Raw genomic sequence first — 72,089 nt, 5'->3', positions numbered from 1 at the left:
TGCTGAATGGTTGATAAAACTTTTTCAGTGATTAAAGCCATAAAATGCAAGATTATCTTTTTTGAACAACTAATGATAAAATAAATATCATTTACTCTTTGCTTTTGCAAATTTTGCTTTTATTTTTACATTAACTGACCACTTTAGTTCATTAATTCCTAAATACAGACCCCCCCTTTTATTCTTAAAAATGTATCATTGACATGTGCCACCCTTGTCCAAGTCTGTGCCTTTTCCTGGACCCCCCATGAAATATTTTCTAGACCCACCCCTGGCACTGGCAGAAAATTATTAGAAAAGATTCCCAACATGCTTAATATGATTTAAAGAAGTCTACAGCAGAATTGTCTAAAGAAGATTTTTGTTTAAACATAATACTTTTTCTGATATGACACAAATGGTAGAAATGTTGGAGCATCTCTGGTGTGAAGTTGCTGTGAACATAAAGTAAACGTCCCTTTCTTCACCAGCAGAGGGGGGTAAAGACCACTGTAGCATCAAGCATGCACATGTCCACACAACACATTCAAAACTAGTTCACTGTTCACAGACACTTTAATAACATCACAGAGCTAAGAGGTAATCTTAGAAACCAATATAAAGACAAAATTACAAAATAAAAAAATCCATGTAAAGTCGAAGTAAAGACAGTTTATGACAACACTTTCAGTTTGTGTTCACACAAACACACACAGATTTACAGCAGCACAATTATGCACAATTTATACAATTTATTTCTGGTATTATTTATTTCTTACATTTAGTTCGGCAGTCATTTAGAAACTAAACATATCACTCATCTTTTCTTACAACAAATATATACAATATGCACATTAATAAATAGCTTTTTTTCTCAGTGCTTGGGAGAAGCAGATAGTAAGAAACATGAGGAGCTTCATTGTTTTTTGCTGTAAGTATTGGCAAGTTTGGTCAAACGTTTCGCTTTATGGTCGGAGTTACTTTTCACAAAGATCTGACATAAATCTTCTTTTCCTTTTTCTTTAAGTTGTAATTATCCTGTTTGATTGTTTTTCCTTTTTTAATCTCTTAATATTTTAGTCCCTTATGTTTATTGTCAGTTTTTGAGAGCTTGAATTCAGAGCAGAAGCACAGAAGGACACAGTCCTGACTTTTGTCCATGATCACATTGTCTGAACAGTGGAAATGTACAGAATGTATGAGCTTAAGTCCTCAGAGTCAGTTCATATATGAGATAGAGGTGCTTTGTGATATATCCCTGATGTCAGTCCAGTTCCAGTGTGTCCTGTTAAAGCTGAACTTGCCTCGCTGTACATGGAGGGCGGTGCAGTGGCTTTCTGTGGCCAGCAGGGACAGCATCGAGCCACAAACCTCCTCCAGGACTCCAGAGTTTTTCCAGACCAAATCCAAACCCCTGATGTGATGCCCACCACTAAGCACATGAAGTACTTGAGCATGAAAACGGCGTAGTCCGGTCCCAGGCCGGATCGTTGGCGCTCAGACAGGCAGGAGCAGGCCAAGGCTTGCTCCCACCCCGGCCGGTAATGCTGCTCATAGACCAGGCAGGCCACAACGATGGTGGCAGGGACCGTGTACAGCACCGTGAAGAGCCCGATGCGGATCATCAGTCGCTCAAGTTTGTCCGTTTTGGTGCCTCCTTGTTTGATGATGCTCCTGATACGAAACAGTGAAACAAAACCAGCAAGTAAGAAAAGTGTGCCAGTGAAGAGATAAACCACAAGAGGTGCGAGTACAAATCCCCTCAGATTCTCCAGACTCTGGTTCCCCACATAGCAGATTCCAGCCACAGGGTCCCCGTCCACCGAGCTGAGGGCGAGGACCACAATCGACTTGACGCTTGGGATGAGCCATGCAGCGAGGTGGAAATACTGCGAGTATCCAGCGATGGCCTCGCTGCCCCACTTCATCCCCGCAGCCAGAAACCAGGTGAAGGACAGCACCACCCACCAGATGGAGCTGGCCATGCCGAAGAAATACACCAATAAGAAGACGAGGGTGCAGAGAGCTGGACCGGTAGCGTCATAGAGGATGTGCAACTGGTTGCTGCTGATGCTGCTGGCACCACATGCCACCCGCTCATGGCCTGCCACCAGACGGATGATGTAGCCCAAGGAGACGAAGAGGTAGCAGGCAGCCAGGAAGATGATGGGCCTCTCTGGGTACTTAAAGCGTTCCATGTCGATGAGGAAGGTGGCGACGGTGGTCAAAGTGGAGATGAAGCACAGCACCGACCAGAGTCCCATCCAGAAGCCGGTGAAGGCGCGTTCATCTGCTGAAAAGTAAGGCAAGTGGCAGGGCTGGGCACAGTTGGGCAGGGGTCCGGTCTGGACCCGGCCGTACAGACTGTGAGATTCCCGCTTGATGGGCACGAGGGGGTCACGGCAGCGGCACTCCCTGTCACACTGTGAGGAGCTGGGAGGTCTGGTCCTGACTTTGGGGGTGGATTTGGGGAATGGGGGAGCTAGAGTTGTAGTTTCGCTGCTGTTTTGGTCCATGCACAAGATCTCGTCACCAAGCTGGGGGAGCTGCTCACAGCTCATTCTCTCAGGCCACTCAAAGCCATACTGACTCATGAGGGGGGAGCAGCCTCGTTTGGCCCGTTCACACACAGAGCGGCAGGGGGGGAGCGGCTTTCGGTAGTCCGGCAGGCAGATCGGCGTGTACATGCTGCACAGGAAGAAGAGTAGGTCCGGAGAGCAGCGGATACGGACCAGGGGCCAGAACTGGTGCACCTCCAGCCCCACCTCCTCCTGGGTGTCATGGTTGAACTGATTGGGCATGTAGGTTAAGTTGTAGCCAATGCCCTTACACATGGGGACAGTTATGGGTTCACACACCAGGTCCTTGGAGGCTCCCAATGTGAGACCAGGATACCAGAGCAGGAGCAGCATCAGGGCCAGTGAGAGAACAGGGCTGCGCGACATCAGTCTTACAGTTGATACCATAAGGAATAAATATTAATAATCCGACTAATTTTAACTTTATATTAAGTAAAACAATAACTGGGTGGCACAAGAGCTTCTTTTAACCCACGTTCATGGCTGAAAACTTCTCCTGGGTCAGTCAAAACCAGTCTCATTCAGCTCCAAGAGAAAAGGCACCTTTCAGTCTGTTAATCTTCAAAACAAGTTGAACTCTGACGGTAAATTGAGTTCGTCCAGCGCCCTGCAAGCGCTGTCAATCATTCACCGAAGCTCCCGCAACCTTTACGGAGAAAGTTCATATCCGACAGTCACGTTCCAATAAAATTAACGACTCTGTAAGATTTTTACCAGCCAGTCCTCCTGACAAGTCACATGCGCCAGAGAGTGGCATCGTGAGCGCCACTCTTAAAAAGTAAAAACTATAAGCAATTGATTTAAAAAAAATCAACAAAAAATAATAATAACAACAATGTAGCTATTAAAAGGGAGCAAAATATCCAAAAGTCTTCGCTCTGCGTAAACCTGATGCGTAAAATCCACTTGATGCGTCTTCTCTGGTCGGTTTATTCCGTCCTCAACTTGAAAACATTAAAACAACAACAAAAACAACAATAAAAGTGTCCACCCTGTTGTTTGGAGAAATAAAAAAAAACAAAATTAATCCGAAGAGTCCTTTAGAGTAAAAACTTGTCCCGTGTATGTGACGTACGGGCAGCACGCCACTGCTGCGCTCTCTGCGCCCGAGGACGAAATAAAGTCCGTCTGAAGCTGCAGCGCCTCCTCACCACGCAGCGGCTCTGATGCGTTCATAGTCATCGGAAAGTCGGAAATGTCACACCTAGGACTCAGAAATATAGCTTCATGTCCTAGACAAAAGAGTTAAAGTGGAGAGCATTAAGTTCTTATATAAAGCCAAGGAGAACACACAAACAAATAGCCATATTTACACAGTATGGACTCTGTTTCTGTTTTATACCATCATATAATGCAACATATTGACAATTCTATTGATGCAGGACTTTACTGAATTTGCTAAATGTATTTTTATTTTTATTATTATTGTTATTGTTGTTGTTGTTGTTGTTGTAAATCAGCTAACTGGCTTCATGACTTTTTATAGTATTATGTAGTAAGAATGATTTCACAGTGACTTATTAAAATACTGCACTAATTAATGTGTCCTGGTTTAATTAGCCATTTGAAAATATGAATAAATAAAACATTATGCTAAAAGGAACATTATTCATGAGTTTGATTCTTAACAATTTCTCGTTGAATATATGTATTTTTACTCATATTTGAATGTGTTTGAATACTGGTCTTTTAAACTATATACATTCAATTTTGTCTCTATAATCTTTTTAACTTTAGTTCTTAATCTGGATTAAAAAAAATTATTCCTAATTATTTTTCCTTTTATTTGTTTATTATTCTGGATCTCAGTTAAACCATGAAAATGAAAAGCAGGCTCTTTGCATCTAAATGCTGCTAACGCACACTGCAAGCTGGGACACGCTCTAATTTCCAACAGCACTTGAATGCATCAGTAAGTTGTGCTTATGACTTCCTGCATTAGAAGGTAGGAGTTACTAGGATAGTTAAGATATCAGATGATGGATCAGGTCTCTCCACCCACTGGCAAGACCACACACCTTTACACAGACAGTAATGCAGTATTTGTTATTATTTTTCCCAGTATATAAAGTGTCAGTCTGTCATTTCTCACACATTTAATGCAACAAATTCAGCTTTTTTGTGTTGAAACAAATATTACACACACTCACACCAGGCTGTATGATTCTTATTATTTGTTTATAACCCAAATATTGTATTTTACAGTTAAGTGAAGAATATGTTTTTTTCTATCCTCTGTTTTTGCATTCAGACTCATCTGTATCTCATCAAATCCCAAGTTTGCCTCAAAAGATTTTTCAGTCCAACATTGGATAAAACAATCATATTAAATAAGGTTTCATTTTATTATATAACATGCCCAATAAGTTTGTTCTGTGTTAATTGAATTACTTTAATAATTAATTAGTAAAATTGATATATGGGTTTATTTAAGGGTTGGTGTGTTGATCATAGAGTCTCAGTAATGCCTTGAGACTGGAGGCCTCATTCTAGCTTTCATAGGAAATGCTCAAAGTTCAAAACATCCCCTTAGATGGATGAATAGACTTTATTGGTCCTGGAAGGTAAGCTGATGGTTTTATTCGGTGTAATGAAGTTTTTTGTTATGATTTTCATGGCATATATGGCAGCTGATTGCTGAAGTGCAGCAGATTTAGGAAAAACCTTGTTAATCTTTGGATTCATCTATACTCCAGTTTTCATTCTGGGGTTACATTTCAGTTATTGGCACAGATGTAACCCACCTGGGACAGTATAACCACCTTATTACCTTAATCCATTAATTTCTTCTGAGACTTTTAACCATTTTAATTCATGGATCCAGTGGTTTTCTATTTAAGCACCTTCAGTAAAGGTTCAGCTGTTAAGATAAGCAGCAACAATATTTGCTCCCATTTCTTTTATAGGGAGCAAATATTGTTGCTCATTGTGCCCCCTACCCCCTCCCAATGCTCCATCTTTACATCTGTTTGAGTGAGGTTACTTCATTTCTACTCTGTTTAACCAGATAAAGACCTCACTGAGATTAGAAATTAGAAGAGTGACCTGGCCAAGAAGGCAGCACAACCAGAAGTTTATAATCTAGCACATAACAAACAGAGGTCAACAATCAAAACACAAGTAAAAAGACTTCAAATCTACACACAGACAATTATTTATCAGGGTGAAAGTCTCCCACAATTACTGTTTCAATGTGAGCATTTTCAAAGAAACCAGTTTCATTCAGTGAAACCTGTAGTGTGTGTTTGTGTGTGTAAGACAAGTTTAAATGTCCTAACACTTCAATCTTTTGCATTTTTTACCCAGCTACACAAGCACAGCAAGTCAAACTAACTGAAAACTAAATCTGCGCTGCTCAGTTCCTGATCCCCTGGCTCTTTTTCTCGGTCACGTGGGATAAAGATCACTGCATTTTCTGGAGGACAAAGGTCTCAGAAGGCGTGTTTTTGTGTGTGTGTGTTTAGTGGTGAGGGCGTGTGTGCTCAACATATCAGCTGGAACAAGCCTTTTCAGACCCGGTCTACCTTCACTCAGGTTACTCTGATAGATTAAAGCAAACAGTGAAGAGTTCATGTGGAAAAGCTGGAGGTAATCAATCTCTCGTGAGCACCCACACATCCACACACGTGCACAAACATATGTGATTGCTTGTAATGAGTTTCCCTGCTGGCCAGACTTATATCACAAAGACTCAAGCAAGAAGACATAACCATCCCATCTGGTTGGTTTCTGTCTGTAATATTTCCCATTAACGTGGATGTAGGACCTCTATGGGTCACATTAACGTTCACTTCTAGTAGAGACTTGGAAAAGACCTAAATGCCATATATCACAGTGACTCACCTGAACAGCTTTCCAAAGAATGTAAATTTGACATGAGTCATAAAACCAAACTGAATGTAAACTCAGAAATAACCACCTGCTACCATCTGGCTGTTTGTGTGTCTCATTTCTCTAAATCTCTCCAACACAGCAGGAACAAAGGAAGTTTGCACAAGCAAAAGAAATACAGCCTCCAGTTTAGCAGCAGATACTGGTGCAAACATTCACTTTAAATAAACTGGAATTAACCTTTAATTTTAGCCTCTAGCTTAAGAACACTATATGGAGAATATTTGGGGCTAAAATGATCCATGAAGTATTGAAAAGTAACCCCAGCTTGTTCTGACTCACACTGTAAAGTTTTAGGCCCTCTTCACATCTTCTTGGGATATTTAGACTAATGTAAATTTCTCTACGCATTTGCAGATTTTGTCTAAAGGCAAACACAATTTTGAAGCACTGATAACTAACATTTAAGTAATCAGATGATGATTCACGAATAATCTGGTTGTGTTGTTTATGTGTGCACAGTTGCAGCATGTAGGAGCAAAACACCCATATTCTCATGGACATAGTGCAAGAGAATAATTATTTGTTGGTTTTTATTTTCTTATGTTTAAAGCTGGCTGTTTGCAGCAGTTTGTGTCAACTTAAAGTTTTACCTTGTTCTAAAGGTGACTAATAATGCTTTCTGGTGCTCTGTAATTCATTAACAAGCTGGTATTATTACAAGGGAAGAAATAATCAACCAACCACAAATTTCCTTACTTGTGTTGCTGAGTTTAGTTTGGTCACACGCTCTACACTTTCTTTTCTTCAGACGTCTTAAGCCACCCCTCTTTCTTTGAAAATAGAAAATGTGTGCAGCAATGGATTAAAACAATTTTTTCTTGTTTTTCTTGTAGCCATAAATACTTTAAATAAACTTAAATGTTTAATAGTCTGAAGAGAACCTTTGGAAGACCTTCAGTAAATCAGGATTGCAGAAGACAACTTCTAAAACTTACAAGAAATGTTTGCTTTTTAAAAACAACATAGAAACGAGAGGTAGCTCAAGTCGTTTGCCCAGGACCTGCCATTTACAGGCAAAGTTAAAGTTCCATAAACCCTCAACCAGTTTTAGTGTTTCTACTTTTGAAAGGTGAGACAGAATAAAAACACTTTCATGTGCCTTTTTCTTGAACTTAATGCCGTCATGTTGCTCCTAAACATGCCGCAATATTTGATCTGATCTGAACACACCTTTAGGATGTTTCCTGCCAGTGACGTGAACTTCACCACAGATCATGCCTCCAGTGTATTATCCTACACACTTTCTTGTCAACACAGCATGAAAGCATGCAGGGACTTGGAGCTTGTTTGACTGTGTTACAGAGAACAGACTTTATGTCCACGCTGTGGACATTGTTGGGTTGTTTTACAGCTCTTTCTTTTCCTCCACCAACCTGAAATAACGCCTGAGAACATTAAAGGAATGGAAAGTAGTAGCTTTGTTGAGGGAAATTGCACATAAAAAGTGTGAAATGTGACAGGCCGATCATAAAAACCATTGAAATGACTCATTTTCTTAAGCAGTTGGAAGCTGTGTTAGATGAAAGTTAGGAAGTTGTGCTCATTGAAATCATTAAAACGATTTTTTAACAATGATTTAATTAAATAAAACAGTGGATGTGTCCTTTTACTCTAAATGCGGACAATCTGCTCGTCTGAGATTCAATGTGGCCAAATGAGCCTCTGAACAAGCAGGTCACTGGGAACACTGGGGCCCTGCCAGCTTTTGTGTAGCAGCAGTGTGTGTCAAAGGCATGCCCTCGTCATGTTCTGAGAGTAGAGGCCCGGTTCTTCTCTCCTCTGTGACCGTTGTCCACGTCCCCCCTCCTCCTCTTTTCTTTCCTCCCTTCGTCCCCTTTTCCTCCTTAAACTGTCTTTTGTTTTCATTTACGTTGGCATTTCTGCTCCATCGTTGTTCGGGCCCTAAATGAGTCTTGACTGACTTGCAGGCCATTGGAGAAGCACAAAGGACCTGGTTCTACTCGCTACAGTTGATCCATTGTGGGCGTCCCACAATGCACTAATTGGCGATGACAATTAAGCGCGGTCGACACTCAGCTTTAATTTGCGGCCGCTGCTCGACGCCCATCGCAGACGAACGGTTCAGGATCCCTGCTCGCTCAGACAGCATCCACATTCAGTCAGGCAGGTTTACGTGCACTTTTATTCACACGGATCTGTTTTCTCTCAGCTCAGCTCATGAGCTCATAAGCTGACAAACGGCTGATAACTGACACGTTAGCATGCGTCATGTCAGCAAACCGTGAACATGATTGGTAGTTCGGCTGTGACCCGTGAAGCCAGTATCTCCATGTGAGTGGAGCTTATCACATGCTCAGCAGATGGAGTTTATCCAAATATGTCCCGACATTTTCAGCGTTTTGTCCAGAAAGCTTTACAGTTCTGCTGTATTAGGAAAAGTCTGGATCCATCCCTCATTTTTTTCATGGTTTCAGATTTTCTTGTCATTTTTTTTCTTGTGATCTTTTCCAGCCACCTTACACTGACATTAGCATCTTTAGGTAGTTTTTAACAAACAGACTGGCACAAAGACAACCAGTTTGTTCCGATTTGTTTTTGGCTTCTAAAAATGCCAAAGATAACACAATTTGACAGACCAAGTGATTCCAGAAGAGCTTATACTGTTCACTGAAGCATCATCAGACATGGTCTCCATGGAAGGATGGCTGTCAAGAAGCCATTCTCAAGGGAGGGATATGAGGTGTGTCATTTAGCAAACCTCAGTCTTTTCCCCCTCAAGACATAGACTCAAAATCAGCAGCAACAGGTCTGAAGGAGGGATGAATCACTACTGAAGCAGTGTGGGATCATCTTGATAGAGACGGAACAACAGGCAAAAAACATGAAAAAAAAAACAGAGCTTTTAAATGTCCTTTGAGAAGCCAGGAGAACTACTCCTGAAGACAACTTGAAATTACAAGACAGCTACCCTTAGTGAGTTCAGGCTGTGGTGATTAATACAAATGGTCTAAAAAGTGGCCAAGTGGCCTGATGGTTAGAGAGGTGGATTCGGAGCTGGAGGAACAGGTTCAGGTCCCCCAGACTGGCAATGAAGATGAACGACCTGATAAAGGCCCTTCAGTATACTGCCCCGTGGGTAGTGCGATATGTCAGTCCACTGTTCCTATGGCTGAAATGCAGAAAAAAAATCAGTTGGAAAATTATATCATATTATTCTAAACTTTATCTCCATATATGTTGTCACATTTCAGTGAATTAATGCAGCTGTGTTTTAATAAATGAAGGAATGAGGAGCGGTTTAAGACTTTTGCAATGTACCTACTAGTGAAAATAAAGAAATAGGAAAAACTAAACAAAGTTATCACGTCATCTCATAGTGCAGTAAGATAATTACACGTGGTAAGATTTCCTGAAATAAGAAATATCTAGATTTTAGACACATGAGAAGTTGTGAAACACTCAATAAAGTCCTTTAATGAGTGAAAAACCCTCAAAAGCAGTCTGTTATAAATGGTCTGTATTTACACACGTGGATAAAATCATTTTTGTCCAGACCTGTTTCATGAGTTTATTTTTTAAAATAATTCTGTTGAAGCATAGCTGAAAAACAGTGTCTGACTTTCATTGGTTACATTTCATAGAATTTTTATTTATTATTACTTTTGTCAGATTCAAGTTATTTCTGTGACCATTGTCAGTTTTTCCTTTCATTAACCGACGAGTACCAATAATTTTGGTCCACGTATAGCGATTTACTGTACCTAGAATGATACCCAAACTGCTTGATGTTATACATTACATTTACACACTGATGGCAGAAGCTGCCATGCAAGGTGCCAATTTAGGGTTCGGTATAATGCTCAGGGACACCTTGACATGAGCTGGACAGACCAAGAATCGAACCGGCAACTCTCAGACTACAAGACGACCACTCTACCCACTGAGTCATGCCTCCCCAATATCTACATGTTTGTGTGGAAGTCTGTTATGCTTCTTTTCAGTGTTGCTTTAAATAAGATGATCATCCTAAATTTTAATGTTTAACTAATTTAATATTCATTCAATTTTAATATTTAATAAATAATTAACATTAAAAGCTTAAAAAAGAGCTCTGCTTCATCCCCCTCTCCCGAAGGGACAGTGATGGCACCACACAAGCCCTGCCAGCAACCACCAAACATTCATACACCTGAACAGCAGGTTAAGTGGCCAAAGGGCCAGACTGAGCAGGATGACATGGGAGTTGAACCAGCAACCTTCTTTCCTGGACAGCCATGCATTCTTCTCTTGGACTTGGATAATAATCAGCCTCTTGGAGGGAATTTTCTTATGACGATAATTCTGTGATTATCAGCCATTGTTGTCTGCTTCAGACATCCAGGAACATTATCCTGCTTTTAGTTTCTTTCCCACCGTCTGAACTCGTGTTGTTTTTGTAGTCCACAGAAAGTCTGTTTCACTTGTCTGCATGTTGTTGCTTCACAGAAACAGCTTTCAGATGTGCTGAAAATATAATTTTAATCCATTAGTGTTATTATCATAATAATAAATAGCATGACTCTTCACAATTTGGCTTTTCAGTCAATTCTTTTAATTATATTTGAGTCCTTGAAAAAGGAGACTTTTTACTTATAAATGAAAAAGCTGGAAAGCCTTCTATTTTGGATGTGAAACCATCTAATCAACTCTTTAAGCTCATTTTCATTGTAAATTAAAACCTGAATCACTGTTCAAACACTCCCAGATTTAGCTGTATACGTTAATTCTTGCTCATTTGTTGCAGGGATGTTGATGCAAAGTGAATTTGGAGAGGATGTGTATCCAAAATATTTGGAAATTTCACTGCAACTGTTCGGGTTTGCAGTTTTGATTGTGATTTTCTCATCCAACTGCACAGAAATGTCCAGTCTGGTCTGTTACGATCAAGTAAAAGCCTTTGTAGACAAAATGTTCCATTTCTTTGATTTTAGTTGTAAACACTTCAAGTCCACTGTGTTCGATGGACTTGTCTCACTCCGCTGCATTTATTTAATGACTTTCCATTTCTGAGTGATCATATAAAGCATGACAAAATAAGCCATGGTGTGTTTTTACAGATACAGTATTGTACACACGCCTGCCACTTTCCTAATTACACTTTGCCAGTACAAAGTTCAAACACGTTAGTCCATCAGAACTCTAGATTTATCAAGGTGTTGAAAAATTCCTCAGATTTTGCTCCATACTGACATAATATCACACAGCTGCTGCAGATGTGTAAGCTGCACGTCCATGACGAGCATCTTCTGGTGCACCACATCCCAAAGCTGCTCTGTTGAAATCTGGAGTAGAGGGAACTCGTCATGTTAAAGAAAGCAGTTAGAGATTATTTGAACTTTGTGGCATGATATATTATCCTGCTTGGAAAAGCCATCAGAACGTGGTACACTGTGGTCATAAAGGGATGGACATGTTCGGCAACAATACTTAGGAAGGCTGTGGTGTTTCAGCTGGTACAAAGTATACCAACAAAATGTACCCTCATGGTAAATAAACAGGTGTACCAGCCATGCAAAACAGAGGATTCAAACATTCACTTGTAGTTAATAATATAGTTAAGTTTGTCTTTATTGGCATCAGTGGATAGCAGATCAATTTGAACAGAATCAGACACGAGGAAACGCCGCTCAGACTGAGAAACAAACAAACATGAAACTCTAGTTCTTTCATAAACATTTGGCTGCAGTGAAAAATGAACAATGATGTAAAAATAACTTATAAAGTGCAAAAGAGACAAAAGTTTCCGTCCAGTTACTTCACTTAAATACCGTACAACAGATTTATCTCCAATGATCACAATGTGCCCAAAACATAAAAAATCCAAGTCATGTAATAAAAACACACCTGGTGGTGATTTTCACTGAAACATATGAATTAAAATTCATCATGGATCTCAACGGGATGGGACACACACCACACATGTAACAGGTTCAGATAGATTTCAGTATCTTCAAATACGAGAATAAACAAAAATGCAAACCAGCACCTCCAAGTTCGTGTGACTGAACAAACATCAGAAAACAAGACAAAAAAAGGAAAGCGACAAAGATCAAGCTGTGGAGCCCAGCAGGTGTTTAAGGGTAATATTTTGTGACTTGTGCTCTCTCACACTGTGCTTTAGTTTTCTAACACCTGCAATTATGAATAAATTAGCTTGGTGAGTCGTACCATGAATAACCTAAGAGACAAACCGTATTATTTAATATCTAATTCAGTAAACAGCATATTTGTGGTAGAATTCTACGTCACACCTCCAGACCAGAGTAGGATTATCCAGCTGCCTCATCTTCACCTCGGCCCAGTGTCAAATCATTACGGTACCTTAGGAGTAGGAAGTTGGTATTCTTGAAATATTTCCTGTTATTGTTTTATTTTACTCTTATAAACAAAACTTAGCCTCTAAAAACTTAAAAAAAAAAACCTCTGCAGTGTGTGAAATGGATCACGTGGGTTAAAAAGAGTTCTGCTCCGTTATGATTTCCAATAATCTGAGATGTTAGTCAGTGTGTGTGGACACACACCCAGAGTGTCAGAGCAAAGGTGCTCATTTCCTTATGATTTTGAAACCAAGTTAATATTTTTGTTGATTATTTTAATGTTTGGCTAAGTAATCAACACATCTGTCTTCAATATGACAAACTCAGAATGTATATTTATTTCTACTTTACTCAGATTTAAACATTACTTAACAGCCTTTTTCACATTTCAGTGCTAGCTCTGTTTAAAGATACATTCTGCACATTCTCAGGTAGAAAGTCATGTGATTGCATGTTTGGGTCGCGTTGAGGTGATTTGAGGACATCTTGGTGCCTCAGATTCCTTTTTAATGAAGGACGATTTGAGCAGAATTCTTAAAGATCCCTGAAACCTGCTGAGCTTCACAGTTACAAACAATAAACAGCAGAATTTAAATAAATAAAACAAAAAAGTTCACAGTCAGAACTCAAAATACGTCCATCTACTGCCCAGCGAAAAAATATGAGCCAAATTAAAAACATACCTTTAATCCAGCTGACATTTCACTGTTTCAGTCCACAGTTTTTCTACCTGCCTCGTATACAGAAGCGTCTGATCTCTGCGTTTCACAAAGTACATTTTTCTAAACCAAAACTGTCTGATTCCCTCATAAGTCCAGTTCATCTTTTAATAACTTTTATGGCTCAAACATGAGGAAAAGATGAGAAAATGGCACAGATGAAATCAGTCACGGCCCCACTAAAGTTTCCGTTTCCCCAAATAAAAAATAAAAAGTAGCAGGTGGAAATAGCAGCTACGCTTCCATCAACTTAATCAATTCATTTCTACTTCAAAGCTGCAGTCCTTGAATCAGCTCTGATGGCTGCTGGAGCAGCACTGTGTTCTGTGCAGAGAAAAATAAATAAATAAAATACTGCATCTGACTATAAACATGGCCGGTTGTAGGATTTGCATCTTTAAAGATTTAATTGTAAACCAAAAGAGATTAATCCACTTTAATAGAAAACCTAATATTTCCCTAAAACTTCTGTAGTTTACAGGAACGGATGGAGCACGGCAGCATTCAGAAACTAGACGTGTTTCCTGACCTTTACACATGAGAGCGGTGGGATATAAAGGCCATCTAAGTTGCATAGAGATACCAAAAAGCTAAAGCTGCTATCATGTCTGATAGATTCTGCATGAATAAAGCACAACAGGAAGTAGAATCACAGAGGAAAGAGGGGGGGGGGGGGGGCTACAATGAAAGGTTACAGTATATTATTGCCCCTTTTATCTTACAGTACGACTGAGTCCCTTTTTATTTAAAATCTGTTTGCATTTTACATTTACATAAAGAGAACACTGATTCCACATCTATACCAGAGTTAGTTTGAGGAAAAGGACACAGATCTGATAAGAGGGAGAAAGGATGGAGGGATTTCTGTACTTTCATCACAGCCATTGTTTATAGAATTTTTATGGATTGGGCAAACATCAAATAGGCTCCCTGAAGACTTTAATATGAGTCTGATGTGACAATATTTTGTTGATGGAGTTGCTAAAGTTTTGGAAAAGGTGCAAAAGAAAAAACAAAAACTAAACAAAAACCTCCTGCAGCATCATCCACGTGTCCCAACAATTATTGTTGCAGTGATCCCACCACTGTAGTCTGATACCAGTGCGCTTTAGGTAACTATCTTTTTGTTTTTTTTATCTTCATCTTCAGGAAATTAAGTTTAAGTTTTCTTTAATCTTTAATGAACTTTTTACCAAGTTATGACCAAATCCACTTTCCTGGTGTGGACGCTGCATTTCTGTTGAGATTTCTGAGGAGAAGGGCTCTGATGTCTTGAACTGAGGAATTTCCAACATGTGCCTGTGCTTTAACTCTGACATAGAGCAGGATTATCTTGGCTAGCTCGGTATCAGATCATAATGATGTTGTAGAAATTAAATGTTTAGCACTAAAAGTTTCAGTTTTTAGCTTTAAAAACTACAAACAAGTCAAGTAAACATGAAATAGAAATCTATTAAATTTCAAAATAGATCGCTGGGCTTTCAGAGTGGTAAAATTCTCTTTCATGCACCAATCAGATGATTAATAAACATGACACTTAGATTATTCAACCAGATGCATAAAACTCTGTAATATCATGAAACACGGTGCCTAAACTCAGAAGCAGAAATGTGAATACGAAGTTTTTTATGTATGATTATAAGCCAGAAATCTCAACCACTCCTTCTAGACATGCTTTCCTCTCTTGTGCAAGAAAACCAGAAGACGGTTCTGCAGTTATTTATTGCATTCACAATTCATAAGAATATGTCAAAAAACTAACTTTAAAGAAAAATAAGAAAACAGTGTTATTATGGTGAAATTGTTTGTTGTATATAAAATGATGTCACCCATTTCCATATCATCATATCAGGTTAAATTGCTCTAAAACGTGCATCCTTGCTCTGAATGTGTGAGGTCTGTTTATTACTATATTCTTTCTTGAAAAATACTAGTTTGTGTGCAGGTAAAGTCACACGTGTGCATCATTTACACATCTGGCCCCCGGATTCTCTCTCCGACATTTAGCATGGTTTTAAATTTTATTGGCATCGTTAAAAACACACATTTAGTCCAACACATCGACTCAATTATTTTCTGAGCTTTTTTAGTTATGAGGCTAACATGTTAAGATATATCTGAAAGTTTAATTTTGGTTGTAATTTGTATCATGTAAACTTGGACTTCTACACTTTTAGGTCAGTCACACTGAACAGGATTTACTGATCTCAGGTTTGTCAGCTGCAGCGTGTTTGGGACGTGTTGAGTTTGTGCCGGTTGTGCTGCAGGAGTGTTTCTGCTAAAATTCTGAAGTTTTACGGTTAATCAGGTCAGTTCACACTTTATATTATATTTGTTAAAAACCACACTGAGTAGGTTATATGTATACTCATTTATTTTTTGTTAGTCTTTTGTTTTGCTAGCTGTAAGCACTCCTCCTGTCCCCACTGTTCATAAGGAGATATTTTCTGAACCAAATTAAGTGCAAATGATGGTGCAAAAACCACATCTTCACTTAATGAAAAAATCTTGAAGTTTTTCTTTTAAATAAAACACCAACGGAGGATTTTTCCCCTTCTTTTAAATCAACAGGAGTAGGATAAAAGTTACAGCTTTTATCAGACTATTGCTTCAAAATGGACACAAAAGTGTGAACTCATCCTTTAATATTTCATTTGACTCTAAGTGACATGAATGCAAGTCGAAAGACGTTATTCTCTGTAATATCAAAGTAAATAAATAATACAAACTCAGGGAAACTAGCTAACTTTCAAGGCTGCTGTGTCTGTAATATTCTCTAATAGTTCCCTTGAGTTTTTTGTAAACAAAGACAAAAGTTTTAAAAAGTCAAAAGCAGCTGAGGTTTCAAGTTTGCTTATTTCAACAAGAAAAAAAAAAGCAGCAAATTTTGTGCTTTTTGTGAATAAATCAGTAAATTTTATTAATTTTCTGTTTGTTGATGAGTAATTTAAATTTCAAAGCAAAGCATTAAGAGTGGAAGATTCCAGCGGACTACCAACGTTTTTCCACTTTCCATCTGAATTCTTCCAGTTGCCAGCTGTGATTTTATGTGTAAACCCCTGAAGTACGAGATAGGAGGAAGGAAGTGACGTGTAGGAGATGAAGGTGGGAGGGAAAGGGAATCTGTGTGAAGACGTTTGACAACAAAATACTCGGCAGATGGGTCAGTGAAGCCTGACGCAGCAATTGGGTTTCTCCTTGCTCTTTACAGTAGGACGAAGGAGGCTCAGCTCAGATGTGTGTAGGCAGGCTGCACACACATAAAAAATGCAACCCTTTCGGCGCATCACATGCTCCGGCATCTATCCTCGGGTGAAAGCTGCAGCTAGCTTTAACCTGCAGACACAGAAATGAGAAACACAGGCACTTTGTGCGGCGTGGAGGCCGAACGGTGCCCCACTTGTTGTAGCCGCTGCAGGCGCGCTGCCCTCAGGTGTTCTGGTAGGGCAGGTGAAAGCACCCGGGGCTGTCGTCATCGGGCGACCAGAAGGATGACGGCCTCTTGTGGTGGAGCTCTCTGCGAACGCAGCGAGGACACGGCTGAGCTTTCTGCCGACACTCTGCGTGGAAAACGGCGCCGCAGCCGTCGCACCTGTAGGCACAAAGACACCTGGTAGTCTTCAGGTTTCTCAAGTGGCGAGTCAGTTCTGCACTGAAAACCACCTCCAACAGGTTTTTCTGTCCTTTAACTGGTCTGTGTTCATCCAGCAGAGGGTTCATCCCTTCTGTCAATGCAACTCTGCTGTTTGAGGAGACATGAAAGCTCGCTGGTGAAGTTTCTGTGTGGCTGTGAGTTTCTACAAGATGACTGTAAAGTTACGGGACAGCAGCTCTGAGTATGCAGGGCCATTAAATACCTTTATGATAACAAGATTGTAAACAATCAACATTGGTCGATATTTATCTGTGTAACACCTCTATTAAAACACCTGTAAAACGGTTCAGGTTCACTTTTTAGTTTCTACTTGTTACTCATCAGACTTTACTAATTCCTAGATGAACTGGGCTGCTATCCTCTGGTTTTCACTGAAAGCCATGGATAGCTATTTTTATTTTCTAATGTGTTCCAAGTGAATTAACTCTAAAACAGTAACTTTTATTGATTCTGACACTTCTGGAGTAACCACAGATGTCTCAGCTTTCTTTTGAGACCAAGATTATACACACAGCCCTTGCAGTTGTGAAGATATATTTAATTTATTTGGAGTATTTCACTTCGGACACGAGGCAGAAAAAAAAAAAGAGGTTATTGTTCCATCAAAATTGTATACCCGTGTTTTAACATTCCCTCCTACCCATCAAGATGTCCTACCTATGCTTTCTGCACACAAGGCAAAAACATAATTTCTGTGTGGGGTTGAGGACACGCCCATAAATCCACGATACCCTCAACTGTGTTTAAGAACAGCCGTACCTCCGTGTTGTTCATGAGACTTTGAGTGCTTCCTGAAGCAGTGAGTATGATTTCTTTTTTACTTCATAATGCTTCTTTTTCCCTCAGAAAAAAGAAAAAAAATTACATTGTTATTCTGCATCCTTGTTTTAGTGCTCAAGTGTCAGAGATGCATTTTTAAATTACTGTGTATATATTTCCTCTCCAGGTGCAGTGGGATTGTTGGGCTCATTTTGAGTGAGCAAAATATGAACAAAGCAATATTTCATATTGATAAGTCATTCAAAATATACGTGTAAAAATGTGAGATTATTTATGTAGATGTATATAGTCATTTACCACTTTTAAAACGTAAATATATATATATATTTTTTTGTTTTTTTTTAATAAGTCTGTAAATAAAGATTTTTTTTCTGTCATCTATTAATCTGAAATTTTTCTTTAGAACAATTTGGGATCAATATTGTATCTTTCAAGGTTCTTTAGACCAGGGGTGTCCACACTTTTCTATTACAGGCCCACCCCCAAAGACATTGCCTCTGGCCGTGGACCCTCTTTATAAACACATGAAAACTACAATGAAATAAGAAAAGAAAAACTCAGATATTTCAATATAAAATTTTTTGACTAATATAAGAAATAAATTAATAACTTTACCTTCATTTATACAAGCCGTATAATAAATAAATGAATAAATTTAAATACTGAATTTTCATTATTATACAGGGAATATATACATTCATTAATTTACACCATCAGTACTTCCATCAGTACACCATCAGTTTGTTTTTGACACCCGTAATAATTTTTTGGGACCGTGTCTGTGTGGGTTAATGACCTTTTTCTGAAGGCTATAACGATAAATGCAGTCACTGGTAGGATGCTTTGACACGACTGCATGTTTCAACAGAACACCGGTCCACGCTGAACGTGGTTACAGCTTCAGCCTGTTTATGTTACAAGCTTCCCTCAGACAGCTGGGCTTTACGTCCCAAGCAGATTAATCAGGAGTCTGTCTGCATGTTTGTTCATCTCAAACCTTTTCAGTGCAGAAGTTTTGACTCGGTGATATCCAGACAGCCAATGCAACAAGTCTTCTTCTCTTGAATCTACAACATGGTCACTCACTCTGTCACTGATATTGATTTAAAGCTTGCAGAACACCAGCAGAGTTCTGCTTTTTATGACTTAACTGCAAATCAGAATTCAGTGTGAAATAAAGTGCTCAGATCAACCAGCTGCTCGCTGAGGGTTGATGTTTAACTTAGAAATACAGAGTGAAATAAATGTTCCCCAAAATGTTTAACTCCTAAACCTGTGCAAAGGTCAATAAAAGTAAGTCATGTCTAAGATCTTTAAACATTTAATCATTTTAAGCATTAGTTACTGGTTGTAACAAAACTGTACTCATGGTTGTTTGCTAAATTACTGAATTCTCAGTTGGGTTCATATTTAATCTGCGCTCCTATAATCTGGATGAATTTACCAATTTACCAACCAGATTTTCCAGTAAGCAACAGTCTGACACAAAGTCAGCATTGGTTTATGATTTGTCAAATAAAACAACAAAAACAACAAACAACTGTATTACACTTGGTTCAAACGCGACTGTAACAAATTGTTTTTACTTCCTACACCTCCAGAGTCCGAGTAACTGAGCCGACAGTCCAGCAGATGCAGCTGTTATCAGCGGACACTTCACACTTGCTTCACAAGTCATGAAACAGCTCGACAAGCGGGTGTGTTTGTGCATGTGTGCGTCTCTGATAAATCGGTTCTGATTAGCTCTTATCTGTCTGCTGTCCGTCACTCTGAGTTTCAGTGATGAAGACGAGGTTCTGGACTGTGTCGAGAAGATCCCTTCTCCCACAAACAGTCGGCCGGTCGGTGTTGCTAACAAACACCAGGCTCGGTCTCACTGCTTAAAGTGTCACACACACACACACATTTGGACTATGTTTCTAGATTGCAAAGGGTCAGTTCATCAGACTACCAGGCCTGAAGACAAATACGAGGTGAGAAGAGCTTAACGGCTTCACATGAGCTTCAGCTGATGGTCTGCTTCCATCTGAGCAGTCAAAAAAAAGGGAAAAACAATTCCCATATTTTAGCTCTAAACCCTGATTCAAATGAGCTGCAAATAAAATAGTTTATCTATTCAATAAAAGCAAAATCTGCCACATTTCTAGTTTGCTGTAAATACAGAGATTATCTGAGGGTACCTGCGGGTGGCGTTCTCCTGGAAAGGGTAGATGACCTGTCTGTCATGGCAGAGCTCACAGATGAAACCTTTCTCTCGACACAAACTGCAGCTGAACACATGAGAGCTGGCGAACTTGATCACTTTGGACAGGAAAGGAGCCAGTTTCCCATCGATCACCTGGAAGATGAAAATGATGATTGTGAAATCTTAACCAATCGCCTGAGTGTTTTTATCTGAAGACCTGGATCAGATCCAAGACTTTAAGACGTTTAATTCTACTAAATATAAAAGAGCACCTTTCAGATTCTCCAGTAAAGTTTTAAACAGATGATCTAATATCAACACAACCAGTGAAAATGTTGAGAGGATTTTATGAAGATTAATTTTCATAACAAGGGAAACAGACAGCAGGCGTTTTGGGAAATAAACCTGGTTATTTGAGTCTGTTGTGGTTAAATGCTACCTTCAGGGAGATTAACGGATGAATGGTAGTAAGTTACATGAGATGGGCTCATTTTATTTTATTTTTTTTAGCATTCTGCCATTGATATCAGGTCCATTAAAGTAGATTTAGTGAATCCAAAAATGTAGCAGATTTGGAAATTGAAATAAATTTCAAAACAATTTTAAGAAGCAAAGAGAAAACAGCAATATTAATAAGTGATAATAAAAAATAATAGGTTGAAAAGTGGAATCACAACATCATGCTCTCCATCCCCATCTAAACATAAGAAGGTACTTTACTGAGGCAGTAGTTGTTAATCTGTCTTAACTAAACGTTAATCATTGCTGATAACATGTCAACCTGGACAAGACCCCAAAATGAAGCAGCACAGACTTGAAAGAAAACTGGAAATCAGAAGATTCACAACCTTTCAATCTTGAGATGAACAGTAACAAAAACAAACAATTTTTTTCCAACTAGCTGGAAATCAGAAATTCTGAGTTCTCTGTCGCCATTAAAGGAAACCAAACCAGCACAACATCAGCAAACATGCTGCAGCCAGACAAAGAAAGTAATACATCTGAGAAGTAAAGAAAATTTACAGATTCATATCAGCTCTGCTCTGAAGCCCTAATTATGAATGAAAATGTGAGGCTGGTCTGAGCTGATGGGTCTTCGGCTTCTGTCTTTACAACCTCTGTCCTACGTTACAGCCCGGAAACACAAAGAGGTTGTCTCTGTAGAGAAACCCATCGCACACACACATCCACTGGATCATAAAACATGAGAGGGATCATTCTGAACCATCTATCTGCTAAGTCTGCCTTTAAAGAGTTTCCACAAGAAAAATGAAAATCTAAACATAAAACAAAGGAGAGGGGATCCTCTAAACCACCACAATGAGCCTGCTTACAGAATTTAGATAACTAGATCAAAAACAGATAACTGGGAGTAATCAGTTAATTGTAATAATCTGATTTGCCGCATTTACATGCACTTAATGAAATGGATTAAGTTTCTATAGTGCTTTTCAAGGCACTCAAAGCCGATAATAATCCCATTATTTATTTATTGATGGTTGGTGATCCTAAGCTACATGTGTAGCCACAGCTGGGGCAGACCCATCCATTCTCTGATTTGTTTTGAAGTGATCTAACCCCCGTTATTTTCAAAACATTTGGTCTTTGTTACACATGGCGGCGCCTGCGTTCTTCATGTTAGCTGCTAATGTGAGAGCTGATAAACTGCAAAATAGACAAAAGATGAATGTTTGACTTCCCACTGCTGCACACCATCGTGCTTTTTCTTTTATTTCTGCTCACGTTGTGACTTGTTTTATTGCACATGCTCAGATGTAAAAGAAAAGGCAAAGTAACTCATATATATATAAATAATAATAAAAATAAATATATAATAAATAACTCAGGTTTACATGCATAAAGACATTGGAGAAATCCAGAAATCATGTAATAATGAGATTTTTGGTGTACATGTAAATGGGCTCAATGGTACAGCTCATTCAGCTAAGAAACCTGTAGAAACTCACTTCAATCCTGGAACAGGACCCTGATAGGAATAGGCATCCAATGAGCTAATGTCCCACCAGACATCTATCAAACCAACAGACCGAGGTGGTTTGCATGGGACGGAGAAATTATTTAAACTCATAGAAACAGCAAATCTGTGTGTTAGGAAGAGGAAAACAGGAGAAGAGGAAAATAAAGGAAGGGAGGACGACAGTAAATGAGGTGTACGTCTTTTAATGGCAACGCTTGGTAAGTTCCTTTAAGAAGTGGAAGTGGGGGGTGGGGGGGAGCAGGCAGTGGGTGGGTAGAGTTGTATTGATGAATAGATTGTGGATGACTGCACAGAGAACAGAAAAGTCCACATGTTTTGCTGTGTCATGCCAGTAAGGCAGACAGAGTTATAGTAGAGTCTAAAAAGACATGAATGTATGATAGAACTGGGGAAGTAACAGAAAAACAGAGTATTAAGTAGGAGAAAGAGCGGCAGAGATACAATAAACAAGAGATCTTGAGAGAGAAGCGAGAGCCTGCATTCAGATACAAGTGGTTCCACCTGGCAGAGCCCTGGACCTCCCAATTATAACCTCCTTCATGCTGTTTGTTCGACCAAGAGAGGACTAGAGGATGTGAGATGGAAAGAGGAGGAAGAAACCACACACATGCACAGATGAAACGCAGCACACTAACTGATCACGTTTGCACTAAATCATGCCGCAGAGATGTCTGGATGTACGGACGCAACTCGTCCTGTGCCTGGCACATACAATACAAGATGAACATGGACAAATATCTCGCTATAAACTGGATCTGGTTTTCAGTCCACTCAGAAAAACAAGTACAAGCTTCTTGAGGGCATTTCCTTTGAAGTGCCTCTCCAGAAGCTCCTGAGCAGGATTGTTCAAAATGGGCCTAACATGAAGCAAATGTTACACGGAGCTGCGAGCGCTCGGTCGGTGCATCTGTACAGTGTTCACATTAAGGTAGCGTTGGGTCACCAGTGTTTTTGTAACTGCTCAGACCAACAGCTTTAGCTGGGTTTTCGTTGCCGTTTTAATTTGTATTTATAGAAGAGGAGAGTAGAAACAGTCAAACTTGAGAAAGAAAAAAAAAATTAACTGATGCTAATTTTGTTTTATACACAGTAGGGAAAATAGAAATCACCCTGAATAAAGTCTGGGCTGGTCTGGGTCAGCAAGCAATTAACTCATGTGATTAACATCTCAGATGTGTTATCCCAGATATTCCCAAAGATTAAAGCAATTGCTGCAGGGAAAACTCTCCACTTGTTTTATGGCTGTACACCAGTTTTGTTTCCTCCTGAAGATCTGTTTCTGATTACAACCACCATAACCTGAGCCATAGTAACTAGCAATGTGGCTTAGTTTATTGGTGTAGATTCTCAGACTTCCAGGTCATATAAAAACATGAATTAAAGTAGCTGGACTTCTATTTCTTGGTTATTGAAGACGTTTCACCTCTCATCTAAAAGGCTTCTTCAGTTCTGAGACTGAAGAAATGAACTGGACTGAAAAGGCCTTTTCAATAGCCAATAAATAGAAGTCCAGTAGACTTTATCAAAGCTTTTACAATTTAAAGTATACCACAAGCAATCTAGTATTTTTCCCCTTCATACCAGTGAAAAGAAACATGTTTGATTCAAATGTTTATTTGTTTTGTTTTTTTTTTTTGTCTTTTGAAATTAGCTTTTGGTTACTGAATAAAAACCAACTTCAGTCGTTTTCACACCTCGGTACGATTGAGGACTCGGTTCATTTGGGGGTGCAACATTCACCCAGTCAGGGTTTGCTTTCACATCGCACTTGGTCAAACGAACCAAACCTTTTAAACATATTCCCTTCAACACCTGAGGTAGTGTTGCATCAAGAACGACTGAAGGACAAAACAAGACAAACAACAAACAAGAAAACTTGCTCACCTGTTGATTAATGAAGGGCTGCTTCCATTTCCACCACTTAAGTATCAGTCCACTTCCTACATTTGATTCACTTGAAGTGAAACGAGACCTACATTTTTATGCGGACTTTGAGCTGCATCAGCTACGCATTCACAGCTCTCCGTACCAACCAAACTGGATTTGTTTAAGCAGGACTGGTGTGAATGGACCCTCAATGCCTGTGCTTACGCCTATTAAAAGCTTAAAAATATGTTTTATGTCAAATGTGTGAGAGAAATGACTATTAAAGTGTATCTACAGCACAATAATACTAAGGGAACTTTTGTGATATGAATAGCCGAAGTAAAGCAACAGTTAATTAACATGTTTTAGGTAAGCAAGCATTTGACTATTTGTCCATCTAAAAGGGAGCTGAAACACTTTTACAGCTTTTGTGAAGATGCTGAGTTAATAAACAAGCTGCGGCTACGTGGTGGGATCTGAAATTTAATCTAATCTACAGAAAAAAATAAACAAATAACTCCACAAAAAACATAGTCAATTTAATCGGAGAGAAAATCACAAACTGAGTAAAGATAAATGTTTTAAAGCAGGCAGCCAGGTACAGGCAAATATACGCGTCCCCCTCCACCCACAAAAAACCCAAGCAGGCTTGCTCAGTCCGGTCCAGCCCAGTCCACATGACAAATGACTCTCCTGATGGAGGCTGACAGGCTCAGTAATTAAGGCCCACTATAATTGGACTGGGCAGAGTCAAACAAGTGGCAGCACCGCTCTGGTGACTGGCTAGATCTCTGGAGGGGTGGCGGGAAAGAAGAAGCAAGGAAGGAGTGCAAATGTGGATGGATGAATGGAGAGTGAAATAAGTAACTATGTGAAAGGGGGACAAGTTGATAAGATGAAAACAACTAAATGAAATCATGTGTACGAAGCCTGGGTGCAGATTTTCATTAAGACACTCAATTACACACATTTACCTCTCAAAGGACAAAAAATCTGCGCCTCCATTTTCTTAGGAACTCCCATACCCCTGCTGTTACTGCTGCTCTAAATACTCAGTGACAACCTCATTAGCTACAGAAAAGTACCACAGGCCAGCAGAGTCGCACTGGGACAATCATTCAGCCCACAACTCCCAACATGAACAGGACAACATTGAAGCCAAATATTGATGGCTGTCCCAAGCGTCTGAGCCAACCAGTAGATTTGTCAGGGGCTGTTTGAGGTTGGCCAACTCAGATTCATTTCTGTCTCCAGAAAAGCCAAAATATATATTCTAGGGGATTCTCAAAAACCCCTCTTGCTTCTCTTATACTGTGTGGAAATCTTTATGCACAATTTATAATTTTGTGGGCATGAACTGCAAAACAATTTGGGAAACCTCCTCTGTGCATGCAGTGTTAACTGCTTTCAATTAATAACCTGCATGCACAGATTAAGCACAGCAATGGATGACTCTTATTCCCTCCACTGACTGCTTTACTGCCAAAAGATTTGTATTACAAACCTGTCTAACCACTGCACACACACAGGGAAGTTGTGTGTCCTGTCTTTGTGTCACAAGGTGACATGATGTTAAGCAGCTGATACTTGCGACAATGAGAAAATACAGTCTGAGACAGAAGAGCTGAGAGGAGCAGAGGCAAACCATACAAGAGTAAAACACGACGGTCAGAGTTTAAACCGCCTTCATAAATGTATTGATTCTTTTAAAACATATGGAATTAACAAAAGTGGGAGTCTAATGATTCTTATTCATTCGAGTCATTGTTTATTTGAAAACCTGAAAAGAAGGACATAAGGTTCTCAAAGATTTTTTAACTTAATGTCTAGTGTGACATTTTAGATACCATGAACAGGTCTGCACAAAATACACTTTGGTGAATGTTGTGAAATACTTCCTGTAGCTATTTAGCTGAAAATTGTGCCTTAAAATCATATTTATTTCAATATTTAGAGATGTTTTGATTTTAAATGTAAAAATTCTGCTAACAGTAGCAGAAGTATTAATAAACAATGAGGCATAACAGCCTGCAGCATAACTTCACACCTGTATTCACAGCTCTGACCCGTTTTCCATCTAAAAAACAAAACACACTTTTCAGCTCCTCTTCCTCTATCATTCTTCTTAAAGTCCTTCCCCTCCTGTTCAACCTCTTTCTCTGCTGCACGCAGAGTCTTTGTGCTCCAAAACCTCCTAATCCCCTAAAACTGCTGTTTAACAGCCGTTAACCGGCCCTCTTCTCTCTCTCTCTCTCTCACACACACACACACACACACACACAGCGCCATTGAGAAACTAGAAAGCCAGCTGGGATTACATGGCTGGAAAGACCAGGGTGAACTCACAGGGCAAAAACAAACTCTTTTCTCTCACAGACACAAAACCTAAAGCATGTCAGACGTCGAGTCCTTCAGAGATTGATGAGCAGTTGCTCCTTTAAGATTGTTGATGTCTTTCCTCCTTGGCACTGTGGTAACATACATCTGAAAGCTCCAGACCAGGGGTGTCCAGCTCTGGTCCTTGAGGGCCACAGTCATGTAGATTTTTGATGTTTCCCCTGCTCCAACACAACGGATTCAAATTAATAAGTCGTTGTGCAGAACTTCATGCTTTTGGATCCATTTAATTTGAGTCTGTTGAAGCAGGGAAACATTGAAAATCGGCAGGACAGCAGCCCTTGAGGACCGACTTCGGACTTCCCGATCCAGCCTGCTCCAGAAAACAAACTGCCAAAACCGTTGCTTTCATATGTTTCTCTATTTTCTTTCTAATGATAAATAAATCTGTTTGATTTGCATCAACTAGCTGCTACTTTTGAATCCCTAAGGAAGCAGTAAGAGTGGAGTTTTGCTTATTTTAAGACCTAACTTCCATGCATCCATCTTCATGCCATGTCTAAAGCGGAGCTTTAGAAGCAGAATATGAAACGCATTGTCAGAAAAAAACAAAAAACAAAAAAAAGACGAACAATCCCACAATTTCTGGAGTACACCCAGCACTTAAAATGGTGGAGCAAAACACAGACTTTACAAACTCCACTGCAGCTGCATCACATTGAAGTATCACCGAAGCCTTACTGTCTGCTTAACCCATTCTCATCTACATTGTTTGTTTCTCATAATGCAGAGTTGTGCATTTGAGGGTGAAAGCTCCTCCCACATTCAAAGCCAGGAGGAGAAACTGGAAATCTTTCTGAGAACACCTAACATTTACTTAAGAGGCCTCTGTGTGTCTGGACAAGTGTGAGTGGAGAGGCATGCCTGGCATACAGGGAATGCCAGGGTGTTACTGTGGGAAGCACACTGTCCGCATGCACACAAACATTTCCATACTACTTCAGCCCTCACACAAAACCAAAGAAACTATCCTTGAAACCTGGTGTATGGAAAAGAGCAGAGTGTCTTAGACAAACACATATGGCTTCTACAAAATGAACTAGTTCTTAATGGGGGATATGGGTGGAGGCTATTTGTCAGGAGGTGAAAGACTAGTTTGGTCCAGGCTTTAGCCAAAGGAGCTCAGCCTTTACTGACCCCTGAGCTGGAACAAAAAAAGCCATGTTGATTAAGTGCGTCATTTTATTCAGGAGGTGAATCAAAAGAAACAAGCTTGTTAATATGGAAAACCAATTAAGGGGCAGAGTGCTCGAGAATCTCCAAGAGAGGGGGGAGAAAAAGAGAGAGAGGGGGTGCCAAGCAGAGTCGACAAAAGACTTCTATTGTTGAAATTAGTACTAAATCTGTGGTTTGGGGGTTTGTGGGTGAGTTGTAGAGTTTTAGCAGGGAAAGAGACACACAAAACACACATGTGTGCTGAGCGTGTGTGAGGCCAAGGGGATGTTGGGAAGAATGAAGGGATGTCACGCTTTGTTTTTCTGCCTGTTGATTCTGAATGTGACCAATTAGTGAAGCAGAGAGACACAGAGTGTGGGAGTGGAGGAGGAGGAGGAGGAGGAGGAGGAGTACCAATCTCTTTCATTGTGAGAGTCTGAGGCCGAGCTCTGAGTCAGAGCGGGATAAAAGAAAAAAATGGGGCAGAGTACAACATAATGAACATAATGACAAACAAAAGAACTTTTCAGTCATTTGTGGTTGCTTTCCTCAGACCCCCAACTCAGTTTGACGGCTCAACGCTAAACTGCTGAGAGGCCACGGCGTCCCCCCCCCCCTCCCTTTTTTTTTTATCCACATCTTGCTACAAGAATTTCAGTCTTTCATGTGAAAGTGAAAACACTAAAATGCTTTCAGTTTAATTGATTTTAAGGTATCAAAACAGGTGGGCAGGCGCAGGTTTTGACAGGTTATATCTGGCAATCTGAGGTGTCTTTCTTTTCTGTAGCAATATGCCCTCAGAGACCATCTGGTTACTAAACAGCTGACAAACAAAAAGTTAAAAATTCAGAAAATGGTGAAGTCAAGCATTTTTATGAACTGGATGTAACACTAAGGAACCATCATATAAGTTTATAGGAATCTCCTCCCTAGGAAAGCTGGACCAATGCCAAATGGTCTTGTCAATCACTATGTTAGACTGATGCATACTGATCTATGTGGGTGGGTGGTTTCTTTGGCATAGTAAAAGGTTTATGGTAGCTTTTAGGTGAGTCTTCATTACCACAATGGAATAGAATGGACTTTACCTCTAGGGCTGAAAAATGTAGCCAATCCAAAGAGGCAAAGACTGCAGTTCCTTGAGTGGCCACATGGGGGCTTAGACACCATTACATAAATATTAAAATGTCCAGCTGTACAAGAAAAACTAAAGTTTACAGCCTTGGTTACAGAGTGATAAACCCTTTACTGTAGAAAAATATGTGTATATCAAGAGATTAAATTATGTTAGCTTGAAAAACATTGGATAGCTTATTATAGTCTTCAGTCATTTAAAGGTCAATGTAAATACCAGTGTTTTTCTTTTATTTTTAATTAGCATTTTCTTTGCAGATACGTTTTTCCTGATTTGAGGTTTTCTGACACTGAAAATCTCAAAGCATGAACTTTAAAACCAGCTAATTGCTGGAATTTTTACCAAGAAATCACAACATTTTTGTTGCTAGAAAAATGCATTTTTGTGCAAAACAAGCTTATGTGCAGTGGGCAAGGTTCATTATGTCTTTTGGCAACAATGATGCCTTATGGGTGCAGCACAAACTAAATTAGCTAATTTCAGGTCAACTTAACCAATATTCTCCCGTGTTTCCAGTGTATTTTTATACTGTGCTTACCCATGGAATAAGATTTTACTTATTATTTCTCAACATAATTTTTACAACAGATTAAACAGAGGTGGATTACAGCTATTCTATGCATTCTATAAGTGCAACAATAACTCTTCTGTACCTGTTGCAGGTCGGCTAGGGAGTATAGGTGAATATGCTGTAGCAGGTATTCCCTGGGAAAAATCCTGTGAACACACACAAGAACAAATACTGCGTTATTTTCCACAGAACAGATAATCTGTTCAACATCTAATGATGATGATGAAACTCTTGACTCTTCATCTGAGACGGAAAAAAAACAGTAGCAGATTTTTAAATTTTTTTTATGTGTTATGACAGATAAGAAAAATATATAATTATATTCAGATACTTCCCTAAATGCCACAACACAGCATCGTCCCATCTTCTTTTAGTATTTTTTCCATGGTAACTCACTAAACAGATGACATGCATAGATCTGCTGTAACATCATGACCAAAAGTAAAAATATTGATCCACCACAGAGAGCACCAACAACGAGCATGTGAGCATCAGAACTAGAGGCCTTTTCTGATGGTTCGCCTTTTCTTCTACACGACTAATCCTAACATGAGGAAGACATGGCACCAGCATGCACTGTATGAAGAAGGCAAGTCAGTGAGGGCAGTGTGATGCTTCTGACAATGTCCTGCCAGGAAACCTTGGTTCCTAACACTTTGATACCCCCTTAGTACAGCCTAGCTTACCTAGTACAGCCCTTTATCGAAACCATATTCCTGGATGACATTTAAGAATGGTTCAAGAACTGGTTAGAGGAACACAACCACAAGTTTGAGGTGATGACTTTCCTTCAAATTCTCCAGATCTTAGTCCAATTAAGCATCTGGGATGTGCTAGACAAATGAGTCAAATCCATGAAGGATTCTCAAAGACTTAAAGGAAAATACCTTCAGAAGTCTAGAGGAGTTCAAGCCTCTACAGGTAAGGTATGTTTTGGCAGGAAAAGCTGGATTATGCATAATGGATGGTGTTAAGATTCATTGTTTTATGTACTGTTCTGATTATATAATAAATACAATAATATACTGCATGTAGCTTTCACACTTCCTGTCACCATCATTTACTTTTTACTCATTTATGACTTGTGTGTGCACACATCTTTACATTTGCTTTGACAAAAACTGGAGTTTAACCCACTGGATTATGTTTACAACTTCAAATGACCAAGATTAGTTTAGGTTCAGGTTAGGGTAGGTAGTTGAGGTTGTTGTGACGACTTGAGAGTCCATTGGGTCAAAGAATGTCCTCACAATGGCACAAAGACAAGCATGTATGAGGGTTGCAAGCATGTCTCCTGTCAGACAACTAAGATGGATGGCACCATGTTAAATCCCGTCTAAAGCTGTGATGAGTGGCACTAAGACACAAGGACAAGTGTGTATGTGTGATCCAGACACCTCATGGTGATAGGCACTGCTGATAATCTACTCTGTTTTGCACGTTACTAATGGTTACCACATCAGCATTCATGAGACAACAAACACACACAGACTCCTTTCAGATTGTGCTCAGATGAACACACCCTTAAAGTGTCTGCTGATCTTGATAAAAGCACTAGAGAGTGAACATGTCCCAGGAGGAGATTACAAAGAGCAGACACAGATTCATGCATGTATGCAAATGTACACACATGTACAGCAACTCACAATATTTGCATAAGACCTAATAGTCTTTATTACTACAGCTTAAATCAGTTTTATGATGGCTGTTTCCACTCCAGCAGACACACCTTTCCATAAAACTCTGCTATCACTCAGAGATTATGGTTGTGTACAGAGGGAAGGTCTCACCTGACTACGTTCAGATTGTAGAAAGTCCTGCAAATCTGTGTGTGTACAGGTGACAGCCAGGCTAAGATATTAGTGATTACTAAAGTAACAAGTCTGCCCAAAAAGAACAAACAAAGTAACACAAAAAAGCCGCTCTCACAAACCCCCAATCCACCTAAACAAGCAGATGAACTTATCAGACAAAGCCACAACAAAGGTTTTGAATTTAAAAAAAACAAACTGGAATACGTCATTAAATATATCTGAAGCTGATGGGATTCCAGTACCAGTGGGTAATTTAAGAGTGCCACCTAAAATCAACTTCACAGAAGATTTTATTTTTTTCTCCAATCTCAGCTACATTTTTGAGGACAGCTTGGTAATAAACAGATATTGTTTTAAAAAAAAATAAATAAATAAAAAGACTAAAATAACCTTTTTCATTTTTATGGAAAATCTCAGAGTCAATAGAAATTTAAGAGAACTGGAGTTTTGTTATGGTCACTGAAAAGTATTTTTCCTTAATTTTGTTTAAATAATGTTTAATTTAATAGACAGCTACTTTAATTTAAGTCAACTGCACATGTGCAGCAAGTCAAATTTATCTCTGCAGGTGTGAAAACTGAACACAAACGTCTCCTGGTATCAAAAATAAGCAACAGCAGGCGGAGATGGGAAGTGAAAACAAAAGCAACCTTTTGTTATGTTCCACTATCCATTTTTTTCCCTCTCCTTCTGTTGCCATCTTACAGCTGCAAATGAACTAAATAAACTTCAATGCTCACAAAGAGTAAAGGATATTCAGCTTTTTGTACCATGAACCTAAACTGCACTAAAAGCTCAATTTGATTTCTATAAACGTTTGAATGAACACAAAGTGTTCCATGTTTAAGTACTTATTGCATAAAACGCTGCTGTCTAGCAAGGTGATTAACAACAATAAATAAGTGTCTGAAATATGAATCGACTACTAAATGCTCTGATTCAAAGGCAGCCTGTATCTAAAACATCATGTTCACATTTTGACATCATCAGACTAAGATAACACCTCACACATGACAAGTTATTGAGATACTTACATTTTATGATGTGGTATATGCTTCACTGTTAAAAGAAATTAAAGAATTACCATTGCATGATTGTACCATAAAGTTCTAAATTTATTATAAAGTATCAGTCTAACATGAATGTATAAAGCAGACTGTTCGCTTGTTTTCTACTTGAGCCTTTTTCTCACTAATTGGAGGAGAAATCTGTGTTCTTGTCCACATCCAACACAAAACAGCTTAAAGGAAATTAAGATTTTTTTAATGATTTGTTTTATAATATATGTTAATTGCATCTGCATCTTCACTTTGGTTTTAAAAAATGCATTAATTTATTATTAGTTGTTGTTCATGTGATGTATTTACATAATTTTAAGACTGATCTGTGTGTCCTGATCGATCTAGCTCAACAATAAAAGATGAACTTATTGTTTTTTTTCCCATGTCACTAAAGAATACAGCATGCTTTTATTATATGAAGGAGATACACATCAGTATTTTTATCTGCACATACTTCTCTTTCAAAATGACAAAGATGCTACATCACCTCCACACACATATACCACAAACTACTGTGGAAGTCAGATATTTGTAATACCACTGAGAAAAGAAATAAGCAAAGGATCAGAACAGAGAAATTCAGACAGTTAAATCAGATGCTGAGCACACTGACCAAAGGCAAAGGACCTAAAACTACACTTAAAAGGCAGCAGTTTAAGACAATCAGTTCAGATTTCATCCATACAGAAAGCTGTCCAGCAAACCTGATGCACTCCTTTTTGAGATTTATTCGAGTCAACACAGTTACAGAGAAGCATTCAAGACATTCTGCAACGTCAAACTTTCACTGTGAGAGATCATTGTCGATGTGTCTCAAGCCAAATTCACTGCACACAAGTTGTCTAGAACAATGTTTCTCAAACCACTGCCCTGCATGTCTGGATGTGTTCCTATCCCAACACTCCAGATTCAGACTAATGATTCCTCATCAGGTTCTTTGCAAGCCCATCAATGAGTCACTCATTTCATTCGGGTGTGCTAAAGTATGATTACTTCTAAAACATGCAGGGCAGTGGCTCCTGAGGAGCTGGACTAAGAAACACTGGTCTAGAAGAATAATGGTGACTCGGTCAGATGAAGTGGTGGTTATAAATCAGGATTGTATAAGAGCAAATGGTAAATGGACTGTACTTCTATAGCACTTTTCTAGTCATTTTGGCCACTCAAAGCACTTGCAGATGGGTGTCACATTCACCATTCATCACATGTTCATCCAGAACTTCTGAGTTATCTATGAAGTGTTTCTCTTACCTGCACACATTCACACACTGATGAGCACATCAGAGGTAATGCTGGGTTCAGTGTCTTGCCCAAAGATCCCTTGGCATGTAGTCTGGGAGACTGGGATTAAACCACCAACCTTCCATTTCACAGACGACCACTCTTTGCCTGAGACTCAGCCCCAAAGTGATGGTCTAACAATGGACTGCTTTTCAATCACAATTTCTGAATTATTAACCATTTTACAAAAAGATTGAGAATGAGAGCAACTTTATTGGGATTTCGGGTGTATTAATATATGATTAAATTTAGACAGTTTTTACTTAATTATTTGTACACTTGGAAGAGTTATTAAGATGTGTTAGTGTGGTTTCGTGATCTCCAACAATTTCAGTCAGACTAACAAACATTTCAAAAGTCTGTTTGGCAAACAAAAATTTTTCATTACAAAAACAAAATATAATTTAGGAAAATAAACTAATTATTAAATTAAAATAGTGTCAATCAATGACAAAATCATCTCAGTGCACTTTTACAGAGAGCGTCAAATTTAATTCAATTCATTGTTGTCCAGTTACGATCCAATTAAAACAAATCCATTATATGTACCACATTAGTCCAGTTTATAATTTATATGAAGAATATATCCTGCATGAGATCTCTTACTGACCGTTATCAAAAGCATGTAGCATTTGTTCTCCCTTTTTCTATCTTTAACAATGTCAGAGGAAATCATCAGCACCACCCCTCACTGATATGTTACCGTAACACACCCTCTTCCAGGATAACACAGACAAATTGTATTTTATTTTATTTACATATTGTTCATTTGTTACATTATTATATCCCACTTACTTCATTGATCTCTTTCTGATTGTTATTTTTATTTTTTCCCTATGCTGCTTTGCACTAACACACCAAAACAACTCGGCCAACCTACTTGCCAATAGAAAAATTCTTAAATCCAGTAACCTCTGAAAAGTTGAAAAACTTCTGCAAAGGACCACAAACATTCATCCTTACAGAATTTATAGCTTTGTCTGTGAAAATGCGACCGCCTGTGTGCAACAGACATTTCTTTTCAGATCCTCCTTCAAGTAGACTGATGACTTCGGGAAGGTTTTAACGCCACGGCTCTCATCAATCCTGCACTGTTTGGAAGTGGTGGGGCGCTGGCCAGCATTAGCTAATGGGACAGAAGTAAACACAGGACGCTATGATGCTGCTCTGCTTTGCAACATGCTTCCTTTAGAGCTTTCTTTAGAAATCATGGCTCTGTAGTTCAACTTGATCCTGATCTGTTATGTAAAGATGTTAGAAACCAACTCATAGCCATGTTACAGTAACACTGCCTGCAGAAAAATCCACATGACAGCTCAAAAGCAATGAAAATTTTTAGGAATATATCAGGTAGGAATGTTTTATTTGCCTACTTGGGAACATCAATACTATTAAATAAGTTAAAATGGTCCAATTAAATAAAACAAAGAATATAAAATAGTAATTGTTTACGGATCAAATAAATCCATATTTATTGGGTGTTTTCTTCTTTAAGCTCCTTCAGCAAACAATGAAGTCAGACCTTTTTAAAGACATGACATACTGAGACATTTAACTTGTAATAACAACTTGTGATCTACCACAAAATGTAACATGACAAAGGTGGAATTAAATTCAAGTCAATCTGCGAATCCTTCAGCAGAAATACTGCATCAGGTTAGAATGTATGAGTGACCTGGACCAGGTCAAGTGGCATCCATCAGCACACAGACAAGGCTTTCAGTGTGGGACCCCACTCAGATAAACAGTTATCCTCTCTGACCATCACACACAGCCACATATAAGCACAGGAATGTTTCTTTATACACACACACAGACGGGAATGCAAATCGATAAAAGTTATAGTGGAATGCACACATGAACTCACACACAGATGCACGTCATATTAGATATTAACACTACTAGAGATGTTAATAGTCTGTACCATAACAAATATTTAAGTCCATCAGTGACCGTTTACACTGGATGCCATGAAAACTTGGGCTTTATTTGTCTTTAAATAACACAAATTCAGCTGAAAAACACAACAAAGAACTGCTCAAACTAAAATCTGAAAAGAGTCAAGTCACCTCAATGATTACAAAAATATATGTTATTCAAAGGTGATTTTTAAGTGGTTTGGTAAGGCCTTAATTTATGTGTTGCTTACACATCTGTATGTATGATTGACAAGAAATCCAACTTATCATTAACTTATTTTAAGTTAACTTTTTCCCTTAACTAATTTTAAAGGAAGGAGTGTGATGTGTGTAAGTGAGCTGCAGGCCATCATTTCCCATGGGATTATTAAAGTACTTATCTCTTCTCTTAGAATCCAAATTTGATCAATTCATTATAACCGTGTTCATATAAAGCCAATTAATAAAAAGTTGCTGAGCTAAGGTGACCAATGGATCACATCGAATCTTCTCTTTTAGTCCATCTCATCTTGAGCGTAGAATAAAGTGACAGTGGAGAGGAAACCTTTTGTTTACCAGGAAGAAAACTCCAGCATGTTTCTCACAAAAGAAAAAAGTTTAGCTTCTCTTGAAAAATGTATCATCCCATCCAAAAATGGTCCTCTCAGACTGACTAATGATGAGTCGACATCAGGTTTGCATTGTTTACAACTGTCACAATCAATGTGTTTATATTTATTCTTGTTTTTTTATTAACTCTAAGAGCCTGAATGAAGATGGCAGGAATTCAATTTGAGATTTTCTTTTTAATTTTAGTAAAACATTTAAAGTTTAGACAATCATTTTTATCCACCAAACACCTCCTGCAGGTGAGCCTGCTGTATGTGTGCAAATCAACCTCATTTTACTGATTTTCTTTTTGTTTTTGTGTGTTTCACTTCTGACCGATTGTCTAATAAAGCTCCTCATTTGTGCCACCATGTTTCATAACTTGGAATATTTTCTATCTTTATGGATTGGTGTTTATTTTCAAACTTTATTTGTTAGTAGATGATTCAACTTTCATCAACACATCCCATGGCAGTATTTTGCAACCAGTTCATTTTTAGCCAAATAATGTTGGGAACCACTGTTCTAACTCCTTTACAAAACAAAATAAAAAGTGGTGTGAAAACCTAACAGAACATTACAGCCATCATACCTTCGCCTCAGATCCTCGGCAACGGTCGCCCGGCAGCTGAACAGGTAGGCCCGCAGCGACTGAAGCTGCTGGCGGAGACGCAGCACTGTGCTCAGAGCTTCACAGTGTTCATACAGACAGGGATTGAGCTGCTGGATGTCCAGCAGTGGCTCCTCATACACAAACTCAAGGAACTCCTTGGCCTGTTTAGACACCTAAAAAAGCACACAAGAGTTTCCAGCAAGATTAATGTACCAACACCTAGAGGTGAACCCCAAATAATGGTCATTTTTTACACTTGTATTGGGTGATGTTTGTTTATAAAGTTTAATAAATAGCTATTGTTTTATACAAAGTAAAGAAAAAGAATCTAATGTGCTCACATGTAAGCTTTGGAGGTCTAATTTTCCAATTTTTTTTTCTACTTTTTTTGCAGGTTCTACAATTAACCAGTACACAGCCTACAATACACAAATGAATTAATGGAATGCTTTTAATACTGCTGAACATTTGTACCACATAAACTATAAGTTGTGCCGTAATAAAAAATAAATAAAATAAAAAAACATTTTCTTGATATCATGCTGCCGTAATGCTGGACAAGGCCAGGATAACTGGCTATTTCCAGTTCATTGTTTCCACCTCTCTGATTTATGATGATGCCCGAGTACAAATTTAGTCTAAAATCATGTTTGTATTCATCTCGTTCTCAGCTAGAAAATTATTTCTCAGAAAATGTGCATTAACTGTAAAACAGTTTCTCATCAATGGCTTGATAACATACTGCAGATGTTTCAGCCTCTTTTCCCACCTTGTGCTTACTGGTGTCCCAGTTGTGCAGCAGGCGTGCTGGGATGAGAAAAGAGTTGTCCTGATGGCAGCTCTGGCAGTAGTACCAGCCGCTGTAGTAACACACCTTTGCTTTTCCCCTGGATAGGCCAATTGGACGCTGACAGCCTGAGAAGAAAGTCACTGGGTGAGTAAGTGTGTGCTTACACCTTGTTAATAAACATATGTGAACCAACACCATAATCTAAAGTGTCTGACTATCTCTGTTATTGAGAGGAAACCTAGTCTTCTTAAACTCAACACCTTGCATATTTTTACTAAAGGCTTCAGTAAAAACATCCATATCTGCAACTTCTGTTTGTTCAAAGGCTTATTGGCTTTGAAGTATTACACAAGTCAGCACTTGGTGGCGACAGAAGAACCGCGATCAGGATGACACAAAGGCTGTAGAGCAAATAACTTGCTGTTAATATGTGTCAGTTTATAGCCTCCTACTAAATACCACACTAATCCGGCCGAGTAAAGCAGCATGAAAACAGATCGAAGTCCAAAAGGCATTCTGACCCTGGAAGGGTAACTTGTTGTATCATGATAAAGACGTGTGAAAGCTAAAGTGACACTAAACTCCAATCCTGCAATGAAAAAGTGTTGTGCACTTGAGTTTTTCTGAGATACCTTAGACACGATACAGGATGTAGAGGGTGATGCACATTGCAGATGATACAGATTGTGTTCTTTGGATGTTGCTGCCTTTTATTCTGTTGTCAAAATTATGCTGCAACTGCTACAGTAATGTGGTCTGGACACTGGGGAGGATTAAAACCTGTCGCTACTGATTTTAACTCAGTTAAAACAGGTAACAGGTGCATCTCACAGGTCCTGAGACAGGTCTTTTAAATTCATATTTCTTATTCTACTTTTAAACACATCATTGCTGCAGATGGTTGCCTTTTTAAGTCCTGACATTTCTTTTTTTTTTTTTGTTCTCTACTTTTTCAATGTTCTTCGATTCTTATAACATCATACTACACAACATGCTGAGATGTGACACATTTTTAGCCAAGAGCTTTTTAGGAATGCCCTTGTTGGCCTCAAACTGAATTATCTTTGACATTTTTGTAGATGCAATTGATGTAATGGGAGCAAATTGTGTCTCTGTCACAGGCTGATAATAGCAAAGTCCCTAAAGATACCGTTAATAGTTGTTCTTTGCTAAGTTGTCTGTTTTGTGTAGCCAAATAAGTCATTGGTCAGTGCTAAAGCAACTTAACCCTTTGAGCCATTTGTCTATTTTTTAAGTCTCTACTCAAAAATTGCATGGCCATAATGACATGAGTATATTTCTGCAAACATAACTTTTATTTAAATGCTTTTGCAGTCAAAGTCAAAGTAAAGGAAATACTTGTAAGATTTGTTAAGATGTAATCAAGTCGTGCTACTGGTGAAGAATAAAAGAAGATGGCACATAGCACAAATACGACAAAGTTCAACTGTGAGAAACTGAAGCAGAACAAGATTAAGGAGGTTTTAGTACAGACTAAGGTCTCCTAAATGGCCATTTTGGCACGGATTACCAACCTATGTTTTCAAAGAGGCTTTCAAATATCAGGTTTAACAAAAACGTATTCCTCTGAAAGGGTCAGGTACAAGAACTGAAGATTACTGAAAAACAAACAATTAAAAACTTTCAAAGATGTTAAAAAATCTGGAAAACTAATGCTCAAGATCACTTTAAATGGTTAAAAGAGGCTCTGTGGAAGATAAACATAACGAAATGACGGGGTGGCTCAAGAGATTAGCACAGTACATAGTGTATGAGTAAAGAAATCTGCATACATTTATCATGCAGCACTACAAAACTCTTTACCTTTGTATTTTGTGAAGAGATGTTTCAGAGTAAGATTTGTTTTAATATTTCAAAGACATAAGTTGAATATTTTTGTGAGAATTTGATTTGAATGCATCCAATCTTTATCGCTGAAGTTCATAAATCCCCATGAGTGTCCATTCGAGAGGATGGTTTCTAAAATGTGTGCATGACAATTTGTTTAGTTCATATTTTGTTCGCTTCTGCTAAAAATCTACCTGCCAAATTTATCTAAAGCAATCCCTAGATAACAGTCTTTTTTCCTTTTTTTGTAGTCACAACACAGCAGCCTTGAATAAGAAAGAGCTTTTGTAGATCTAAAAGACCAACAGATCCACTACTCTATTCAGCCTGATAGCTTCCCCGCTCTGCTTTGTCTTCCAGGTCCTTTAAAGTTCATTCTTCACCCAAACACCCGGACGTGCTCCATGATCACACACACCCAAACAGCTGAGCGCTGAAACGCTGCAACAGGTGTCCCTTATCCACAGCATCTAAGAGAACATGGAGCCTGGAGGAAAACAGCGAATGAAGAGTTTTTCAAGGAGAAAAGAAATGAGAGATTTTTATCTCCCTTTTTTTCAGAGGCTTGACAAAAAAAGAAAGAAAAGGCAAAAATAAAGGGGACATGTGTCAGCACGTTTATCCAACACAAGAAACAGCACAGAGGGAAGAAGAGGAAATGGAAATAAAAACAACAATTGACAGATGGAGGGAAGAATGAACTTGCAAAGACTAGAGATCAAACAAGATGAAGGCAGACAATAGGAAATTCTTTCAGCTACTTTTCTATCATAGACTGTGATCTGATGTCTGAGCAGCACATACAATGGTGCAATCAGCATGCAGAGCTGAATGTCTTCGTTATATAACACAAGGAAAAATCACTCACGTTACACACACTGAAACGTGGGCTGAACCATCGCTCATCTTTTAAGTCATTTGAATTTTTAGTTAAAATGTTCATTTTATTCATACATGGTTATTAATTACTTTTCTAAAACGACTAAATTCATCTTTTCAAAATAAATCATGCTCTGGACTTCTATGGGGTTCTGTGGTGAAGTGACACCACCATATCAGCAGCAGCCTCTTCAGGTCATGTGGTTTGTGAGTAGAGACATGTGTGTATCGGGCTTCTTCACGCCAACAACAACGCAACAAATGATCAGCCCACAACTCAGACTGTTCCATAAATTTTCAAGACTGCCCCCAAATGGCAACAAAACACGAAAACAAGTAGATGAGTGTGTTTGCAAAGCACCACACAGAACGGGTGCAGAACCATGTTCAAGTCCTTTAGGTCGAACATGCTGTTCTTAAGGTGGGGGGAACAAAATGGCATCATTTTGTTCTTGTGGTCTTGGTTTGGGAGTTCTCACAGCTTGTTCTTGTCACATCATCAGGATAGAAGTTTATTTTGTGAGGTGTCTAAGAACTATTGTTTGATTGGTCAGAAATTTAAAGAGGCGTGGTTAATGAGGAAAAGCAGGGATACGAAAAGTTGCCATTTTCACTTTTCTGCCAGTGTGAAAGATTTAGGCTTGAATGGATTGCTGTAACAAACAGCTACCAAGGCATAGAGGAGGCATGAAAATCTACACAACATGTAAGGCAGACAGACACGGACACTACCCACGCAAATCCCCACCCCACTGCGGACTTAGCTTATCATGAAGCTTGAATTAGCTGGGCCAGAACAAACTTTGATGCTGTTCTTCCCCTTAAATAAAATACACAAATTCCTCTCTTCTTGTGGAGTAGCAGGCTTAAGCATAAAATCCTTTAGCCAATACTTTTTCTCTCTCATACACACACACTCAGTCATAAACAAATTAGAATGTGGGAATCAGTCACTGCAAAGGACATGCCAACATGTAGAAGTCATGATTAAATCATTAACCTTCTGATGGCCAGATGACCACTCAACCTATCAAAGTGATGTTTGAGCACATTTTAAAGTATTTTCCAGGTTCAGTCACATTGCAAAGCTTACGCATACTTTTTCTTTGTTTTTCTCCTGATCTGCCAGGTCTAAAATGCTACACCTGTTTTGAAACAGGATCAAAGGTCTTTACATTTCTAGTTGGTAAAAATAAGTATCATATTCTCTTTCTTTTGTCACCCCTTGACATCTGATCATTCAGGTAAGTGAGCTTGTAGCTTTGTCTTGTAAATGCATCATCCACGTGTCAGTCACATGACCCACACCTTGAACATCTTATTGGTCTTTGAGAAGCTGTGCTTCTGTACAGCCTTTATTTATTATAGTAGATATAAGACAAGCAGCTTTAGTTCTGATATACTGAAACTATAATGTAATGTTTCTTCAATCACAACATGGGTTGACATCTGAGTGAACCCTACACTTTCTGACATTTTCAATGTATAATTAAAAACTTTATATATATAAAAAAAAACTATGAGCAAAACTAATTAAATAATTAGAATCCATTTCCAAAACTTTTGAAAGTATGTCTGCTTTCCCTTGCCTGAATCTATTGCTCGTAAATACCAGGAGAACGAAAACAGCTTATCTTTGCCCAGGGACTCCAATGAAAAACATGTGTGTAACTCAGATCTAGGTAGGCTAATTACAGCAATGATCTCATACTGTTGTTTGGGGTGGATGCTCTTTGAAAAGAAGAAACCACAGTCCACTGGTTGGGAAGCAGCGGGCTGAGGGGATGGTTAACAGTCAGAAACACTGTGTCACTTCGAGGAAGCAGCTGACCACCAGACCGGCTTTCTGGCCAACTGCGGCCTCAAATTTGGCCTGCTGCTGTTGGTACCGCAGGAACAAAGACACAGACGTAAGACGCCCGAAAAACATATGCAAACTGAAAAACAACCTTTAACCTTAACCCCAAATTCTATATCATGAGTGAAAAAGGAGAACACACCCACACGTACAAACACATGGTGGTAAATCTATGTCTACCACCGCAGAGGCACTCTGTAAGGTCCTCGGCACAGTGTGTTGGGAAACCTTACACAAAATACACACAAGGGAAGAAACACCAAACTTACTAATTTAAAAAAATGATATAATCTGGATCAAATCCTCAACAAGCACAAAAACAATCTTAAAGAAAAAGAAAAGAAAATACAACAGTTGAAACAACAAGTTTACATATTTTAAAAACACAAACTTTAATCAAAAGTTAAATCAGACAAAACGTGACCAGTTTTAGATCAGTTAGGATTACCCAAATTATTAATATTTGCAAAATGCCACAATGATATTTACATTTACTTACATAAAGATTACCATGCCTTTAAACAATGTGGGAAAGTCCAGATGATGACGTCATTGCTTTGGAAGCTTCTGATAGGTTAACTGAACAACATTTAAGGTAACTGGAGGTACATCTGTGGATTTATTTTAAGAGCGCACCTCAAACACACTGCAACCTTCTAACTGGCCTAAAAAAAGAGTAACTTCTGGCATTGTATCTTCTTAAAAAAAAAAAAAAAAACACTATTAGTTAAAAGGGGATTAAAAAATATACTGTTAAATATTGGAGCAACTACATACAGTTTCAGCTGTGTAAAAAAAAAAAAAAAAAAAAAAAAGAAACATCCGACACCATCAGCAGCGTTTTCTACTCGTCTCTGATCTTTTATGCGTCTTTCTAGGATGAAGAGAAAGAGGGACAGAAGGAAAGATGAATGGGAATTCAAACCTAGCTCAAAGGTCCACCGATTGTACCGCGGCTCTCTGTAGTGAGAGAGGGTCACTTTGACCCGCTCACACTGAGAGAGAGAGGCATAGGGATACAGGCGGCGAGAGAGAGATGACATCAGGGGCAAAAAAAAAGAGGACTCACGCTTTCATCTGCCCGCCGCTGGTTCAAACCACCACACCTCTGACAGGACTCTGCTCTGTGTGTGTGTGTGTGTGTCATGTACATGTGCGAATTAAAACTGAAAAGACAAGAGAAGCTTGAGCTTTGATGTTTCTCATTCACACAGACCAAACACTCAAATGAAAATGTGAACAAATAGGGAGTGGTATGAGTAAGAAGGTGTGTGTGTGTGTGTGTGTTGGAAAGAAACTGTCCATCTTTTGATGTGAATCCACCTCTTATATCTTCAGTTCCCTCATAACTTCTGAATCCCACTTCACCAAAACCACACTACCCTCCCCCACCTCACCCAATAGACTCACATGGTCCATCAGGGGCCTGAGAACGTGCTCCAATGCAACAACAGGGGCCACCAACCCTGGGGACACACTGCGCAATGTGCCCATACAAGTGTGTGTGTGTGTGTGTGTGTGTGTCTGTGTGGGGAGAGATTATGGGGCGATGGGGAGTCGGTCTTCAAACGAACACCATTTCCTTCAAAAGGAATCTAAAATGCAGCTGTTCCCATATGTAATTAGGTGCATATATTTTGCATTTTAATGTTAAATAACCAATCACTCAATATGTACATGGCTGGAGGTGGCGTATGCATATGCAAAGGAAGGACTTGAAACATGTTCAAAGAAATAGCAGCGGAAACTATAGATGCATGGAAAGCATGTGGGACTGCAATCGCAACCATCAAGAGATCTTGCTTTAAGTAGTGTCTCCTTTAAATGATCCGATTTCCCTAAAAGAAAAAAAGGGAGGAATAAATGTTTCTGATTAACTAAGCTTCTGAAGTTTTAATGACTACATCAACTGATCTTTCTGTTTGTCTAAACTTTTCAAAATGATCAAAGTTTCTGAAAATGCTCATCAAAATTAGACAAAAAATTTTATAGTGTAATTTATACAATAAAAATGCAGTTCTCGTGTCAAGTTAAAAAGTGAAGCTGGAACATTTCGGGACCCCTGAGAAAAGTTGGTGCCAAACTGTGCTAACGTGCCAAAATGGCCATTTTGGAGACCTCGCCTGAACTGTCTGCACTAAAACCTCTCATTTTGTTCAACGTTATCAGTTGGCCTTTGCAGGGATAATGTTTACATATTGTAATATGATTTTAAATTCATCCTGAAAATGGCTTTTTTATATTTTTCTTAAGTGAGTCTGAAGCGTTTTGTCATTTGTGTTTTGTGTCATTTTAATTTATTCTTCACCAGTAACAGATAAATTGATATTTAAACATTAAAACAAATCTCACAAGTGTTGTCTTATGGAGCTGTGATAGTGACATGAGTTTTATAATCTCCAGTTTTGTAACTTGTATCTCCATATTTGAAACCATGACAACAAATACAGGTACAAACCAAATCTGCAAGTACAGATAAGTTTAAGTCAGAAAATAAGAGTAAAGTTTAGAAGTGACGTATTTATGTAAATTCGTATGTACTTTTTGATTTGTAAAATTTAGTTGTACTTTGAGGCTTGTATTTCCCAACTTGTATTTCCATGCTTGTAGAATGGATCCTTACTTGTAGAGTTTGTTTGTATCTGTACTTACACTTTCAACGATGGAAATACAAGTTAGGAAACTCGTGGTCTTATCATTGCTTTGTGTTCCCTTTACTATGACTTCAAAAGTATTCAAATAGACCTTGTGGTTGTGGAGATGTACTCATTTCAATATGGGTATGCGTTCTTTGACCAGAGGCCTAAACAAATAGGCAAAGAGCTCAAAGCTTTTTTTTCCTTTTTTTTTTTTTTAAACTCAATACTTTTCAAACAAATAAAAGCAAAATGTGTCCTGACAAATAAACAAAATACTTAGGCAGGCATTGTTTAATTTTTATAAAAAAAAAAAATTAAATAAAAAAACTAAAAAAATACTATTCAAGGTGAAAGGAAAGGGAGATTGTGAAGAAAAAAAGTAAAGTAGGAGAAACATTTAAAAATTCTTATCTTAATGGAGATGAGACAAACGTTAAGATTGATTTCCACATATAAAAGTGAAAGTAAAACAACTATAAACCTATGGGAAGCCATTAAACCTCTACAAAACCTTGTGAAAAACTTTCAGAGGCCGCTAACTAACACTGCAGGAAGCTAAGAAGGGATACTGTCAAATAAATGAGGGGGGCAGCAGGAGAACAGGAGACATAAAGAGGAAAAAGGCTGCGAGCATGAATGAACTGGTGAAAGGAAAAAAAGAAAGAAAAGGAGGACAGGAGGGAAAGAAATGCAGTGATTGAACAGAGGTGTGCTCTGTATAGAAAATGGATGTATCCAGCTGTCCCGTCCATCCAGCTCTACTCTGAAACCCTCCCAAAAAAAAAAAAAAAACAAACAAAAAAAAACTATGCTTCCAGCTGACCACTGTAGCATCCCCAGGCTGCTTTCACTCGCTCTCAATCATTCATTCATCCATTTTTCCTCTCCGCTGGTGCTTTAAGCCCACCAATTATCATCAGTTGCCCCCAGACAGCCTCAGTTCTTGCTCCTGTTTCAGCTGCCCTTTCAAACAGTCCTGCATTAATAAGCCAGTTGTTACAAATAAAAAGGGAGGTGAGCTGTGATTATTCAAAGCCCTCCTAATGGAGAGTGAGAGGAAACCTACATTTCACTCCCAGGGAGAGTAAAAGCACCGCCTACTATTTATGGGGTTGTCCAAAGGTCTGGTTGGAAGACTAATAGGGTGTAAGAAAACAACCAATAAAGTGACAGAAACAGGTAGAATAGAAGCAGCTAGATGCTGCTAATCAAATACACTTAACTGATGATCACCAGTGTTTAGCTCTATGAAAGCAGAAGTTTTGGCACTTTACTGTTCTTAAACATTCAGGTGTGTTAACATGGTGTCAAGGAAGAATGACATCAGAAATTATTTTAGAGAAACAACTGTCACAGCCCATTAATCTGGAAAGGGTTATGAGGTCATTTCCAAACATTTATCTTTTAATGGTCAGAGATTATTCAAGTGAGAAACAGTCAAGACAGCTGCCAGTCTCCCCAGGAGTGGACTTTCCAGCAAGTTCAACCCAAAATTAGACTGTACAGCACTCAAAGTAACACAAGAGTTACGTGTAGGACTAAAAATATTTAGCTGCTTGTCCTTTAACCGGAAGAAAAAAACATGATCATATAATACCAGTGTTGCCCTCACTCGGCTGGCTTCCTGTTCAATAAAGAATTGATTTTAAGGCTTTTATTGCCATTTTTAAGCTTTAAATGGTCTGACTGAATCCCATCAGGAGGAACTTTGATGTCATTATTTTCCAGCTGGAACACTAATGTTGATTAATCATGAGCTTTCCAGTGCTCAAGACGGATAGGAAAAAGGAAAATAAAGAAAAACATGAGCAGTTCCTCATATCTAAGCAACAACCTGTGAGACTGCATGTGTTTGCATAAGCTACTCACCTGCACACCTGAAGCTCTGAGCTGTGAGCCCTTTCTCCACAGCCAGGCAGGTCAGAATACTGAGGAAACTGGTGGTGACTGATTGTCGCTTGGCTCTCTGGGCCTCCCTTTGCCTCCTGTCCCTGGACGGTTTAGATCTGATCAGAACTCCCTGAAGGCCTGGAGGTCCTTCACCTGGTTCTTTCCCTTCTTCTTGTCCAGGCCTCTGTGCTCCTGCTGCCTCACGCAGAACCTCCACCCATTCCTGAGCCTTCAGCCGATCGTCTGCCCGAAGTTTGAGTATCATTTTGGGGAAAACTGCCTGGAAAATTTCACCGTTATCGTTCCACGGCTCTCTGTTCCCCAGGTCCTGATCATGTTGTACAGCTAAGCAGGATGCAAGGGAGTACTGGAGGACAGGCTGAGACACAGAACTGCAACCTTCAGTTGGGAAGGCCTGGAGAGCAGATCTGGTCAGGACAAAGGTAAAGGCTCGCCACTTGTTCTGATCCATCAGCTGGTGAAGTAGACCCGCTTTGAGGACATCCTGACAGCGCTGAGTGAACAGAGGTAAGGTGGTGGGTCTGCTCAGGACACCAGTACTAGACTGAAGAGAGAGCGTGGCCTCCGCTGATGTAGGGGTGTCACTGTCGCCATCAGGTCTGGTGTCAAGCCCAGATGGAGAAGGCGATGAGGAAGGCGACATGGGCGCAGGAAATTTGGCCATCTGTTGGTTTTCCACTTCGCTCTTATGCTGACGGCTTTCCTGTCTCACAGGTCTGGTCGCCTGCACCTTCTCCCACATCAGCCGTCTCCACTCCATGGCTTCCCATTGGTTGGATGCTCTCAGCTGGAGACGTGTGCTGTTGAAGAACACAGCCTGGAGTGTGCGTTGGTCTACAGGCTGGCTGATCTGACTGGACTGGCTGCAGGGTGCTGGTGAGATGACGCTCTGGCAGTGTGACAGCGAGTAGGCGGTGCCCAGCTGACGGTTGGCACTGCTGTCCAGAGTGTACAGCCGGAGCTCGCAAGGCGTCAACTCGATGTAGCAGGGCGCCCAACGGCCCCGAGGCCACTCGCGCTGCTCCATCTCACCCTGCTTCACCACACTGCTACTGCTGCTTTTTTCAGCTGGACAGAGACAGAAAAAGAGAAATAAGAAGTAGATGATTCATGTATGAGTGGTTGCATCAGCTGCTAGAAGAACTCCTTCCCACAAACTGGCCACTTACAGTCTCTGTGGGCACAAATAACATGTTTTATTGTGCATGAAAACTTTTAACCACCTTTAGCATCTCACTGTAATTGAATTCTAGATGTAAAGAGTTACTGATACAACCAATTGTATTGTATTAGGATGTAACTACATCACTAGATCCCTGGACTGAATGGAAACCAACTGGCCTGATTCTATTAAAATCTGGTCCAATAAGGTTTTAATGCAGATCCTACACAGACAAAAGAAAATTGATTAAATGCACATCAGTTTACACCAGTACATGCAGAGTGAGCAGTACTGGCACTCCATTTAAACAAACCTACCAGACTCCCCGCTTGGCTTTAGAATTGAAAACATGAACTTATCATGGGTTGTGAGGTAAACAAAAAAAAATGTCTGACAACCAATGAAGATGCATATTACAATGCACCATCAAGTGTAATGTCTGGAAGCCATTTGGATCTTAGAAGAAGGAAGTAACAATGAAATAAAGTCTTTAAACACTCACAAGTAAGGTGTCAAGCCGAATCCCAGAATTTTAATTAATTATTCAATTTAGTGCTAAAGATTTACAAATTTAAAACAAGAATGACTTCTTTTAAACATGATACCGAATACCTGTACACTGTGGTAAACTACAAAAAGGCATTTATCATTTGGATGTCAAAGAAAAAATGATTGTCTTCCTGTTTATAAAATATCAATTATCTGGCATTTAATAAAATGCCTCCACTAATTTAACTATCATTTGCCACAGTTATTAAAAATGCCTTTTACAAAGTATAATAAACATTTATAAAGAAATGTCCGAGTGGAATCTGAGTGAGTCACACCAAACAGTTGTGTTAACAGTAATCATCCCTGAATTGGGTATTACTGCCTTGTGTCTAGATGTGCATTGTATCATCTTTTAGGGAGAGATGGGCAAATCTATGAGACATATATTGTTTGAAGTGTAAAAACAGGCTTGTTTGAGGTTTAATACGGACAGTCAGTGACCTGTGTAGAAACTTTTATATCAGCTGACAGGAGGGAGTACAGTGGATCTTATGCCAAAGCAAATTCCGAAATGGTTGTTTTATTAGAAATGATCACTCTTTAATTATTGAAAACAAAAATGAGTAAAAGAAGAAAATCAGGCAGTTTTTGATCCAAGGTGAAGTTTACCTCCAAAGGAATAAAGTATTTCTTATCTTATCTGTTTCTTTTTATTGTAGTTTTGAGAAAAGTCGTCTCAATCTGCATCAAAGTTGAATAGATTCTTCCTCTGCTCATGTTCCACATATTACATTTCAAAATACTGGACCAGTCAATCAAACTTTATTTATAAAGCATTTTTGTACAAAATAATTTGCAATACAAAGTGCTTTACATTAAAAACAACAACCCATCAAGTCCCCAAGACCACAAACAACTCACACATATATACACATACATGACAAATACCCACACACACATAAAACCACACGCACATACATGTAGATAAAATTATGCTCTCTACCAGCGCTGTCCTAACCCTCAACAACTGCATTGGGAAATTTAAATAACAATAACAGATATTAAGCTGACAAAGGCATAATTACAAAATAAAAATGTATAAATAGTATTAATATAAAAATAATAAGACAAGACACTAGAAAGATGGAAAGGAAATGGTACCACTACTGAAAATGGAATAAAATGCTCTATCTAATAAAACAAGTTAATTAATAATGTGAAGATTTTTAATGTAAGTAAAATACCAATTATGAATGCAAAATGATATTTAATTAAAAGCTTTACTAAGAAGGTAAGTCTTAAGTTTGCCCTTAAAGATATTTACACTCCCAGCAGTAAGGTTGCTCAACAGGCGAGGACCAATACAGATTTTATATTTGCTGAAAGCCTCAACCCACAATTTCCCCACTAAAAAGGAACAAAGAACCACCTGCTACACAATGTCAACCAACAAACTCTACACGGTATGCGATAAAATAGAAACAAAAAAGAGAACCTTTAGATCTAAAGACACAACTAGAAAAGATTAAGGCCTGGTACACACATAAAGATTATCGGGCTGTTTTTGTCCTGTTTTTGCCCCTTCCTGACCAAAGACAGCAAACGCCCCATTATCTTGAGTCTTATAGGATTTTCCTATAAAATTATTATTTTGTCTGAGGTGTTTTAAGAGGGAATTTGTCCCGATAATAGGATAATATTGTTGGGCTGTGGCCGACAATCGGAAGTATTAAACATGATCAATATTGACGACCAAAAACTTTTGACATGTGTGGAAAGCCGACGACTCCTGAATTGTGACTCTGGATCATGACGTGGAACGAAATGTAGCCAATCAGAGCGAATTGACTGGGGAACAAGGAAGGATAGTCCATATTCACGCTGTCTCCAGTCTGGTGGGGTTTTTTTCAGTTCTGGCTTTTTCCATTAACAATAGTCCCAAGACCACCATCATTCCCTCGTCTTGTATATCCTCTTCCATGTTGTGTGTTGTGTTTTCTGGTTGTTGCTATGTTTCTTCTTCTTCAGTTTTTTTCCAGTTGTTGCTATGGTTCTTCTTCTTTGTTTTTGTTAGATCACGTTTGGTCACGCGAGATTTCTGGCTCGAAGGACTAGATTCTAGATCGGTTGTGGGACAGCATCATTATGTGTGTGTTGTTCTGTGATGAGATTATCACAGCACACCACCAAAGTTTGATCAATACTGTTAAATGCCAGATTTTTTTTATCTTCATGTTTGGGGTCTTGAACTGATAAAAAAAGATCATCTGATTAAAAAGAAACTTATGTGTGCACCAGGCCTTAGTGATAATACTGTAGCAATATTACCTATACAGTATGCTTAAAAAAACCTTGAAACTTTCTTAGGATATATTTAAAACCCACTTTAAGACTTAAAATGAATTCATTTTAACCTGCAAATCCTAAAGAAAGTGCTTACTGGACAGCTGGGTCTGTTCAAAATGAATAACAATCAACTTGTAATGAACCTCTAAACCAATCTGACACACTGACTTAATTGCGACACCCAACCGTACACAACCTAATTGGCATCTATTGCATTTTGTTTCTTTAATGTGCTCCATCACTCACCTGGAAAAAAAAGGAAAAGTTAAAATCAGTCACAGCTCTGGTTAATTTAAGGGTGGCGAGTCCATTGTCTCATCAATCTTATCGAAACCGCAGCACACACAGTGTCAACGCAGGTCACGCACTATGCATGTTAAAAAACCTTTTGCTAAAGGAACAAATGAATATGCAAATAAGCTTAACTGGAATCAGCTCCAGCTGATTGGCAGTCTTCACGCTTGGTAGGGTTGAGATGAGAATTAGGCGTTGTGGCGAGGAAGGCTGCTTGTTCAAATTAGCCTTCACGTCTACCTGGTGAGTAAACGTCTAATATACACATGCAAGCGTTGAACCATAATTAATACTTCATTCCTTGTGTTAGTAACTAACTCTCCGCTCCTCAATTGTATTGCAGTGCAAACTTCTACTTAATAAATCAAGTTGTTTTACAATCTAACAGACTTCTTGCTTCCTGAATATTAAACCAGCATCAATCAGCAGGTTTACATGATGCTAGAAAAAAAAACAAAAACAAAACTTAGCTTTAAAAAATGCACCGAAGCTGGTTAGTCTGACCAAAATTGTACAAAATGATCTAAATTAGTTCTGTTCTACCTTTGACATTTCTCTAAGTGTCCACAGAGTCTCACAAAATTGAGCAGGTATTAGAGAAACGCCTGCCTGGCCAAGCGAGACATTTGTTTTTAGCAACAAAGTTGAGACCCATGTGCTTTACATAAATATTCTATCTGGTTAAATCAATCTGATCAGAGGTTGATTTTCTCCTGCAGGAATATGAGCAACAATTAACTTTTTCTATTACTGGCAGTTCTGCTTTACTGATGCTCCTTTTAATGAGGTGATAAAATTAGTCGTCCAGAATAACCAACAAGAACTTATCTGCCACAGTCCAGTTCTGCAGCTGCCTGATTGATGCCGATCTGATAAGCTGAGGTGTTTATATAACACATTTTATCCTGATTGGATTAAAAGTGCTCCATGTAAACGTTGCTAGTGTCTGGGACATGGACATATAGGCGTAAAGGTAGGCCTGAACGATTTTGAGAAGAAAAAAAACTAAATCTAACTGCGATTTCCCTGATGTGGTTTGCCATTATATGTTCTAAAAATTAAAATAAAAATAAGAACCGCTCTATATTCTAACAAGGATGCAAAGTTGAGATATGAACAGCTTCTGTTACCAACTGCAGGATGCAACCTGTAGCCAAAACACTGCAGCCTGAAAGGTACATTTCCTCTACAACACCTTTATACTTTATCCTTATTCATCTTATTTATAGCACATCGCATCATTTCTCTCTACATGCTTTCTGTATTGCACACAGCAGTTTCATCACAATGTGCACACACATACATGTGCATCCACACACATTCCAAATGGCAGAGACCATATGTTGGAAAATATGTGGCTTCAGACGCCTGTTTTGTAAATTCTTCCAGGGAGGTGAAGATGGAAACATTTGTTATGTTGAGAACTTTATTTCCATCACAGACACACAGGTAAAAAATCTGAATCCACCATCAATGTAGTAATTTCTGAGTCGAATTATGGCTTAAAATGGATTCAATCTTTTTTGTAGGTTTTATAATGTCAACATGTTATCTGAGTTCTGAGCTTTAAGAATATTTAGAGCTGCTCCACTAAGTATGGGGGCAGTGGTAGCATAGTGGTTACAGAAATGGCCTTGGGTCTGGTTCAAGTCCTTGTCTGGAAACATAGAGGTGAAACACTGTGGGCCCTTGAACAAGGCCCTTAACCCCCAGCTGATCCCTAGGCGCCAAAATATGGCAGCCTACTGCTCTCTAGTAAATCTACTAGAGATGGGTAAAATGCAGATCCCATTCGGAATTAATAAAGTAAAAAATTACAAATACAAAAACTGTCTTTATTCATTTCATCAGGACATTTCAGAGGTTGAACTGTTTTCTGTCAGGGTGGGATTTTTTTGTTCGTTTTTTTTTTTTTTTTTTTTTTTAATCACAGCTTTTCAGTCATTTATGGAAAATTAGTCCACGATGAGATTGGAAAATGCAACATGACTTCACAGCTGAGTGTAGCTGTCACACGATGTTTAAATGATGTTTAAAAGAAAGATGTCAGGAATTATGGCTGAAGTGAGTGGATTTGTAAAACCGGGGATGCTGCAGGTCTGAAACCTGGATCAGGTGCTGCGTAACATGAGAAGTACTCATACTACTTTGCAATTTACTGATTGCAACTTTTTAAATTGTGGTGGTGGTGGTGGTTAGCACCGTGGCCTCACAGCAAGAAGGTCACTAGTTTGAGCCTTGGCTAGGGAGGGGTTTGAACAGTGGCCTTGCTGTACCCTGCCTCCTGCCTGCTAATAGCTGGGATAGGCTCCAGCCCTCCGTGGCCATGAATTAGAATAAGCAGATAATGAATTAACTTTTTAAATTGCAATTTTGATTAAGAAACTATTAATTGTTCAGTCCTACATAATGATCACACTCCACAATGTCAAGCAAGGTAAATAAACTAGAAATAAATTTGACAGCAAATCTGTTTTGGTGCCGAACACAAGAAAGGAGGACAAGATTTTTAAGTGGCTACTTTTTTTATAATTTACATTAGTACCACAATGCTTAGAGTTCAAAGTCAGATAACTAAAAAAAAAAATCAAAATCAACCATCATATGTTGCTCATGTTGCTAGCCTGGACTTAATCTACATGGTTTCCCCCTCCAAACTTATTTTGGATTACTCCTTATTTTTACTGCTACTGTTTGATGCAAAAATAGATCTACAATCATTCTCACTGTCTAATTCTTATTTTTTGTTGTTTTTTTTTTAAACTTTCACATCAAATGTCATGTTGAAACGAAACTAAATATTGCAGTGCAGGTTTTTCTCATTAGGATGATAAAATCAAAATATTGGCTATTTATGCAGGTGATTCAGATTGCTCAACAAAACAGAAGTAAAAGACCGCGAAAAGAAAGTATTCTGTTCTTTTTGTATGAAAGCCTATTAAGATAGAAGATCGCTTATTTATGCCACAGAATGACTAACTCTGGACGTTGTTACACTTGAGAATAAAGTAGCTTTATATTAAATTAAAGGCTCCTAAAACAAAATTAATGCTTTTCAATGACCATAACAAAAGTACAGCTGTGCAAAATGCAAAAGAAAAGATGCTTTTAACTCTAAACAAGCTATCTCGATATAAACTATATTCCCTCCTTCTATATCGCGTCAGATAAAGTCTCGATGTATTTGAAAATCTCGAGATATTGCCCAGCCCTACTTGAGATTGTTAAAATTACCAATAACAATTCCTGACATGTGAAAAATCTGACAAACCTGTCAGATTTTTCAACTTTTTTAGTGGCTGCTTATTTTATGTTTACTTCTTCATGTCTTCTTGTGACTTTAATTTGTGGCTCTAATTAAATTTTTTCCCCAATCAATCTAAATGTTTAGCTTTTATATATCAGATTTGAATGAAAAATGACACAAACGAGAACCCTCTTCTCTGATCAACACAGCTTTTAGAGAAAAGTAGGAACACAAAATATTACAGCTTCATCTAGTTGCATACATACTGTATATGTATACCTTTCTCTATAATACAGAGATTACCTTTCCAATTACCATTTAAACATCCCCAGCTGCCACTAATGGAAAGGCAAACAGGCCCCCTTTTTGTCATTTATGTGAATAAAGAGACGTAACGAGGCAGAGGCAAATCACTTTGCCTTCTGCTTATTACCGTCCCTTTCCTACTTCTCTTCTTTCAGTTCACATCAAGCCAAACTAAACAGCCCGATGTCTTTTCACACATATGCTAATACTAAATAATCCTGCCCGTATCAGGGGCCGGGTAATTGGGTTGCCTCTTCTCTCGCCTCATTTGAGTCCATTTGCTGACAGGATTACAGGCTATTATCCTTCAGGATCCCTTAGGATCGCCTTAGGCCTTCAGATAGCCAAAACACATAAACAAATGCACTGTTTGTGTGTGTTTGAGAGAGAGTGTGAGTGCGTGTGTTTGTTGGGCTCTCTGCCTGAATACGGACCGTCACAGCACAGCTGTGTCATTTTAAGTTATCATCATCTTCTATCATTATTGCTTTCTCTGAGGATGCTTCAAGCTAAGGACAGCACACGCCCCAATCTGCAGCACAAATAGTCCAGGACTTCATTCCTCCAAAAGCCTCTTAAAGAAAGAGAAAGCTTTTCGCTGAATGGACAGTTGATCAGAGCAGAGGAGGAGGAGGAGGAGGAGGAAGGGGACAGGGAGGTGCATATGCCTCTTACAGGTAAGGGCTGGCCTTCTGGCTAAAATTAAGAATACTTCAGGTTCAATGATTTGGTCACCAGAGGGCATGACATCATTTTCAATGAGTCAAAGCAACTCTGCGTGGTACAAATTAGGCAGATTCAACGTGATAAAAGGGTCAATTCACCCAGCTGAGGAAGCACACAAAGAAACAAAATTTTACAGATAAATGGTGGAGGGTATGAAAAACACTGATTGCAAACACATGTCAGGGTCAAGAATAAATTAGATGATAAGTGAACACTTTAAGTACCCAACCAATTAGATGCTTGAGAAGATGAATGATGAGCATGAGACAAAAAAATCAGAAAAAAACCTTTAATTTTGATGCTGTTAAAAAGGGTCAACTAAAACAAAAAGGAGAAAAAAGGCTGATTATTTAATTGTGTCTTGATAGTTAGGCTAGCAACAGACAGACAGACAGACAGACAAACAGACAGACAGACAGACAGACAGACAGACAGACAGACAGACAGACAGATAGATAGATAGATCGTCTGAATCGATCAATATTCATATTGTTGACTGGAATCAGTCTATTGGTAAATAGGATAACATCATCAACCAATGGTGGCATTGAGCGATACTAATCTGGTGTGCTCTTGTTGTGTCTGATCAACTTTGCCCTGAAATTGATGAGATTTCTTTAGTTGGAAATGTTTTAACAAGCTAACAGGCTCACTAAAAGACTAAGAGTTCAATCTTTTCGATTTAATCATGAATCGATCCAGATTACACACCACCACACACTGTTTTTTGTATGTGGACTCACCTTCTTGCTGGTGGTTGAGGATCATGTTTTTCAGCGTGTTGGAGTCCACCGCGGGCAGCCCGTTGTCCGTGTAGGCAGACGGACGGTAGTTAACGTCTGATCTGGACCGATTGTGTCCCTTTTTGAAAACAGTGTTGGATGAGTTGCTGCCGGTGTTGTTGGTGCACTCTTTTGAATGGGCCGCCAGGTCGTTGGTGGAGCGCGCTCTGCTTCTCTTGCCGTGCCTCAAGCCCACCCCCAGTCCCAGCACACTGAAGTTGTCAGCCCAGGCCAGGCCAAGGGGCCCCACCTCTGGCTGCTCTCCAGCCAGCAGCCCCCACACACCGCTGGAGCTCAGCTTCCCCAACGCAGCACTGGACACGTCCGGCAGCTGCTTTGGCTGCCTGGGAGGCTGGTGGTTGCTTGTTTGAGTTTGGCTTGAACCTTGGCCTTGCATCCTATCAACACAGTGGATGAAGTCCTCTGTGGCCTCCAGAGCTGGGCTGATATCACCCACCACATCAAGCTGCTCAAGACCCTCCATGGCTGTACCAGGATGGGCGTTCCCCTGAGCCAGATATCTTACAACGGCTCAGTTTTCCAAAATGAATACAAAATACAGGTTAGCAGCTTTCACATGTCTGATAAGCAAAACTAGCAGCTATTTGGAGAAATGCAAGTCTTTTAGCTATGCTGGCAAGCTAAAAAAAAAAAAAAAAGAAAAGGAAAGAAAAGGAAATCCACAAAATTGACAAGTAGTTATCCTCAGCCAAGTCTTGTTCTCCACCTCAGGTCTTCATCTAGTGTTAGAGTCTTCCTTGTCAGTAAGGTTCATCAAGCTCTTGGAGGGAAAATCTGCTTTTTCTCGGTTGTGAAGCAGCAAAGTCTTCATGCCAGAGCTCAACAGGACTGAGGACGGCTGGGACCCAAAACACAATCCAATCTGGGTTGAAAACTAAAGCGCAACACCAGATACACTCATTCTGGGTAAGACAAAGCAACAAAATTTTGCTTAGTTTAAACTGTTCAGGAGCTGAAGTTAGAAATGAACTGACTACTTTGTCATACGACTTCTTCTGGCCAAATCAGGCATTTGTAAGATCATCAGACGAAGGCTGTTTTTGGCTTCACTGTAAGAAAGAAGAGGAGAAAAAGAGGAAATTGTAAAGAGGAAGCATGCCAAGCAAACAGCAATAACAGTATCACAGCTGACTGTAAGATTACTGTGATTCATCTCTACTCAAAACCGCCTCTCATTCCTGGTGCTTTTGCTAATTTAATCAGACTCAATTGAGATAAAAGTTAAAAGATGACTGAACTTTTACTTCAAACTACCTACCTAACAACAGTACCTTCAACATGCTGAGCTTGGCAGATTCCTCCTCACCAAACAGAAATGATCATCCTCTCTCTCTGTCTTGATGAAATAATGCTCCACTTCCCCTTCAGCTGCTTATCACTGGGCTGAGCAGCAACCAGGCCTGGGTGGGGTTCCCATCCATCTGCCTGACCGCCCATCTGTTCTGATCCCCTCCACTCCATCGACTGTATCTAAACACTACTTTCTTTCTCATTAGTGCTGTCTCGCTTTCATTGATTTTCCTCTCCTTCACTGCTCAGTCTCTTTTACTTTGTCCCACATATGAATTATTGAACGGCCTTGTGCTGCATTCCCTTTTGTAATGGCAACCTAAAAAAAATGACTAAACTCTATTTGTGAGAATTTGTTAAAGTTATAAGACGACACTATTGTGTTTTTCATGGTGATTTTTTTTTTTTTTTTGACTGACTTCTTTTATGATTTATGTTAGGAAATTTTAAGCCCTGTTGATATTTACTTAAAATATTCTTTTTATGGTAGTTTTTTCCCCCACAAGAATGTCATTTCACAGCAAAAACCATAAGACGAGGATCAGTCTTCATGTCATACCACTTCATGGACTATAACCGACATCAACCATCAACTTCTATGATCAAATTTTCCAGCTGTTTATGTTTACTTCTGCAGAGTAAAATCCTCCCACTTAGGTTCTGGTTAAACTTGTGTGAATGTAGGCCAGTTCACCAAAAAGCACCAAGGGTGTGAGACTGCAGATCTGAGCTGGAACCAAAACCAAAGCAATGTCTGTGTGACAGCGCTGTAAGTCACCTTCTTCAAGAGCATGAAAATCCACAGTTGGAATCTCCCAATAGCAACTTATTTGCCATAACAACCTGAACATATTAAATGACGTAATGGTATGTTGTCATTCTAATCAAGACACAACCTGCTTGGAATGACTGTTGTCTCATGCAGCTACGTTATCATAGTGTTAATTATGCACACAATATCAAAACCAAAGCAAAGCAACAAGGAAATTAAGTGCAGATAAATAACACCAACATTACACAGAAAATGCTTAAAATCTAACTTTTTATGTTTATCTTTTCTTTATTTTTTTTACAATTTCATAGAACAAGCATCAATTTCAAATATAGCTGTCATGGAAACTGCATGGTAGAACACAAATGAGAACTACAATAAATAAATAAATAAATAAATAAATAAATAAATAAATAGTCACTCATTTTTAAGACAACAGCATTACTTTTTTTATAGAACATATTAGTTGGGGAAACATTCACTTTATAGGGGATGACTCGTCCTAACCGGTTTATATTCCACTTTCATTTCACCAGCTGCCATGATCTCACACCACCATCTTCCGCATGACATCATCTGCTTGCGGATACAGCACTGACCCAATGGTGCATCGTCATGAGTTACTAATCAAGCTTCCCTCTAAACTCTTGTAGACTCACACATGCTGTCAAGCACACACTGCCAACTCAGAATAACAGCCAAGAGAGAGCACACATTTGATCCGTGAAGAAATAAGACTCAAGACTAAAGCAAGAAGAGACTGTTTTTGTTCAAATGTGACTGGGAGGCAGCAGTGAAGAAAAAACATTTACATTTATAAAATAAGCATCCTCAAGTCTTGCAGAATTAGGTTTTCCTTCAGCACTAAAATTATCAAGACATCAGAGAAATTTTTCTCTCTCAGCTACAACAAAATGGAGATAAAGTCCAACAAAGCCCAGGTGTAAATATAGGAGTTACAATGTACTTTGTGTTGACTGTAGTTTGCGTTCCTCTCTTTCATCAATATAGCAGACATATCCAAAACATTGATATGGATATCATCATCCAGTCAGCCTCAGTTTTAATCCGTAATGGGCTGGAAACATAATACTGCAGTTTTTGCAAAGTATTTTTTACACCTTGATCAGCTCTTCTCAGGCGCCACTGCACACAAAATAAATGCTCAAATGTACAGCATGTGTACACTGTCCATTCTGCAAAGACTCCATAGATCTACTGAGTGAATTTTTTTTTTTTATTATTTTATTATTTTTTTAATGGATTTAAATAGATACAGTCTGAACAGTGTGCTCTTTATTATTAAAATATACATAGATTTCTTGTGTAAAGGAGAAATCTAATGTGTGGGTAGCAGTTTGGTGTTTCTGCAAAAAACACTGAAACTATTTTTAAATTTTGAGCAGCATTATTTGGCTCAAACTATATCCGTTTTATTATGTTTCACAATACAGCATTTTTAATTCAACTAAGGCAGGGATATTTTTCTTTTTAAAGAACACATGTGCTGTAAAAAAAAATCAGGGTTTAAAAAAAGTAAACTATTTAAGCAGATGCCACATTTGTCATAATATTTTATATGTTTTGTTGTTTTATCTTTAATTCTCTATTCTTGTTATATATTTAGGCTGAAACTAAATTAAAATGAGTTTGATTATGTGGGGTAAATGCGAGATTCCATTAAAAAAAAATTAACATGATGTGAATGAATGGCTTGAATTTAAACTTCTACATACTGAAGACACATATTCTTTGCATAAAAACATTAACACCATAATCATTTATATTATCTGTGTGTGTGGACTTGTGTGCATTTCAGTTTTGACTGAATTAGAACAATTTTAATAGTAATTCTTACTTTATGGTTGCTGGAAATTTACTTATACATTGAATCATTTTATTTATTTAAACATGAGTTAAATTATGTTGTGTGTGTCCTGCTTTGTATTATCTGAGTTGATACACCTTATTGATCCTTTTATTAAGTTATTTCAATTCTAAGAAACAATCTGCATAACTTGTTTATCATTCTAACTTAAGTAATATTACAAACATCTTCAACTAAAATGACTAGTTTACATAAAGTTGTGGAGCGCTTTAGTAGTCCTCACTTCTAACCATAAACAGCTTTAATTTGTAAGGCGGATTTCCTCACGGTTCTACTCTTTGTTTAAGGGGGCCACCAGCCATAGGTCATAACAAATAACCAGCTTCAACCCTAAATACAGCTGTTTGTGTGTTTGGTTCTGAGCCTGCTCCATAAACACACAGTCAGCATCTCTGCAGTAAACACTGTCAGAGGTGAAGCCACGGTCAGCTTCCCAGATCACTTTAATTGTTTACAATGTTCACTAGCTAAGTGTTCTTTATTAAAATATACTAACATAACAACTAACATAGAAAATCAACTATTTTCTGTGCAATCTGGTCGAAAAAGGCCCGTGTGCATCCCCGGCGAATGGGATGAAAGATGGAGCTACTTAGCTAATAGCTAACGTTAGCCGCTCTCCATCCTTGATCAATGTCATTTAAATGAAAAATATGTCTTTTCACCCACTCAAATTAGAACCATCGCGTTTTAGTAAAGCTATACTGGTACTGTCTGACAGTGAAAGTAGTGTCACGTTCCAACAGAAAAAACATAAATCCAAACTCACCTTACTGTGTTTACCATTATGTCATTCCAGAGTCCGTTAGGGTAAAAGTGCTCGGTAAGTAACTGGAAAAAGAAATAAAGGTTCCGCGCAACGTTCATTGGTCCATGTGAGTAACTTATTTATTCCGTGCTTAACTTATAATCAGAAGAATACATAGGATTCCATTATTTTTAAAAAATATATAAATAAAACTATGTGTGTGCTTTAAATTCTGCATTGTAAATCAACCAAAAGTAAATATATGTGCAAAACAATTGGCATTTGCATTGCATAACCTGTACAATACAAAAGAGAAAGGAAAAAAAAATCATTATCCTCAGATTCATGGCATTTAAATATAATTTCTATCCATTATTATTATTTAGAATAAAACATAATGGTATTAATTTTTAAATATGTACTGTGGAATCTTTACCCTTAATGTTGGATTTTTTTTCTTTTTTCATTTATACTTTTTATTTTACACAAAAAAGAAAGAAAGAAAAAGATCAAAGCTATTTCACAAAACCTTATGAACCTTTGGGGTTTACCACAACCACTGTGTCTCTCACTGGTGTGTTCTGCTTCAAACTAATTCTGTTACACACAGCATAGTTCCATTATGTTATTCACATGAAATGGGTTAAAAATGCCTCAAAGGGATCAATATCATTGCTGGTTGCAGGAGGCTGTACATTTACTTAGTCTCACAAAGAAGGGTTGTGACACACGTCTGCACAGACAAATCTGACCAAGATGGGAAGAGGACTGCAGAAAGGAGGACAAAGCAGAGGTGGAGAATAGTTTGCTACTAATGGGCTCCTTGAAGCTGACCCAGAATCCAAAGTGTCAGTCTAACACACAGAAACACACAATTCTCTTCCAACTAGTGTTCACAGTGGGGCTGAATCAATACATGTAGTCAATGAAGGACCTTTTAATGCATAAACATTTTCCATCCTGAACCACAGATATTTATTTCAGCATGTTGTTATTATTTTACTTAAAATGTAACAAACACAATTTTGGAAGAATTTGGACTACATCTCAACAGTTTTAGGCCTATGAACCCATTTTAACTTATTAAATTTGAATTATTCACAGATAATTTTAACATGAATAAATGGAGTTCAAGAAGTATCACTGATAGCTGTGTAGAGATGCAAAGTTCTCCAACTTACAAGGGTATCATACAAATTAATTGTTAAAAAATCATACATTGTGATTATAGGATTTTTTTTAGTATATGTCTCTTACAGTGGACATGCACCTACGATGAAAATGTCAGACCCTTCCATGATTTCTAAGTGGGAGTACTTGCAAAATAGCAGGGTGTTCAAATACTTATTTTCCTCACTGTATGTTTTTTGCTCCTTGACTAAGTGAAATTGAGGGATCTAGTTTCATAATCATTACTTAATGACAAAAGTCAAAGCCATAATCAATATTCACAGAACTGACAAGATCGTTTATTTGAGCACCATACTGGAAAGTGTCCATAACCTGCTGGGGCGAAAGATCCAGCCGTTTCATTCAGATTTCTGCACTAAAACTGATGTTCTTCATCTTCTTCTCAGTGTTTTTCATTGTAGGAAAATTGTGATCACTCAACAACAGTGAGTTTGATTGCACTGCGAGGTGTTCATGATTGTTGAGTTTCAGAAAGTGTTTAAATTTCAGTTTTAATGTTAAATGAATTATATTTGGGATAGAGTCTGAGTTATTTAACTTTTACTTAGTGTCTTTCAAATTGCATTCAGGCAACTTCTATTTTGCTTATAATATAGAATTGTGGGTAATTTAATAAAAGAAAAAATCAAGATTTATCAACAAAATATCAGTTGGATTGCATTTTTTCCATCTTTGAGCTAAAGGATTTGTTGCTGTGACAGGTTTCACAAGAATTAAAAACAAACAAACTCCAAACTCTTACTCTTACTTACATACCATCATAATCATCATTGTGCTCTGGATTACTCTGCTCTTTGTTTGAAGAAGAACTGGGTCAGACTTGTTTCAAATTATCAGCAATCAAGTCAAGTTTACTCAGTCACACACACAAGATCCTGTTATTGGTCAATCAAATGAAATATTACATTTTAAAAGGAAGTTACAATTTATGCTGCACATAACATTCAACATCATTAATGCCTCAAACTTAGAATTTATGATCCATAACAAATGATAACTTCTGTGTTACAGACACGATAGATTAGTTTAGAATAATCTAATATTTTCATTGTGAAATTTATATTAGCAACAAATCCTGGTTATCAGTTGCAACATTTACAGAAATTTCATTATGAGCTTTCAAAAATCATATCTCAGTGAGACCTCCTCTTCCTCCGTCTGTCTCTGAATGTGTTTTGTCTGAATTTGTTTTAAAAGGGAAGAAGAGGAGGTCCAGGTCACTCTAATGGGCTCCACTATGCTACTATTGTTGCAGGACAACAATGCTGCATGTTTGCTTTATTAGCTGGTAGATTTGTGCAATATTCTGTTATCCACTTTGTTTTTTTCACTTTCATAATTTGTTGTAAATGATCAGAAAAGAACATTTTAATCTTGGTGTGGACTTGTACTGTTAAGAAAAAATCATTTTCTGGTTTCAGTGAGCACAAATCAGCTCTTCACTCACATTTCCACCTTTTTGCTTGCAATTTCCATTGAGTAATGTCATCCGTGATAATTTGACGTTGTGTCAATGGAAGTCCAGCCATTGGTGAAGCAATGTGGCTGCATCTAAGCTCTCAAAATCCTTTTAGGGTAAGTGCCTGTGCCTAGATATTGAGATTGATGCAACAAATAAGCATCAGCTTTAGGAATAACACCATCTCTGTCCAGGAGACTCTATCATTTCCCATCTAAAAGCAATCTTACATCTGCCTTCCCTTGACTCGTGCACTCGGGTCTCTCTCCATCCTGTCAGTCTTGCCTGTTTCCTTGTTTATTTTGATAATACAATCTCTTGCTGATAACAAAATTATGATTAGATTTAAGGATGTGCAGGGCTTTCATCTGTCTGGTAGGATGTTTAATAACTCCCCTCCAACCGGCACCCTGACCCCCCAAATACACACAACACAATAGTCGTCTACCACGACTGACTCACACGCTATTGAAGAGAAGAGTGGCTGCTTGGTCCCCATGGAAACGTGTATGTGTGGTGAGTAAATGTTTTTCCCTTGTTGAGATTAGACAGAACATGAACACATAAAAATACACAGCTCAATGTTTTACAGGCAAAGAATTTGTTCTCAACTACAGCAGAGAGTAAGCAGCTGCATGATCATTTCTAGAATATGCAGTTACTGAAACGTTAGTTTCTTATAAACGTGTTAATCTGGGAGAAAGAGAGCAGATTAATATTGATTAAAGGAAAAATGCTTTTATACATCTGTTTACTGATAAAGTTGGTTTCCTATTCAAGGATCTGAACAAAATTATGATGTTTTTTTCTTCTGTTTAGATGGTAGTTTTCTTGTATGTTGGCAGTTTAAGGAAGTTACCAAGTCAGATAGTAGGAAATATCAGTGTTGAAACAAAACTTTCCTAAAGGAAATCCCAGACAGAAAAGGCAGCATCAATTTGCAAAGTGCTAGAAAATTAGAGAAGACCGAGCATCAAAGTAACAAATATGCAACTTGTTTGTTGGGCTGTTAAATTAAAACAAAACTAAATCACTGCCTGTCTACTTATTTGCAAGTAAAATAAGAAAGATTTTAGATTTTCTCAGCCCTACCAGAGGTGGATGCTAAGATAATATTTTTCCACCATATTTTATTAGCCTAATAGCAAAATTGTCTAAGTCATATCTTAAGGTTTTACAAATATATTCAAAGTGAATCAGCAGCATTAGGCCAAAATATGACTTAATTATGCTATGAAGCTAAATATTTCTGAAAAAAACATGCAACTCACTCTATGGCACATTAGCTTCTGTAATTAATACGGATATGATACTATTATTACATAAATTGTACACTAAGAGACACTGAACAATGTTTAAATAAAACAAGTAAAAATTGTTCCAGTTTTTTTCTTTTTTTATTCTTTTTTATTTCTTTTTTTTTTTTTCTGTTCATGTTATAATTACACTTTGAGGAAGTTTTGCATCATTCCTTGCTTCTGTTATGTGTCTTTTGATGGTTAAATGTTAAACTCCTGTAACATGGTTCTAACATGACAGATTGAAAAAAAAGGATTAGAATTAAACACAGTCCTTACATTCATTTCACATGTTGGCTACTCAAACACTGCTGTTCCTGTAGTCGTTTGTTTTAACTTAAAAAAAAATCATCCATATATTGTCCTTGGTGGTTGGTAGTACTTTACAATAAGGGGACAAAAAAAATTAGCTTAATTAAATTGGAACTAATAGAACATTATTGTTAATGATGAACAGATTTTGCATTCTTTTTCAGATTTCATGTAAAAAGGCTTATGATTAAATAATCGTTACTTAATGATCAGTTAACAAAAGGATTGTAAAAATAATCAAGGACTAATTTGCAGATAATCACTGAAAATGATTAACTCCTCGTGAAACAAACTAATGATTAATGGCTAATGATAAGGAATGCAAAATTAGGTGATCTGTAATTAACAATTGCTTTCTTATTTCTTCCCCACTCACTACGTGGTTAAATTAATTTTGTGGCCGTTAATGTAAAGTGCGGTGGACCCATCCCGCTGTGGTGATAAAGCTCATAGCTAACCATGTTAGCTATAGCTAATGTTACGTTCCACTGACCTTGGAAGTTAAAAACTGGAGTTGGAAAACCAGCTGAATTTGTTCATTATTTCATTCGAAGGCCAGGCAAGCTCTTAGACTATAACAATAACAAAACACTACTCTGTATTTTGCACCTCTTACCACAACAGCAATGTATTCATTGATAGAGCTTGGATAAGATAATGTCAGTGGTTTATTTAATGAGATACAAACTCACACGCAATGATAATAACTGGTTGATTGCAGCAGTCACCACGCTTTGTGCACAGGGACAGCCATGCATGAAGCATTTTGTTAGAGTTTGAGGCTGATGCTTCTGACTATTTGAGTCAGAAACTCACTTTCAGGGAGCATCTTCATTAATTTCGACAAGAAACTTGAAAAGTTTGACTTTCATGTTTAAATAAAATGCACCAGAAGACCATGAGCCCTAATTTAGGCCTTATCTACATACTGTTATGAATCAGACATACTATAAGTCAATAAAAGGTTTTAAAAATGTTCTTTAAAGCATATTAAATATATGTGACATATACACAGTACAGAAATGGTGAGCTGACCACTTGCCAGTATTGGTCTACCAGTGTCAAGTTACACCAGCAATGGGATAACAGACTGTGTTAAGCAAATCAGCACGAGTCCTGGACACAGTTTAACACCTTGTCACAATGTAAGATGTAAGGCTAGAGGAATATCACAAAGACATCGGCATCCCCACTGAAAGAAAAAGAACATATAAAAGAGTTGTTTCTACAAATGAACAAAGAACAAACACCTGTTTTTTTTTAGTATTTGATGGCAAGGTGAAGCTATTAGGTTAAAGCTAACCAGGTCAGACTTATCTAACCCTTATGGACGTCTCCGGATTCATTCCACTAAAGCATGTTATAAATGACAATCATGCAACACTCCCACTCACTGTGTTTGACAATAATATGCAGAAGATAAGTAGGTAATTGTTTTTCTGTTTGTTTTAATGTTTAAGTGAGAAGGAGCTCTCTCGGGAAATGGTCTGCAAACACCTGTGGTTTGAATAGGGTTTGACATGAAAACATTTTCAGATTTATCTGGATTAGTATGGACACATGTGAGTATGTATGTGTCTTTTGAATGGCACAATAACCATGTTTGTATGTGTGTGTGGTGTGCCCTGACACTGTCTCATTCACACCTAATGATTGCAGCCTCTTACTGGCAGCCATCTCTCCTCTCTGACCAGATCCAATTACTGGGGACAATAGAATCCAGCTCGGGGCTCAGGACTCTATCAGCTCCTCTGTGCTGCTGCTCCCTGCTCCCAGAATCCTGCTGGACCCCTAATCATGTCAAGGGTCTACAAGGGCCACATAGTACACCTGTATGCACACACAAAATAACAGTCATAGAGCTATGATATATATATATATATATATATATATATATAGTATAAAACACAGAATTGCAAACAAACAACAAAAAAAGGAATTGCTAAACACAAATAAGAACACATCAATATGAAACTAAGCACAAATACAGCTGACCTGACACAAAAATATTATAATTAACATGTTGTGTCACATTAAATATAAACAAAAATGAGCAACCAATGAAACAACATGGTAAAACTAAATTATAGACAAAGCACAACACAGTCAGCTCACTAAGCTCTTTTTTTTTACCTCAGCTTTGCCTTTACTATGCTGCTCAAACACACTTGAAGTTCAATGTCTCCCTCTAGTGGCAGCAAAGGCTTATAGACCTGAGGTCATATTCCTAAAGATTCTCACTGCAAAGAGCTGCTTCTAGTGGCCACATTCTAAGAAAAATTTTAAAATCATGATGTTTCCTTAGAATTTCCCCTAAAAGTCAAGAGTATATGCAAATAAATATAAAAGGTATTCCTAAAGCTCTTAAGACAGCTCCTACGGTGAGATCTATTAAGAGCGAGGAAGAGGACTTAGAAGGCTTATGAGTTCCCTAAACAGAAGAGAAACTGGTGGACAAGAGCATGATAGATATTCTCCAAACACTAGATGACAGCGAATTAATTAAATAGACTGATGTTTGTGAAATTTACTTCTCAAATCACTTTTATGCTCTTGCTTTATGCTTTATGCCCTGAGCAAGACACCAAACCCCAAATTGCTCCTGATGGGTCATGTTAGTGCCGTTGCATGGCAGCTTCTGCCATCAGTATGGGTGAATGTGATGTATAATGCAAAGCGCTTTAGGTATCCTTCCAGGTACAGAAAAGTGCTATGTATATACAGACCATTTACCACAGCTCCTCTGTCCAGTTGGGGGCTGTTGTAGAAAAATTATCAAGAGTCTGGAATGAGTAAAAGTATATAAGGTTTATTTACAGGAGAAGTATTGAATAAAAGAATTACTTGCAAGTAAGAGAGGCGTCGTCCCGACTCGCATGGAGTCGGCAGAGACTGATGATTCATCAGAGAGAAACTTGTTTTATTCAGCTGGTCCCCAGCTGAAGGTCAAACAGCAAAATAATAAATGAGGAATAGAAGACTGAGTGGCACCACTTTCTTCCAGTTTTCAGACAAAGCCCACATACCATAACAAGCTGATTTCCCAAACAACTATTGCTATCTAGCAGGTCGAAAACCAGTCTCAACTCTGCCATATCAGCGTTCTGGAAAGAAAGTGGTCAGTCTGACCTCACACACGCATACACAATGAAAACTGTAACTTCAGTATTTATTTATTATTATCAATATTTACGGATTTCAAAATAAAGCATTTCTCTTTCACTGTCTTGTCTTGCAGTCCCTTTCAAATAACAATAACACGCAAATTCTCTAAGTGACATTAACATATATATATTTATATATATATATATATATATATATATATATATATATAAAGTCAATTCAAGTCAAAGTGCATTATAAATAGCAAAAAGAAGCATTATTGTCTAACTTTGAAGTGGCATAAAATCACTTTTTTTTTCCATAAGTAGTACACAAAACCTGTACTATTCAACTAAGTACTTTGTGGTTTTTGCCACTTTTTTCACACCTGAACTGGCTTTGGTGCCATGTGGACATGGTGTAAATCTATTGATTTGACGGTCCATTCAATGCCTATTATCAACTATGGTGTATTTTTTTATTTCGCTTCTAGGATCAACCAATCAGCTTTTAAAATGATGACCAATCCTTGCTCAGAGTTCTCTTAGAATGTTTAGGCTAAGTTACGAGCTCTATGAGAGGATTATCTAGGAGTTCAGACCCAAATCTATTGTACTTGACACTTAGATTAAAAAATACAAAAATATATATGTTTATTTAGTTGATATAACCACAGAATTGATCCACACTCTGTCCATTACCTGTCCATTAGACTCAAGAACATGCCTTAACCTGAGGTCAGATTCATCCTTAAACGTGACAGATTTTTCTTCAAACTAAAGATAAATGGGAAAAACAAAGACATATATGACATGGTCTAGACAAGAGATAGCTTGATCCAGTAAGTAGAGCCTGTAGTAGAGCAAAATGTGTCATGGTTGCTTTATGGACTTTTATGATCTATGAAATGTTAAAAAGCATTATCGTTTGGACTAATGGAGGGTTTGCCCGACACTATAATATTACTGAAGACAAATGCAGTGAAACCAGGCATAAACAAACAATGAAAAGAATCTGGTGCATGATACTGTGTTTAACTAAATGATTAGGTCAGGCTGACCAGAAGACACCAACAGTTTTTATGTCTAATAGACAAAGGAATCACCTAAGGGTGGGCAGAATGTGTATGATGACAGGGTAAGGAGAGGACCAGTCTGAGCCCAACAATCCCAGCCTTTCTGACAGGGCCCAAACGTTGGCAACTATTGATGAGTGAAGATTATAGAAGAAACTTGTCATGTTCATTCATGATGGAACTTAATAGCTAGTATATTGTAGGAAGAGGTGGAAAAACCTCATTCATTATGGGGCGAGGTGACTAACACAAATGATTTCTATATTATTAAAAAAATAAATAAAAGTGATGCCATGTGGGGGTGACAAACCCCCAGAAAACCTAATATCAAAAGGTAGGTCCAAATAAAAATGCACCAGGGCAGATGGGTTCCCATACAACAATTACACATTTATTTTTAACAATTTATCTTCAAACATAATTAAACATCTGACAAACTCTTGAGTAACCCTATATGATGGAGTTAGATCCTGTGGGTGCGACACAAACATGCAACAGAACATGCTTTAATTAAATCAAAATTAGAAGAAGGCAACCAAAAAGAAACCCAAACAACATTACAACCTAGGCTGCACCCACAATAATGATCAGTCTGTGCTTTACCCCACACTTGGGCGCAAGGGTAAATTGTCAATCGCAGAAGTTTGTCTCCACCCGCCGATGGATTAATGTTCTGCTCTGCCTGCAGAGCAAATGCCGCCTTACCCGTAGCTAAACCCCCCTCCCGTGGGGAGAGAGAAAGAAAAGGCCAGGAGTACTGCGGCCGGTCTGGATGAACTGCCCTGGCACCAAACTCGATTGTCAAGCAGTACGCCGCCAAAGTAAAACTGCATAGAATGTGGTATTCAACATGTCCTGGACAGCCAGTGGACCACAACACCGCAGAGAAACAAACAGCAAATACCAAAGGCTGCCACAGCCCCAACAGAGGATAGAAATCATGGCACTTAGGATTGCAGGGGAGATGATATTGACACTGGCACGTGACCTGCCAACATGCCCAGGACCCCCTACAGTTTGCCTATCGCGCAGGTGTGGGTGTGGAGGATGCTATTCTCTACCTCCTACACCGTGTCCAAGTGCATCTGGATAAGGGGAGGGGCACAGTGAGGATCCTCTTCTTGGATTTTTCAAGTGCCTTCAACACAATCCAGCCCCTGATGCTTCTGGACAAACTGAGGGAGATGCAGGTGGACCCCTGCTTGGTGTCCTGGATTGGTAACTACCTCACAGAGAGACCGCAGTACGTCAGGCTAAAGGACACCACATCTGACACTGTTATTAGCAGCACAGGAGCACCCCAGGGGACGGTGCTGGCCCCCGTCCTCTTCACACTCTACACCTCAGACTTCTGTTACAACTCAGAGCTGTGTCACATCCAGAAGTTTGCAGATGACACAGCCATCGTGGGGTGTATCAGGGATGATGGAGAGGACGAGTACAGGAATCTGGTCAGTGACTTTGTCACCTGGAGTCAGATGAACCATCTCCAGCTTAACACCTCAAAGAGTAAGGAGCTGGTTATTGACTTCAGGAAGTCCAGCCCACAACCACGTCCAGTGACCATCAGGGACGACAAGGTGGAGATTGTAGACAACTACAGGTACCTCGGGTTGTGGCTGGATAACAAGCTGGACTGGACATGCTGTACAGATCACCTGTACAAGAAGGGCCAAAGCCTTCTGTACTTCCTGCGAAGACTGGGATCTTTTAACATCTGCAGGAAACTCCTGTGGATGTTCTATCAGTCTGTGGTGGCTAGTACGCTTTTTTATGCTGTTGTCTGCTAGGGGGGTAACATGACAAAAAGGTGTGCTAACAGGCTGGAAAAACTCATCAGGCAGGTGGGCTCTGTCGTTGGCATGAAGCTGGACTCCCTGGTGACAGTGGCAGAGAGGAGAACACTAAAAAAACTACTGACTATTGTGAATGATGCCAGTCACCCTCTGCACACTGTCATTAGTGCACAGAGAAGCCTGACCAGTAACAGGCTGCTCCTCCCCAAGAGTAGTACCAACGGGCTCAGAGACTCCTTTGTCCCCCGAGCCATCAAACTGTACAACTCTGCATTAGGCAGGAGGGGGAGAAGGAGGTGGGAGAGGGAGGTGTGCAGTCCACCTGATACAACACATGCACAATAACCCATACAAACAGTTGCAATAACTTATACGTGCAGTAGTGAACTGGGAATCTGTACCACCTCTACTGTGTGCAATGCTTGTTTATATTGTTTTATTTAACTTATCTTATTGTTATTTATTGCATTCTATTTGCGCTTTTCTTGCACCTTGTTGCCTCTATTTTGCTTTGTACCTGTATATATTGTGTCTTGTGCTTGTCCTGCTTTACTGTTGTATTGCTGCTGGTACCCAAATTTCCCCGAGGACTCTCCAAAGGGATTAATAAAGTATTTCTATTCTATTCTATTCTATTCTATTCATACAGCACCTACTGCAGGGACAAACACCTGCCCAAATATAAAGGCGTTCTACTCCGCCCAGCAATCAGTGCCATATGCGCTACACCTTGCAACGGCTATGTGCGAGTGAGGAAATTGAGGTGAGAGAATCCCACTCTAAAAAGGATCCAGTTTAGCGCGCACATAGATTGTATTGCAATACTCTCCAGCAGTCTTTCGTGGAGGGGGCTCTCTTTATGAAGATGTTCAAAACAATATCAGGACTTTGACGTTCTCAGGTACACTGCAGCTGAAATTAACTTCTCTGCAACCTGCAGGAAAAAAAAATGGCAGAAAATATTCAGTCACAGAGCTCACACAAACATTTGACAATATCTCATTCATTTTTTATAGAAAATCAAGAAAAATGCCTTTGCATTGAAGTCTTTTCTCACCTCATCATAGCACAAGCAGGACATTTTCCTCAGCTGGTCTATGAGAAAATGTATGTATGTAATGCTGGCTAATCTGGATGTTGTTTGTAAATAAGTTTGATTTTCATATTAAGTGGTACATTTATAATTTTTTTACATTGTTTTTCTCTGCAGATTGTTTTATTATTATTATTATTATTATTATATCAAAATTATTAACATGAGGCCTGCTATTCAGGGAAGAAATCCTAGGTTAAAATTATAGTGGGGGACCTTAGTAATGGATAGCGGAACATCGGCTCACTGGTTTACAT

General features: G+C 38.6%; 2 protein-coding genes across 6 annotated transcripts; both read right to left on the bottom strand.

The window, feature by feature from the left end:
* Positions 1–167: 167 nt before the first annotated feature.
* Positions 168–3,816, bottom strand: fzd5 (frizzled class receptor 5). Its single transcript, XM_042001287.1, has one exon. The coding sequence runs from the start codon at positions 2,943–2,945 to the stop codon at positions 1,203–1,205; it is 1,743 nt and encodes a 580-aa protein (XP_041857221.1). The 5' UTR covers positions 2,946–3,816; the 3' UTR covers positions 168–1,202.
* Positions 3,817–15,726: 11,910 nt separating this feature from the next.
* Positions 15,727–60,569, bottom strand: plekhm3 (pleckstrin homology domain containing, family M, member 3). Of its 5 annotated transcripts, none has more exons than XM_042001283.1 (8): positions 60,528–60,569; positions 55,749–56,857; positions 46,391–47,500; positions 37,277–37,422; positions 36,487–36,680; positions 29,314–29,377; positions 20,104–20,261; positions 15,727–17,080 (listed from the first exon to the last, which is right to left on the bottom strand). In XM_042001283.1, the coding sequence occupies exons 2-8, from the start codon at positions 56,269–56,271 to the stop codon at positions 16,918–16,920; spliced, it is 2,358 nt and encodes a 785-aa protein (XP_041857217.1). In that variant the 5' UTR covers positions 56,272–56,857; positions 60,528–60,569; the 3' UTR covers positions 15,727–16,917. The 5 variants fall into 5 exon arrangements, with proteins under 5 accessions (XP_041857217.1, XP_041857216.1, XP_041857218.1 ...); XM_042001282.1 differs by having other exon boundaries at positions 60,542–60,557; XM_042001284.1 differs by lacking the exon at positions 60,528–60,569 and adding an exon at positions 57,080–57,130.
* Between the last annotated feature and the right edge of the window lie 11,520 nt (positions 60,570–72,089).

Source organism: Melanotaenia boesemani, chromosome 12, assembly GCF_017639745.1.
Source record: "Melanotaenia boesemani isolate fMelBoe1 chromosome 12, fMelBoe1.pri, whole genome shotgun sequence".
Taxonomy (NCBI): domain Eukaryota; kingdom Metazoa; phylum Chordata; class Actinopteri; order Atheriniformes; family Melanotaeniidae; genus Melanotaenia; species Melanotaenia boesemani.
Note: the sequence above shows the minus strand (reverse complement) of the source record. Positions and strands in the feature narration are given on the sequence as shown.

What these genes read in the sequence shown, in the direction of transcription:
- fzd5 (XM_042001287.1), bottom strand. Translation starts at nt 2,945, where the DNA reads ATGGTATCAACTGTAAGACTGATGTCGCGCAGCCCTGTTCTCTCACTG.
- plekhm3 (XM_042001283.1), bottom strand. Translation starts at nt 56,271, where the DNA reads ATGGAGGGTCTTGAGCAGCTTGATGTGGTGGGTGATATCAGCCCAGCT. An exon ending in CCTCAACCACCAGCAAGAAG is followed by an intron (nt 47,501 to 55,748) that starts GTGAGTCCACAT and finishes GTCTCTGTCCAG; the next exon opens with CTGAAAAAAGCAGCAGTAGC. An exon ending in GCCGAGGATCTGAGGCGAAG is followed by an intron (nt 29,378 to 36,486) that starts GTATGATGGCTG and finishes GTGTGTTCACAG; the next exon opens with GATTTTTCCCAGGGAATACC.